Here is a 72089-nt window from a genome sequence, read left to right on the forward strand (position 1 = left end):
TGTGAATAAGATATTGTAGAAAATCCATACATGTATATTGTCATTCCCCATCCTTAGGTGCGACCTGTATATATATCTGTATATCTATTCATTGTGAATACGATCTGAGGAGGGAAGGTGAGTACGTTTTGGCTGGGTCATAGGGGCCCCTGGGGGCTGATCCCATCTAAACAGAAAATCCAGCCATTACAGCTGTACAAAGATACCAACCAAAGTCCCTAAAGGCATACCCCCATCCACCAAATTCTTTTGCGAATTTGCAGCATTTTGGGTTTCACCTCTACTGAACTATGCCTGATACTCCTAAGAATAGGAAAATAAAGGCAGTGCTCCCTCAAGGGCAGAAAATATGTTTAGGAAGCATTTTGGTGCAACCTCTAACCACTTAGGGCCAGACGTAATAAAAGACTGGTTGCAAAATATGGTAGCAAATTATAAGGCAACTGTTTGTGTAGAATCTTTAAATTTGCGAAGGTCATTATTTGCAAACTCTGTGATTGGCTACAAACACTGAGATAGTGGCTTGCAAGGAATAGCTGACACCATCTCTGTATTTGCATTCGCAAATGGGAAATCCTTTTTTTCAAAGCAGCTGCTGTTCCTTAAAGGAACTAGTGCTGCTTTTTGAAAAAAGGATAAGGTTCTGTTTGGGAACAAATCGCCCAACATGAAAACAAAAATGAAGCAGTCCAACGGCAACAGGTTCCGTCTGCAAATATGCTAGACCCTCCTTTGAGGTGTCAATAACTGTTGAATGGTTTGCGACCACATGTTGCAAGCCATTGTGCATTGCATACCAAAATCACAATTAGAAGGGAGGAAGCCTTTTGTGTCCTTTCCTAATTTTGTTTCAAAATTAGTTGGTAAAATCATTTTGCGAGCATTAAATGCTTTTTCAGCTTGAAAATTTTTACTGAAATATACCAAAAAGCCATTTTGTTATTGAGAAAATGGCTTTGAACTTCTGCCCCTAGTTTGAACTCAAAACTCTGCCCTGCCTTTTAGGACTCTTGCTTACAACCCTTACAGTTTTGCAATAAGTCCATAAGGCAATTATAGTTAGACCAGGGATATGTAATGTTGGTCCACAAAGTCTGAAGCCAGGGCAGAGTTGTAGGAAATCCAATTCCTGGCAGTGTATCTAAAGAGCAATTCTTTAAATAGTTTGTGGTGTATTTGAAAATCTAGCGCTGTTCAGGTCATTGTAACCCTGTGCTGAACATCCATGCCTTACTCAAGCGGCATACCTGCTGAGTGAATGAACAACTGCAGAGTAGAAGGCCATGTAGGATCATCTAATGAGGGTAAGGTTATGTAGGACCACATCATGTTGTGGATCTGTGATGAGTAGGCTGATGAGGACATGTCAGACTGTCCATGTGGCCCCCTATTCTGCTGAAGGGATCATAGGAGCCAAGGATGGGCACCATACGTTCATGGTCAGTGCTGTGGGATTGCTGACTGTTGGGTAAAATTGTGTAGATTCTGAAGGGATGATTTCATTGCAGTTTTTGTAGAGGAGCACTATTGGAATATAGTTTGTTGGATACCGTTTAATAACACTAACTGATGAAGCATGGTGTAAATGCACTACCTGTGAGGTGAATGCAAGAGCTCTCTTAGGGAAGAAGTGACTGCTGACAGTGAGGAAAGGTGCCTCGACCTGCCAACTTCTGGAGGGAGAATTGCTAAGGTGCAGGATGATTGTTGGATAAAGTGTCAGATTGATGACTGGAGGGAATGAAGTACGAATGCTACTGAGAAAGGTTGATGTGAATAAAAGCACAGAAGGGCTGACTTTAGGGAAGATGTGCAAGTACAGAAATTGTAGGAGGTTAGAGTTGTTTCAGGGTGCAAGGGACTGTACCCATTGTGACCATTTCCAGTTCTTTTCCTAGTATCTGGAGGCTTGTCTGCTGTTGTGGAGCATCTGGCAACACCAAGGAGTCCTGGGTTTTAATGGGGCACTGCAGTTAGCTGGTCACTGGAGGATGATATTGAGGTCCTCTGGGTGGGTCTGGACATCTGAGATATGGTTGATGAGTTAGACAGGCCTATTAAGTATTTATGAAGGGGTATTTTGAAGAAATTATTGAAGGACATGAACATTGTTTTGGTCATATTTTGTTGGCCACAATGATCGGATGAGGTTATGATAGGTTGATGGCTGTGTGATCAATTCCAGGTTTGTGTTGCAGAAGAAGCTGGCAGGTCACAGTTGTGCAGACACTGTCCATAGTGTCATCTATGTCATAGGTTGTGTGTGCAATGAGTGGTTTGTCATTACTTGGAGGTAGGTTGAGGATAGCATGCAAAGTGAGACGTTTAATTTGTTAAGGAAGATGATGTTCGTACTGGTGAGCTCTGAGATCTTGGTGTTGAAATTAACTTTGAACGGATGTCCTGCATATGAGTTAAGACAGTCTGAGTGGTGGTTAGTGGAAAGTGGCTTGAAAGGTCAAAGTAGGTAAGCATGGGTTGTTGTATTATTATGTAACATTATAGTCCTATTACGATGTCAGGCGGATTTTCAACCGCCCGACACGTCACAGAAAGTGAACCGAATGACCTCTGGTCGGCGGTCCTGACACCTAATTAGGAGTCATAGTTGCCCCCTCGGCCCCCCACCAGAGACTGCAAGGTGAAGCGGACCCTGCAAGGGGCCCCCAAACACACTTTCTGACAGGGTTTTCATGTCGGAAAGGGCGACCTGGAAACCCTGCCGGAAGAAATGCATCATAATCCGGATGGTGTAAATTGCCGTCCATTTGGATTTTGGGCAGGTTCCCACTGGCCGACAGCCTCAAGCCCATCGTAAGTCAGCCGGAATGACTTGCCGGTTTCAGTTCTGACTAGCTGTATTATTATCAGCCAGTCGAAATTGAAACAAACGATGAGTGTCGGAAAGCCTCCAACCTGAGGTTGGAGACTTTCCAACACTCATCGGAACCGGCCCCAATATGTTTTGCATGACAAATGCCAGAAGGGTGTCCTAGTGATAAAAAGGAGACAACTGCTGGTCAAACAAACTTCTGAAACATCCACATTTTTTGTTTTCTTTTGAAAGTAATATAGTAAAGTATTCTCCAGAGTAAAAGTGGCAAGAAGTTCTATTGCTTAACTGCAAGAAAAGAAAAGGAGCATCCTCACATTTAACTCCTCTTGATTTGGGTGGGTGCAGACTAGATAAGAGGAGAGTCTGGTAGTGGCAATATCTCAGAATATTCTTCCTCAGGTTAGCAGTACCTGAGTGACTGAGGGATCTGTGTAAATAGCAAATCACTTTCTGATTGAAAGACAGTAAAGATCACTCACACAAGAAGTCACAGAGGGTTTCGTGAGTAAACTGAGAACTAACCTGCCAGCTGCATTTTGTATTGTCTGGAGATGAAAGAGAAGATATGCCTGGATTCACATATATGGAGAATTGTCATAGTCACCCATGCAACATACTAAGAGCATGAACAGTAATTTTCCTTGAGGCTTCGGGTATAGAAGGGATGATTTTTAGTAGGCATAATTAGAAAAGAAAAACAATGCTCAACTATCTGATTGACTTGGTTAGCAAAGAAAAGTTTCCGGTGTATGACAACCCTAGGTTTTTGGGAGAAACGTCTGGTCTAGGTGGAACATAAAAATGTAAGACCCAGGGGTAGGAAACTGGTTTATTAATTAGAGCAGGTGATTACCCAGCTCAAGGAATAATCATAACCCTTGTCAGGATGAACCCTTAAAGTCACTAAATTATCCTGAACTAAACCCCTTACTAGCTATGCCATGGAGAAGACTTTACCCCAAAAAATTGTTGGCTGATTACAATGCTGGTCCGGTCCAGGGAAGACATGGCTTGGCAGTTCGGGCTCTACTGTTCCCATGAGGCACAGGGTCAAGGCTGATTTGCATAGAGCTGTGTTGAACTGGGGTGGCAAAATGAGCTAAAGAATGACGATGCATTCAACCCAGATCTGTGACTGGGGTGAGTGTTTGAAAATTTCCAGGAATCCACCCATTGTCTCCTTGTGTTTGATTTGATTACTATGCTGCCGACGGTTTACTTTCCAACTGCCTAATTATGATTTAGGCAGATGGAAAGTAAACTGGCAGGTCATTCTGGCTGGCATCCGACGGGTTCTAGGAGTCCATCTGCCAGTTGGAAACTGGCCAGTAATCTCAAGGGAGCGTCTTTCTGCCCTTGAGATTAAGATGAATATTTTACGTCATGGTTCCCATGCCCGCCTGACTGACATGAAAATCATGTCAGAAAGCGTGTTGGGGGGCCCCCAGTAGGGCCCCTTGTGCTTACGGCCTCCTGTTGATCCCTGCACCCTGTGGTAGGCACATTGAGGTGCCTGCCATGGGGTTCAGGGATGAAATGCACCTCCCTTTTCTCAACAGGAGCTTGTGTTACAGCCGGTTTACAGCCTTACCACTAGTTCTCATTAAGAAAAGGGCGCATGTGACGAACAGTGTTCGGTCGCATTGTTATAAGCCTGACAGGATCGCCGACCAGAGGTCGATTGGTCCCAGGCCTGACATTGTAATCAGGCTCAATATGTAAAGTATTTAGGCAGCACCAAACCAGTGATAAAATTAAATTGCTAATTAATACAAATCTCAAAACAAATTAGAAAAATAGATTAAAAGGAAATCAAATGACACCAAAATACAAAAATCCAATAAAATATGAATTTTTAACACCTTGGCTGCTGATTGAATTCCTCCCCTGTGCTGGACAATGCAGAACAGGGTGTGGTCGTGACGGAACCATTCCGTCATCAGCACAGCTCAACCGTGACTGATGACGGAATGGTTCCGTCACCAGCATCGAAGGGGTTAAAGCTTTAAGTAAAGAAAGCATCAATAAGAACAAAGTAACAATAATTGCCATTGGCCACATAGACTGGAACCTAGGCAAACTTTGAATCTGGCCACGATGGAGCGTGGATTGGGTACATAAACCAGGTTCCTCCTTTTCAAACATTTTACCTTCTGACTTTTGTCCATCATGTAGCATTCCACCACAGTAGTGCACTTCTAAAACCTTCCAGAACACCAGGGAAGGCACTTAGATACTCACAGGTTACCAGACAGAAGCCAGTAGTAGGGTCCAGTCCAGTTCACGTTGTCACTGGTCAGCAGGGTAGTTGCAGGAAACTGCCTCTTTTAGCTGGTTGTGTCCCTGTAGTTGTAAAGAGAGGTCAGCCTTTTGACCAGTAAAGTCTTCTTCTATAACCTGGGTACAAGAGGGAGATCAGGGCTAGTCTTCTAGGCTCTATATTGGTGTAAGGCAGCCGATTCAGTCTTCTTCTGATCTTTTATTCATCCAGGTTTGCTCTGGAGTGGGTGCTTGGAGATGCCACAATAATGTCTGGCACAAATTAGTAGGTGGGAATGACTCCTGGGCACACCCTAACCAAAGGAGTAAATCTTCCTTGGGAGAACTTCACTCACGTTGTGCATTTTCAAGATGGAAAAAGTCTCCACCACTGTAAACATGGGCTCCAAGGGCTGGTGGTGTTTGTGGGGAGTGTACTATGGTAATCTGTGAATTCTCCCACATCTAAGACTAAAATCCTGTTTGAAACAGTCAATGTACCCTCCATAAACCTAGTGATAGAGTCTGGTAGACAAAGCAGGTTTTTCCAGCAACCAGGCAATGGATACACAAGAATTGTTTTGGCATCTTGTTCCCACACCTTAAAATACACTCCAAGTGTCATATTTGAAACTGTCACTCATGCAGCATTTGACACTGTAATGTCAAAAAAAGTCCACTGTGATTGGAGCCTAGGAGAACGAAGGGGAGGGGGAAAGGAATGGTCGTGCACAGGTGTCAGGTAACTTTTGCCTGTGATAAGAGAGGCCTGGTTGAAATTCGCTTCAATTGTTATATGTAAAACCTGAGCAGACCTGTCCAGTTGAATTTGACACCCAAGCAGGATTTGACGTTGTAATGTCAAAAAGAATACTCCGAGTCCCACTCTGCTTCTTCTGACAGGTTCAGTTCTTGAAGTACTGTTTTTTTTAGAACCCAGCGGTGCCAGGGAACACACCCTAAGACTTCGAGTTCTTCCTGTTTCAGACTACAGAAACACAGAGTCTTCTTGGTGAAGTCAAAGATCGTATTTATTGGCTGCAGCCAGTAACAGGTATCCTAGAAGTACAACACGGTGTATGTTCTCAGGAGACTGCTCAATCTTACAAAGCCAGCCTTCTCTTTTTATACAAAATATTATGCTTTAGGCAAACATTCCTTATTTTACAGTTGACCATTCACATATTTTCACTACAAAGAAAAAGCAGAGTCATGATGACAAGCCCGTATTTCAGTTTGTTCAGCCCACAATCGATTATCCGGCAAGGTCCAGTATTTTCATCAGATATCGACGGACCCCCAATAAAAACAGGCACCTCCTCCTCGTAAAGCAAGTCATAAAGAAATAAACAGGGACAGGTGTGTGTAAGATTAGGCATGGTTTGTGTGCGATGAAAGGTTTATGATATGTTGTGCCTTGATACTAATCTCATTCGGCCACTGGGAAAGGAACCGGCCGAACAGGTTTGGCTTCAGGCAGTGGAGTCAGCCTGCCCAGGTCACAGAGGAGTCAGCAAAGGTGTACGTGTCCTTCAAACTCGTTTTTGGCTTTAGTCATTCGGGCCTATGTGGGGGCAATCACAAAATAGCTGCCGTTCACAAAATGGAACCCGAGGGTTTAGGACGGAAACTCTGATTTCAGGGGGATTTCGTCACCCGAATATGACGAAAATGCTTGTGCATTGTATTGTAATCATTACCGGTCTGCCGATACCAAAATCGTTATGATACGACGATGTTTATGACACGGGTCCAGAATTTTCAGTACCACATTCTGCCATCTTTGTCCATTCAGGTTAGGCAATTGTTTGCTCCAATGAGTGATTACACACCCATTCACACCTATTTAAATGCTAATTACTCCCTGGCAGAAATGACAGAACAAATACAAATGTAGCTACAGAGGATTTACAGAGGGAAAAGCTACCTTTCTAATAGTACCTATTGCTTAATATTTATAAACAATTTAACTTCACATTTGATTACCACTTTTAATATTTATTTCTCTAGCTGTTCCCTAACTGAAATTAGCATGATTAAATGTAATAACGTGACACATTGTTTTCCTATTGAACAACCAGTCTTACTACAGTAAAAGTAGTATTTAGGGTTTTTCCCCTGTAACGATATGTTGAACATTAAATTTCCTCCATGTTCTACTTTTTTGTTTTTAAATAGCGACCATAATCCCTAGCGTGGCCCAGTTCTGAGCCTGATGAGTAAGGTCATTGGGCTCCCACACATCTATTAAACATCTCCAGGGCTTCGGTACTAGTGACAATCCCTCTGATTGTGATATTGTCCTCATCACTTGTGTGCAGTATTCCATAATTTTGGGACACTGCCATATGGTGTGGAAAAAGGTACCTTCATCCCCGCAGCCACACAGGCAGAAAGGGTGCAGTGTTTTACCTATCCTGCGCAGGGTGTGCCTGGTGTAAGATGATCGGTGTAGACTTTTTTGCAGCACTAGCCTAAGTCGTGAGGGTATGCCCATCTCCCGTGGAGAGGCCAGCGCCTCCTGCCATTCCGAGTCATCAAGGTCACCTACGTCATGAGACCATTTGTCCCGCAAGGGCCCCGTTGGGAAAAAAAGTGAATGAAGTCGCCTTTTTTGCCATGTAGTCTGTCAATAGCCTGTCTTCCATAGGTGATGCCTCCGGGACTTCAGTACCAGGTTGCAATGCCATCATTAGTGCGTGCCTAATCTGTGTGTATCTAAAAAGTTCAGAGGGTGCCAGTTCATATTGTTGCTGGAGACGCTCAAATGGAACTATTTCGCCTTGTGCCACAGGTCACCCACCGTGGTAATGCCTATATCATCCCACTGGTCAAAACCCTTACTGTTCCTAAGCCTTCCCAGTCATTTTCTGTCCCAGAGTGAAGTTAGTTCGGTCATGACCCCTTGCCATTCCAATTTAGCCTGAGCGGCATGCCAAATGGTAACAGTGTGCCTCAAGGGTCCTATCATTGCTGGTGTTAGTTTCCGGTCGTAGAGTGAAGACAGCATACCTTTCGTACCTATAATTGACCTGTCTGCCATAAATGCTGGGTCAGATTTTGGGGCATGCAACCATTGGTTAATGACCTTCAATTGTGCCACCCAAAAAGAGAGGTGTATGTTTGGGAATGCTATTCCACCATCATACCATCCACGTACCAACTTGAACTGCGCAATGCGTGCCGGTTTGTTGCCCCACAGTAGGCTAAACCTGGGCTGCTATCGCCCTGAAGTAATTTGGCTGCACTGGGTACGGCGTATTTTCCAGCACATATAAGAAGCGAGGTAGGGCCATCATTTTAAAAGTGCTGCTTTACCTAGCAAAGTCAACGGCAAGGTCCCCCAGTGTCATACATCTCTTTTAAGACGATTTAGCAGGGGTTGCAGATTTCTTTTAAAGAAGTCCGCATGGTTAATAGTGATATATATATATGCATATATTTAAATGCACCCTTGGAAATCCGGAGTGGGCAGTCCGTGAGGAGCTGCGGTGGGAGGCCATGCAGCACATACATAACCGATTTGGACCAATTTATGGTATAACCAGACGCCCTCCCAAAAATTGTGCAGATATTTAGAAGGGTCAGTATGGAACGCCTGGGGGAGTTCATGTATAACAGAACATCGTCTGCATACAGGGAGATGCGATGCTCCCAGCTTTCCGTCCATTTGAGTCCCCGTATCATTAGCTCCCACCGTATCCACGCCGCCAGTGGTTCCAGCACCAAGGCAAAAAGCAGCGGCGACAGGGGACAGCCTTGTCACGTGCCCCGTGCCAAGGGAAGTCATCAGAGATATGACTATTAGCAGTTACGTGAGCCATTGGTTTCTCCATGTCCTTCTTTTAAATACTATGCACTCTCCCTTACGGATGATTTATATAAATATTTTAAAGGAAAGTTTTGATCTGTCAACAGGAGTTATTTTGATGTTTCAGGCTACAAATGTTACGCCTGCAATCATGTTTGCACTGCCACTGTAGAGAATGGCACAATGGGAGCTACAGTCCATCAGTGACATTTATTTTACAGGCACAGGATGCCCTTTGTACCCAATTAAAATAAATATACCAGCCTTGTTGCATCCCTTATTCCCACCCCTGCTGCTTAGACCTTTTACAAACAGGTCCTTTCTATTGGAGGGATGAATAGAGCCTTTGGTTTCTTTCCCTGTGCTATTCCTTTCCTACTGTTGGCAAAGCAAAATGATGTGGATTCGATTTTTCATTCAGCAGGAACTGCAAGGAGCCATAAATATTCGTGAATATGAACATTCTTGGACATGAGGAATTACCTCTTTTTTGTGGTCTACAGTTTGATTGTTATCATTACCATATGTCGAACCATTATCTCCTTACCATAATATTGTATTCAGAGGAACTGCTCTGTACATGACAGTGCTTTCCATTGCCAATTGTCTTAATATTGTATGTCATGATGAAAAGAATACAAATGATTAAAAGAAAGGTAAAAAAATATGCCAATCAAGTGTATATAGATTTCGTTAACTTTAAAGGAGGAGCAGAGGCTCTTTACCATTGGTTAGCAGGTGTAAAACACACAGAGTTATACAGCCAGCAAAAACTGTAAAATCTGAGAGTACACCACTCAAATGATGGTCAATTCCTACACTCATCTTTGTCAACTTTAATTTTTAGGCAAATAGTTTTCATCCAGGAAGCTATTTCTTTCATGGAGGAACAAAAAATACCTTGGGTGCTATCAGGTTTATCTGTAATGGAAAGCATGATCTGAATGTGGATGGTTTTTAATACAATGTCAAAGCTGAACAAACATCTCAAGGATGCCAAAAGGGTTACATAGACAATAAATATTGTCAGACTAAGAGAAGATCTCTGTGGAATTTTACAATTCCTATACAATATCCTATTATTATGCTTCCTTTAACAGCTTTTTTTATATCACATATAGATTTACTTGAATAATACATTTCACGCTGCAAGTGCAAAGGTACACTCAGTGATAGTCTACTCTGTGGATAGCATAGGTCACAATTTGAACCTCACTTTTTCTTCATTGGAAACCTGAATTTGTTTTTGGGAGACAAAAATGGCTACACCACTGGAAGAATCATCTGATTCTGATAATTTTGTTGCTGAAGAATTCATAACCATCAATAGCACTTTTTCCCCCTCCTGTCCTACAGTCCAGTATGCAGCATTCAATGCTTTGAGTGCAGCCCGTTCAGACCACGCATCATCGCAGGGTGAGCACACGCTAAACACCAGACATACCACTAACTCAGTACACCATAAATAATCACCACAAATTCAGTAGTCAAAAGACATTATCCCCAGTGCTGCCTATCCGGACCAAGCATCATCGCAGGTTACGTATACGCTCAGTCCCAATGCTACTACTAACTCAGTGCACCATCATTCATCACCATATAGCCATATTCAGGCAGAATTTAACTGGTTCTTCATTCATTATTTATAAAGTGCAGTACCAAATAAAGTAACATCCCTCAAACCTACACAAAATCACCACTTGGCCTTACAAAGCCAAAATTAACAAGACAAAAAGCCTTACTATGAGTATGTCCTACCCAGGTCACACATCATCGCAGGCTCCAAAGACCGTTGTTGTTTCAGGAACCACTTACTCAGTGGAAACCAAACTTTATATCACTTAGAGATTTAGTTGAATAATAAAATGCACGCTGCATACATGTTTGATCTTCCACTTGCACTATAATTGCAGATGATGCACTCCACCCTAAGATGTATTCTGCGGACAGCAGGGTTTACAACTTGAATTCACCTTTGCATCTACACTATAGACAGCAGGAAATTCAACCTTGATTTATTTAATGCAGAGACAATTATACAGTACGTCTTCAGATTTTGTTAAAAAAAAGTGAAAAAAGCCTTTTTCTATAACTGTACTGACTACTAGGTTCCATGTACACTGTGCACAGTAGGGTTCACAACTTTAATTTACCTTTTCATCTACACTACAGACAACATTAATTCAGCCTCGATTTATTTAAAGCAGAGAAAAAAATAGAGCTGTTGCACTGCTACTATGCGCAAGCACCTTCAATAGTTGCATTCTCTGCACTATGATAACAAAGAATGTAGAAAATTGTGCCAAAATGTACTTCCACCACCGGCAATACCAAGTTCCTCTGGGATATCACTTTCACCCACCCACCAGACATACTTCCCCATTTTGAGAAAGTTAGAATGCACTACGTGAAATGCAATAGTTTAATTTGTTATGTGGGGCAATCAGTAGACCTAGTTTGCAGAGCAATTGATAACCATCGATGCTAGTTTCCCCCCTCAAAGTTCATATAGTCCAGTATGCAACAGTGAATGATTTCAGTACAGCCCACTCAGGCCACGCATCATCGCAGGGTGAGCACAAGATAAACACCAGACGTACCACTAACTCAGTACACCGTAAATAATAGCCACATGCCCTTGTTAAGGCAAAATTCAATAGTCAAAATACATTTTTACCAGTACGATCTGCCTGTACCAGGCATCATCGCAGGCTCCACACAAACCGCCCCTACCTCAGTAAACCACAACACATGAACCCTTTACAATAAAATCTTCTGTGTATTATTTCTACAATCCTCCTACCTTTGTACAGCAGAAGACATAAACCATTTATGATTAAATATCTGTATATGATATCATGATTACTATTCTACTTGTTACCAACAACAACGTAATAAAATTTCCAGCATCAAGTTCTACAGTCTACCTGAATGACCACACATGTATATATATTAGCTGCCCTACATGTGCCAAAAACTACAACTTAAACCTTTCTCAGCCCTGTATTACTACAGCTACAACACTCCACTGAATGTACAATAAATATTCATAATCGCAGAAAGACGCCATGTCCATCATCTTTTATGTGTGCAACTATGAACAAATATAAAGTCAGTGATACCCCGTACCTTCAATGTTGGCCAAGTTGTGGAACTTTACAGATATAATGACACATTAGCTTTTAAGACCCGGGTGATGTCAGCACTACAAAACGGACACCCGAATTACTTGATTTCTCATATAACTCACGACGGGACCACGCCCATAGCTCCGGAATAATGGTTCAGAGCCTCGCGCAGCACTGGCATATGTCAGGGCAGCCCACTCCACTTACGCTTCCAGGAAAACACAACAACGAAACATTGTCCAGATTTTAATTGTAGTGATTTCTTAGTTCCAGTTCTATTTGTCAGAACGGCACACAAACACTCCCTCATGGCTGCTATATACCCACACCACACCCATCCAGTGCATCCATCACTACACACGTGACCCTACCGGAGCGCACGTGCTGTACGCCATTTTAGAGTTGCTCCCATCGCAAGCGCTGTGATGTCCCATCCTGGTGGTTCAGAAGCCTCATGTAGGCCCAAACTACCGAACAGGGGGCCCACCACCACGTGCGTGGCCTCTTTGGTTACTGCTACCAGAAGGACTGAGCGGGTGAAGAACCTGCGATGATGATGATGGGAGCACGAGTATGTCGTTAGCAATAGCTATATCAAGACTTGGCACCATATGTGAGACTTCTTAGTGGCAGAGCAGGACTACATGATGTAGAAGATGTCCTGTCTACAAAAAGGTGAGCAATGAGGCCCAGGTGGGCATCGGGGGGAGTCGATGGGGTGCAACACACTGGATACAAAAAAGTGACTCCGCGATTTAGGCGTAAGCAGTCCTATATAGCGTATCTTATTGCATGTATATATCTTTTTTCCTATAGCAGGAACATTTTTATAATCGGTCAAAAATCCGGAATATAAACTATACAAATAGTTGTTTTTAAATATGAGAGGGAAGGTGTGTGAAAGGGCGATGTTATTCAACTCCACATTAAGATAGTAACAAATACCAATCATAACATCTTTCTTTTACTATCTTTTATATGTAGAGCTTCAGGGTGCATTATGTCCCGGCAAGTGGTGAAAAACACACCGGTGACAGAAAGGTGAGCTGCGAATATTCTTTGCAGTCATTCTCTCACATCCTCTCTCCTTTGATAAACACATGACACTCAATGTTTAGTTCCTTTTCATCTTACAGGTTGTGTTTCACAAATTGGAATCCCTCCCTAACACCTCTAAAGCTCAAAATTCGAGAATTCTGTGATGATGCGTGGTCATTGTAACAACTTCTGAGAAGGCTGCTTCGACGCGCAGTGCACCCTCTTTGAATCAGGCCAATGGCACAAGGTGAGCAGAGAAGCTTGTTTCCCAAACCACGACAAGCCATCTGTGAAAGGAGACAGTCGGTAGTGTGTAGCAGCTTCACCGCAGAGGAATGTACAATTACCTCCTGGCACTGAGAATAGATAGGTTACAACAGTTTGCGGGGTAGATGTACGACCTACTTGCGCCACTTTTGTGTCACTTTTAGCATGGGAAAAGTGGTACAAGGAGCTTCTAAATCTGCCTCTGACTTCCCAAGAAAAACACTCACCTTCGGACTTTGTGAGTCAATGGGGTGCAACAGTCTAGATACTCAATATTAATACTACTTTGGAAAAAAAAGCGCACACACACACACCTCCTTACAGTGAACCTGTTGTAATATAGCATCCTGAGTGTACAAATAAATAAACCAGAAATATACATGCAGTTGTATGTACTATGCTATTACTAACTCTATATACTATCTTTCAGATCATTAAACTGGAGGGTGCACTATGAACTAGCACGTGCTTGGACACACAACGGAAGCAAAAGGTTAGCCACGATTATTTTCTCCAGTATTAACTGCTCCATCTATAACTTTCTCTCTCTCACACTTTTAATGTTGTTTTTTCTCTCTTTCTCTCTCACATCGTTTCTCTTTCTTTTTTAAAGTTATGGATGCTGCTGTCCACTCTGACGTGTAGAACCAAATCTGAGTTCAAGTTGTGAACTCTGTTGGTCACAGTGTTTACACAAGTGTAACCAGCACCCCCTGGTATTTGTGTATTGTGGGCAGCAGATTGCGTGGCCCTCTACCTGGACCCCTCGAGGGCCCTTGAGACTGCCATGCCCCAGGGCTGACTCCTGCAGTGTCCCGGGGTGCCTACCCCCGGGACACTGCTTTTTGGTAAGAGAGAGTGGCCTCCCATAGAAAACTTAGTTTGCATTTTGAAAGACACAACAGTGAAATCTATTCTCACTTTCAAAATCCAAACCAGATTGCTTATATACATACAAGTTAGCATCTCCCCATGCGGAAAAACAATGCCGTCTCCCGAAGAACGCGGGGAGCCGGCTGGGACCGTGGGGACATTGTGGCTTCCCCCACGGTCCACAACATTTTTTATAAGACCCGGGGAATAATGTCCCCGGGAATATTAGAAATTACTTATAGGGGCTATTTTTTATGGTAAAATGAAAAGTTGTGCACCCAGCGCAGCGCTCAGTGCGGCCCCCTGGTGTGCATGCGCTGGATGCACGACTCATATTCAGTAGGGTGCACGACTCCAGTGCCTTTAGCGCACAACTTCTACGCGTTTGGGAGCCGGCAATGCTTTTCTACATGGAGACCTACTATCATGCAGCTCGCCATGTGGAAAAGCAATCTGATTTACATTTTGAAAGAGAGAACAGATTTCTTTGCTATGGGAGGGTGGGAGGGACACCCCGGGACACTGCGGGAAACGGCCCTCCCGCAATACATAAAGCCCCTGGGAGTGGTGTTGCCCGGGGCTTTGGAGACCTAGAAGCCCCTCCCAACACCTTTTTTCTTTTATCCCAGTGAGGTAACGGGGCCATTCAGTGCTCAAGGAGAGGGGCCACGTAGTCCCCCTCCCACAATACATAAAGTCCCGGAGGGTGGTGCTGCACACGACTTTGGGGACCTTGGACCCCTCCCCCCACCATTTTTTTCTTTTTAGCCCCGGGGGGTAATGATCCCCATGGCTGGGGGTCCTTCTGGGACCCCCTAAGCAGGTCTAGAGGGTAACATTATCTTTAGCCTGCCCCCTTTCTCCGTTCTGCACACATATTTCACTGACTTCCTCCGCCTCGCTTCTACCGAGGCACAAAATGGCTTCCAACATTTCCTGGTTTCGAATGTTGACAACCACTTGACAGCCAATTAGCATTCAGCGTGTGATCGGAAAGGTGCGCTTATGGCACGATGACAATCCTTGCACTCTCCGCGGATCCACTGCGCCCAAAGATATATTGTCACCATATAAGCAAAAGGCACAAGTCTGAACTGAGGACTAACTCTTTGCCAAATTTGGCATAATTCCATTCAGCCGTTCGGTCTGTAGCTGTGGCTAAAGGTCCTATGGGAAACAGCATGGGGAAAACACGTTTTGGGACCCCCTTTTTTCTCGGCCCCCACTTTACGAATTGCCACAATATTTTCAGGATAGGAGCGGACCAGAGCTGGCCAAAATTATGGAAAATTTTGCAAAGATTCATCAAGCGGTGCCAAAGATATTGGGAATGAAATGTTGTGGAATTCCTATGCATAATAGGTCCTAACTATAACTACCTGCTGGCGAGCGCCAGTAGGTAATATATATATATATATATAAATATATATACACTATCTACTTGCAGCCGCCAGTGGATAGTTATGGTTAGGACCAATGTTTCCATAGGAAAAGTGTTTTTTGTTTTGCCAATAACTTTGGTGCCACTTGACGAATCTCCAAGAATCTCCCACAAACTTGTCACAAAACTTCCCCTTTATGGTTCAGCTGCTGTGTTGAAAGTTTCGGGGTGATCCATCAAGCGGGGGGCCGAGAAAAAAAGAGGGTCCCAAAACCCGTTTTCCCATTTTAAGTCTGTGTGGATTTTCACTTTTGAACGCAACTACAGCTAATTTGGCAAAAAGCTAGATGGTGGTCCAGAAAGCGTGCTTTTTGTGATTTGGTTTAAATCCGTTTTACAGTTTTTGACATATCTATCTTTAAAGAATATAGATGTCTGGGACTCGAATCCTACAAAAATTTGATTGGCAGTCAAAACTTCAACCAGGAAGTGTTGACAGCCATCTTGGGACTCGAGTTGGAGCAGAGTCCCTGAAAAAAAGTTTTAAAAAAGAAAAGGGGGCAGGATAGGAATACCCTGGCTCCCCAGATATGCTGGGGGTCCCTGAGGGATCCTGTCAGAGGTACATTTTTTATTTTTATTGTAAATTTTGCCACGTATCTGCGAATCTGCTGCAAAATAAAAAAAAGAAGCACTGCCGGGTTCCCACGCTTGCTTTAAAATAATCCCTAGGCCAGGTCCCAGGAGCATATGAGGCCCTCCTCCTAGAGTTTATCAAAGCCCTAGGGGACCGCCACCTCCCCAGTGCACTTTTGAATATGAACACGTACATTAGGGCACTGACTGTTGTTTTATGTTATATATTTTCTTTTATAGGTTGGAATTGAAAATATTGCACACTGAGCAGGTGGGGAGCTGTAAGGAATGCAAAAAAGCTAAGGTATCTATAATTTGTTTTTGTTTCATTTGAATTTTCATAATGTTTTGAAAAATGCCTAATGGGGCTCAATATGTGCTATGATGCTAGAAATATGTATACCTTTGGTCATTAGGTGAGCTCATTTTTTTGGGCGCTAGCCTGGTGAGGGTGGTCCCAGAGGAAACCTCACAGGTCTAAAAACATATATAGTTTTAAATGTATTGAATTCATGCCCGAAAGTAACTATAACTCATGCCCTCACCATGAACTACTAACTACCCCCAATATTACATCCCTCATGACATGGTCCATGATTTCGTAGATAACTTCACTGAAACATTTGAAATGACATAATTGAAGACAAAACTGTGCATGGTGGGGGCGCGGGTAATAGTTACTTTAGGGCACGAGTTATAGTTATTTGAGATTACTGTAACTGCTGAATTTCAGTTGTTTTGTAAGTTTAAAACTGTAGCATTTTCAGCTAACTATAGAGTCCCTTTAACTTATTTTTTTTTCTGTGAATTTCTAAGGTTATTGTTAATGCCAAGTAAGAACTTATTACCAAACCTAACTATAACGCCAGTTTAACCATTTTTTTTTAGCAATTTATATGTACATATATATTGTGTTCTAAATAGTATTTTCAAACAAATCATCACACTGGGTGTAGATTTTCCATTATGAACTGCAATAAGCACTATTTTGATAAAGAATAATCTAACAGCGATATTCTGGTATCGCACCACTCTAAGAAATGACAAAGGACACAATAATAGAGGTTGGGCACTTCTGTACTTGCTGGTGGATTTACGCCTAAAGACACTCCGTGGAAGAAGAACATCTAAAACACGGAGAAAGACAATTGAACCACACATTGAATGTGAGGAACATGTTAATAGATTATATTATGGACATTGTGGAATACTTTGCTTGCATTCATGAGATGGCCATTCGGGGCAAAGTAGCAAGTAATCTTAATGGTTTGGCTCTTATTTTAAAGATGGGGGTAGCAGTGGTCTGGAATACACACTAAAGCAGTACAAGGAACAGACAGCAACATTACCAATAAATTCCCTAATTTCTTGCGGTTCAGAGGATTAGAAGGGATGAAGACAAGACCCAAACTTTGCATCTGTTCAATTTAAAGACAAAGGGGAAACACAGTATGACTTGCTTTGTCCACTATGGATCAGGAAACTGTCTTTAGAATCTTTGTTAGATTGAGTTTGTCCATTTAGAGAGCAATACATCATTTTGACTGCATTTCATCTCATCCCATGTGAACACGTATGAGTTTTAGCAATAACATGAATGGCATACTCTTCAGTTGCTTCCTTCTACTCAGTAAAGTTCACTTTTTACCTCAATATTATGATGATATTCCCTATTGCCTTGTCATGCCCGGTGATCACTTAAAACCCATGCAACATCTCATTATGTGAAAACCATCACGCATTGCTCTCCTATGTTTCGGTTTTTCACATAGATGTCCTACAACTAAGATTTAGGGATCACCTAATGACCTACAGTTGGCTTGCACTTTATCTGCTTCTCAAATTTGGAGCAAGCTAGAATTGCTATGTCGGGAAACCAATATAGGAAATTCCTTAACCGTAATTTAAGATCATTTGTTAATCAGTGCATGCAACCAGAAACTAAGCCAGTTTTATCAAGAAATTTGACAGCATAAAAGTGACATTAGATTATCAGGATATCGCCTGTATCTCCAGTGGTGTAATGTGTTGCATAACAAAGTCTTGGCAGCAAATAATCTTCCTGCTTTACTTCCTGTAGTGAGATGTATAAATGTCCAGCGTGCGGTTGCAGCAGTATTCATTCTGAGCTTCCGGAGAAGAGTCCACTAGCCATAAGAGACCCAGAGTCACAGACAGCTTGAAACCTTGAAGACCATCATGTGTGCGATGTGGATAAGCCTTGGCCTGCTCTTCTCAGGCCTCCTTCATGTGCAGGCTATGGAGATTCCAGTCATGAGCAACTTTGACCCTGAAAAGGTAACTATCATAATTGTGTTAATCTGCTGCACATATCTCAAACTTGGAAAATGATCAAGTCTGTGAGGAATAAATGAGGGGCACAGGACTCACTTCTTAATGCATCATCTCCAAAGCATGTTCATTTTAAACTGAATAACTTTGATCTTCCATGGCAGCAAATTAGATCTTTATTTGCCATGCACTGCAACCCTGCTTTTAGTCACCATTAACATTCTACTTTGGGGCCTAACACATATGTTCCAATGTTGTCAGTCCTCTCTTCAGTTGTTCTAGACAATCTAGTATGACAGGAAACACACCTCTTCCAATGCACCTCAATCCAGTCCTGAATTACTTCAGATATTACCCTATTGCATTATAACACACTCCTTCCAAATACATCTAATTTCAATCCTCAATCACGCTATATTATAAATAGTCTGTTATTAAATACCCATTCCTTTTAATGCATCTCAAATGTTTCCCCAGCATTACATACACATACACATTCCATCCAATGCAACTCAATTGAATCCTTAATCACCCCAGGTATTCTGATATGGCATTGTAACACACTCCTCCCAATGGACCTATATTGAATAATTATTCACCTGACCATTTCAGTTATTTTCACAAATGGATCTGACACAACACTTCTCAAGAACTCTATTTCAGACATGCACTGTTTCAAAAACTGTATTTTGTTGCAGTAATAGTTGGCAATACATCCCTTCTGCCTGCACCACTTCTGATATTCAGATTCTGCTAATTGTGATAGCACCAGGGTAATTTTGGTGAGTCAGTCATTCTTGGTGTCCTTGTAACGTTGGCACCGTCTGCAAATCTGCATGAAACTTTAAAAACAAAATATGTCTTGGGATGTTTAATGCAGATTCGTCAATTTAGGCCCAAGGATAATCAGTAATTCACCATTTTATTTCCCATTGGAAGTTTTGCTTTTTGAAACAGAAAAAGCAGTTGAATGGAATGATGCAAATCTTTGCATGGAGTTATAAATGTACTTAAGGAAGTGCCTCTTTTGTTGTGATATAAATCTGGTATAAATCTGGTTAGTGATTTTTGAGAGGGGCTCAGGTTGGGCGTGAAGGTATTGTGGCAGTGCACTATCAAAAAATATATTCCCCCTTGACCTCTATAGCTTTAGCGGTATATATCCAACACTTTAATTTTGGTATTTTAATACATAAGGGCAAACAACAGGAAAAGTTTTTTTTAGAACTTTATAATTTTATTATTTTTTTCTTTAGTTGTATTTCTTAGTACAAAAGTTTTTTTTCCATTTATCGATTTATCACATCAGTTAATATATTTTATCAAAAAACACATAGTATAAAACTCATTATTTTGTAATATCATCAGTAAAAAACTATTTCATGCAGGGAAAACAAATTACAAAACAATCAACATTCACACAAGTACATACACCCCTTACTTGTCATACATACTACATTCATTCTTGATTCTGCGTCTGAGGGATCGCAGGTGGAAGTGCAAATTAATACGCAGGGTCGACGCGTTTCGGCAGTATAAACCGCCTTCCTCAGGACCTGTCTTGCAGAATACTCATACACAAACAATATTTTTATGGCCCCTGCATGGTTGGGTATCTGTAACGATAAATGACATACATTTGTTTCATTTATTCTAATACTTTTTTCATTGTTATCAATTACGTTGCCCTATGTATGGCCAAGAAAACACTATTAATTTACACATATTATACTTTGGTTATTATGACTCTCTTGTGGTTGAACCTGCAATGGGCAGAAGGATGACATCTCCGCGACTCTCATAATCAACACAGAACTCAAACCATATGAGTTATCCTCAAATTATGTAACAATGAACGTGTTTAAAATTCGAGTACTCTAATAGAGAAGACTTATTGGGTATGAGTTGTCTTATATATCCACAATTTATGTTGCATGATAGGTAGAAGATACTATCCCTTAAGACATGATATCAATAGAACGATATAATTATCTATTTATCTGCATGTTTTAAGAATTTCTCACATGAAAAATAATTTAATCAGCATGACAGGTTGAGAATATTATCACTAAGATCAAAAACAAAGTACCTTTAGTTCTGGGAAAGGATTCCTATCAAGCTACAAGCATTGACTTCAGGGTTTATTTTTGTATTACTTCCTGTGTGAGATTAGAAACAGAATCTGTCACTATTCTGTGATGTTATCATTATATGGGATTTATCAAGTAATTGAGCGCCAGTTGCTTACCTATTTTGTCAGATATTATCTTTTTTCTGCTGATTGTTGGTGCAAAGGCTTGTTTTTTGTGGATCCGATGATAGACTGCAGAAACCACAAAAAATAAACAGAGAAAACCCTGACTATCTAATGCTTAATATAGATGGAAAATATATTAGTTATTTGCTAATGTGGTCTCTGTATTACTGACCTTGTTGTCACAATGTCTGAAACTTGGAGCATGAAGTCAATCTCTCCGTGATTGTAAACGCGAGTAACCGTTGTATTGTTATTTTCGAAACCGTTTATGTGTCTGCAGAGGTATTGAAACAAAACACAAAAACCTAATTTTACTAGCATTTTACACTACACAGATTTTAGGATTATAATTGGGTGTGTCGAAATTTACCTTGTCTATAGGTATGATGCGTCTCTCCCGCAAAGCGGTCTCTAACGGCTGAAAGTCCGGGCGATCTGAGGCAGCACTGCGCCTTGCGAAGTTCAGGGAAACATTTAATTGAGATGCTCTAAAGGTGGACAGATAAAGCACCCTCGTCAATACTGTTTTCTCGCGCTCGCTCATCTTTTTAAAATGCTATCGCGTGTGATAAGTTACTGGCTACGCTAAGCGCTGGACTTACTTGAATTCCTCTTTCATCCGGTAAAGACGTTTCCGCACTCGCACTACTCGGGGAGGCTAACGTGTAGTTGTTCTTCCTGTTTCCTATATACGTAGTTTTCGCGCCATTTAACTAATCATATGGTCGGAGTTCTCGCAACCAATCATCCAATGGTATTAAAGGAGATGTTGGCAGCATATCGGCAGTCAGGTATAATTCCTCTACGGGAGCGCATCAAATGCGTTCACGTGATTGGAGTAACGCAGCGGCCATTTCTGAGTGGTAATTTAATTACCTTTTTGCGTGATATATGAAAAAATCTTATGTCACTATTTATTTTAATAGATTTTAAATTGGGGCATCTATATGTTTGGTTTCTTTACAAAGTTTGTACCAATACCCAGTGGTGTTGAAGGGGGCATTGACACTACTCTGCAATCGGGTATGTGTCATCATTGGGAGCACTTCTAATATGGTCACATGATTAAAGTAACGCGGCGGCCATTACTGAATGGTGATTTAGTTGCCCTTTTGCATTGATATATGGTAAATATTATGACATTATTTTCTCAGTGGGATTTAAAATGTGACATCTATATGTGTGTTTTGTTTACAAAATTTATTGTGTCACATACCACGAAATATTCTCATTTAGGCCTCTTTTGACACTGTCAAAATAGAAAATCCAGAAACATTCCCGTTTTTTCCTAGTTATTTCTGGTAATTCTCCTTTCTTGCATTGAATCTTTTCCAGTATACACCACTTCAATTCTGACTCATTGTGGTTGTGATCTGTACAATGTTGGGTCAGAGGTGATGTCAACTTATTAGTTCGCACTGAAGATTTGTGTTCGCTAAATCTTAGCCTGAATTCGCGTCCAGTCTCGCCTATGTATGGCAATCCACAAGGGCATACGATATAATAGACGATGTTTTTACTGCGACAGTTTGTGAATGATCTTAAAGTAATCATTTTGTCATTGTGAGACAGACTATTGCCTATGATAGCAGCATCACACGCATGACAGTTACCACATTTGTGGTTACCTCGAATCGTATCTCCACTTGTCAGTGTAGTTTGTTTCTCTACTGAGACTATTTTACTTCTGGTGTGGACCAAACGATCTCTCAGATTTTGGTTGCGTCGATATGTCACCAACGGTTTTTCTAGATTTGTTTCACCTTCAACTTCCAGTATCCTCCAGTTTTTATTAATTATGTTTTTAATTTTGTAGTTGAGTGTGGAGTGATTTACAACACATACAATTTTGTCTTGACTCTTGTTTCTCTTGTTCTTTAAAAGGGTGTCCCGATCATAAAATCTCGCCCTTTTGAAAGCTTGGCGAACTAGACGATGGGGGTACCCTCTTTCTATTAATCTTTCACTTAGATGTTTACTATGATGATCATAGTCTGAGAGGGAGGTGCAGTTTCGCCGAATGCGAAGAAACTCCCCAAAAGGGATAGAGTCCTTCTGGCAATGCGGGTGAAAACTTTCAAATTGCAGAATGGTGTTCTTAGCCGTTGGTTTGCGAAAGAGGCTTACCTTTAGTGCTCCATCCTTCCCTTCGATCGTGATGTCCAAATATTCAACTTTCTCATGGCTGTGATTAGAGGTGAATTTAAGATTTGTATCGCTGGCATTAAACCAGAGAATGAACTCTTGCAATTGTGTGAGTTCCCCATGCCACACAAAAAAGATATCATCGATGAAGCGTCTCCAAACGGAGACGTTCTCGAAAAAAGGGGCATTTGAATTAAAGATATTTTTTATCTCCCACTCACCCATGTAGGTATTTGCCACCGAAGGCGCACAAGAAGCACCCATACTCGTACCCTTTACTTGCTTGAAGAGGGTTCCCTCAAACTCAAAATAATTGTTCAGGAGCACAATTTCTAAGCATTGAATGATGAATTCATCTGGTCTATTCTGGGGGTATCTCTGCAACAAATCAGACACTGCCAGCAACGCTTGGCATTGAGGTATGTTGGTGTACAACGCCTCAATGTCAAGCGTTACGAGAATGTCCAAATTGGGATCAAATGCTAGGCCCTCAATTTTGTTTATCATATCTCCTGTATCTTTCACAAAAGACTCATATTTCTGAGTTAGGGGGCACAAAAAAGTGTCTACATATTTTGATAATGGTTCGGTGTTAGAACCAATAGTAGATATAATAGGACGTAAGGGTGGGTTAATTTCATTTTTGTGAGTCTTTGGAAGACCGTACATGGTTGTGTGATAGGGCAGGTTTTGTTCAGGAATTGCAGTTCCTTCTCACAGATGTATCCATTGGTAAAGGCTACTTGTGTCATTTCATGAATTGACCCACTTAATCTGTTTAGTTCTCTCGCGGTTGCTGGTCTATAGTGGTCTGTGTTCGATAGCATTTCTCTCATTCTGTTATTATAGTCCACTTTGTCAAATACTAAGATACCACCCCCCTTATCACAAGGTTTTATTACCAAATTGGTGTTATTCCCAAGTTCCTTTAGTGCTAAGTTTTCTTGCTTCGTTAAGTTATATTTATACTTCTCTGGTCTAGTTAACAATCTGTTTACATCTGCCAGAACTTGTCTTTCAAAAATCTGAACTTCTGGGCCAACCATGTCCAATGTGGGCGAGAAAATGGAAGGGGGTTTGCAGTTAGAAAGATTTTCTTCTTCATCACTTAATTCTCTTTCCAGAATTTTTTTTTTTAACCTTACCTTCCGAAAGAAGGCATGAAGGTCAACATGTAGTTTAAATTTGTTCAATGCAGTAAACGGAACAAATGAAAGACCTTTACTCAAAACTGACGACTCCTCGTCTTTAAGTTGACTAGATGAGAGGTTGTAGATAGGCAAAGTACTAGTCATTAGCCTATCTTTTCGAGTGTTCTCTACCACCAATATTGCTGATTCCTGGTTTTTACATACCGTTGTTGCTGAGGTTGTGGGGTCGAGATCTGAGCATTCCCTCTGTGTTGTTGCCAGTGTACTTGTCTGCCCCTGTAGGGGCCCCTCGATAAAAAACCCCTGTTATGGAAGTTACGTTGTCCTTGTCTTCCTTGAAAGGGGCCAGGATTGTATCCCCCTCCCCCACTGGGGCTGGGGTTGCCAAAGTTGTCACTATCAGATCCTGATGAACCAGTATCAGAAAAATTCGTGTAATTTCTTCTAGGCGGATAGTTTGATGGAAACTCATTAGAGTTACTTTGATAGTAGCCTGGATTTAAATAAGGATACATTTTCTCCTTAGAGAACCACCTTACATCATTCTTCAGTTTTTCCGTTTTCTTGTTTGTTAAGTATATATCAAAGTCTTTCATTTCGGTTTGTATTTTTTCTAATTTTTCTTTGGCTTCTTCTACTGCATCTGATGTTTTCAGTTTTTCCTCTAATTTTCCAATTTCTTCATTCAGTGTGATGAGGATGTCTCTGGCCGTCTCTATAATAAGTAACATCCAATCTCTGGAACAGCGGTTGGATATCAGAGACCATCTTTCTAGAAATTTACGTATCTCAATGAATAATGCTGGGGCATTCCTAACTCGAAGACCGGTTGGAATGACCCCTGCTACTAAGTATTCTCGCATATAATGTGCGTGAGATTCAATGCGTCTGGCTCTTTTTCTAAGATTAAGCAGGTTCTGCCATTCACTATTATCACTTATGGTGTTGCTAGTGGTGTTATTTTTATCTACCACATGGCCTAATAATGAATTGAAGTCATCATCCGAGAACCCAAAGGTTTCCATATTTTTAGTTTCTACAGAAAAAGCTTAATTATCAAACCAAGGTGTCGATTGTTATTGCCTTTTAACAATTATTTTTACAAAAAGTCAAAGAAGAAACTCTATTTTTACTAGGTGTATAGTTTCATGTCTAGTAGAGAGCAACAATAATGTCCCCCTGCTCAGAACACGTGCAATCCACAAGAGTATATTCTACGTATGTCAGTTGATCAACAACTGAATCCCACAGTTCAACAACCGTGAATGTATTAGCATAAGAATGGGACCCCCTCTATTATTACTGCAATGGTCGGGGAAAGAGAGGAAAAGCAATGCACTATCAAAAAATATATTCCCCCTTGACCTCTATAGCTTTAGCGGTATATATCCAACACTTTAATTTTGGTATTTTAATACATAAGGGCAAACAACAGGAAAAGTTTTTTTAGAACTTTATAATTTTATTATTTTTTTCTTTAGTTGTATTTCTTAGTACAAAAGTTTTTTTTCCATTTATCGATTTATCACATCAGTTAATATATTTTATCAAAAGACACATAGTATAAAACTCATTATTTTGTAATATCATCAGTAAAAAACTATTTCATGCAGGGAATAGTGGCAGCCAATGCAGGACTCTTGGACATTTGAAAAGACTCATAAGGGGGCAGTGTGAACACACCTTGACCACCAAGCCAATTTGTGGTAATTCCAGAGGGAACCACCCAAGCGTTTAAAATAAGAATAAAATATATATTTTCTTGTGGGATCTATGGATTCTCGAATCAGAGCAAGGCACTCCTGTGTGGATTTAAGGACCCTCTTCAGATTTGAGGATCAATCGAGGATCTCTAGAGAATCCTCAGATCTGACATGAGCCAGGGAAACTTTCAGAGGTGAAAGGCAACAGGGCAGGTAAGCTTGCCCTGAATCTACATATCCCATTTTGAATCCGCAGGTTAAAAAAAAAAGGCAGGAGGGCTGATTTACCTTTTGTCGGATGGTACACCCTCTAAACGAGTGGCAAAGGATATTGCCTCCCCATCCTGACGGACACAGTATGCCAAATTTTGAGATGACTGCTGCTGGCCCAGTGGTCACTTTTGGTCACTTTTGTATACTAAAAGACACTGGTGATGCCTTTACATGTCCAAAAAGTATAGTGGTTGGCTGCCGGTGGTTTTGACAGTCATTTGACAAGGTTTTTACAAATTAATTGTCAGAACCAATCTTCCAAAGCAAGAGATTGTTTCAGAAAAATACAAAAAGAATACTCCCCTCACCCTCATGTCTTTCATTTCCCAAAGCAGGAGTTTGTTTTAGAAAAACTAATTTAAAAAAAACCCTCAACTAGGAAATTTTCTCCCAGCATTGGTGGGGCTTTACTTTTTTCCGTCCCTCTGTGCCAGGTTGCTCCTTGAACACAACAAAAAGACTTCACACCAGTTAATTATTTATCCTTTTCATAAACAAATAGTAAATGCAATTATTCACTATTTGTGCAAAAAAAGAATTGACACAGGAAACTGGAGCCTCAACCAACATCTATTGGGCCAAGCCACTCCTGTGTTCCAGGCCCTGTTCTTGCCACCTCTAAGGCCAGAGATCGCAAAGGCAATGCCAGGGGTCCCAAGGGACAAGCCAGGGGTGGCAGCTGCGACGTTTGGTGATCCCTAATTGACTTCCATTACCGACTATGTCGACGGAAAGTTTTTAGTCCTCTTGTCTCTAAATGAGGCAGATGGACCACAGGATTGGCGGGCATGGAACTCTGTTGCATTATTGAGAGAGTATATTGTCCACCAAACTCTAAATCAGGCCTAAATACCTTGAGGTCTACCCTGCTGTGCTTAATCCCAAGCAAAATAGGCATTAATAAAAATACACATACTAATCCTCCAATAGCTCTGGCAAGGGTAGAATTCAGACAATTTAACTGCTTCAGAAAAAAATGATATACGTGACAAGGAAATACAAGCCTTGCTAGAATTATCTGCAGTGGATATCAGTGTCATGACATAAGAAGTGGAAAAACATATGAAAGAAAAAGCTAAACAGAAGACAGTTCAGAGCCTAATGAAGAGTTCATTTCACTTCTCCAAGGCAGCAAGGTAAAATAAAAACCGAAAGACAGTTCTTGAAACAAAACAGGATGTTTATACTGCTGCATTTGTGTGAAGGCTCCGCCTAGGAGAGCTCCTTACACTGCAACCCCAGCTGCTGGGCAGTTATCATCCTCTATGTGGATGCAGAATCATATGAACTCCTAGCACTCAGGTGATTTGTTTCGAAGTATAAAAATCACCCTAAATCAAAGGAATATTCCACCCAACTGTCTAACGACTTTCAGTTTCTGAGAATAAGAGAGGTTTTAACATCTAAACAAAAAGGGGCAGATTTACAAGGTCCAGCGCATCTTTGCAAATCAGCTGGGATGCTCCAGAACACTTGCGATACGCAAAAGCACCCGTCCGCCACCACTGATGCGCCGCACTTACAATGCGGCGTGCCGTGGCGCAACGATGGGCAGATGCGTGTCGCATCCCCCGGTGGAAACGCGGTGCTCCAGCAAGGCTCGGGGCTGCCCTATGCCTAACATGCTACGTCACTCCTTATGCCTGCTTCAAGCAGACACAGCGTTTTGACGCAGCATGGCCGTAAAAGTGACTCAGTGAAATCTTGTAGATTTCACTGCGTCACTTTTACGAGGTGTACCTGCGAGGGAACGCCCACCCTGCGCCAGAACGCCCAGATGAAACCTGACTCAGGATTCATGTGGGGAAGGGGTTTCCAACGTGACGCATCTCCCTAGATGCATCACGTTGTAAATACTGCACAACATGGCGCATGGTTTATGCTGCTGCTGCGTCACAGAGGTGATGCAATTGCCGCGTAAATGTGTCGCATGGGGCTTGTAAATCTGCCCCAAAGTGCTCAAAGCAGAAGGCGAATGAAATAATAGAGACTCTTCTGACTCTCATGGATACAATGCAGCAGAGAAAATCAACTGGGTCATTAATCCCCGCCCCCGCACAGTCTTTAATAAGATAATGGGGATTAACAATGGATCCATGGCATAGCTGAAATGCCCAATTTACTGCAGCCGGATATCACTTTCACCTAGGAGTACTAATAAATATTTTTGGTTGGGAAAGCAATTACATCTGTTAGTTTTGCATATACATTAAAAATAGCTTGGAATAAACTGTACATGCAAATGCACAGAGCGTAAAATGCTGTTTATTGCCATTATTGAGGGAAGATCAGGAATCATGGTTTGTTCAAAGCTGCCTCTCATGAGTTCTCCTCCTTCCCATACTCAGATGTGTTAATAAATACAATAATACATTCATTGATTCTCCAATAATACTATGCTCTGCGTGTTTGAGTGTTTTTATTCTGCAAAATGCTGTGGTATTATCAACAACCATATTTGACAAAGAACCATGAAATATGGGACAAATGCTACCATTCGCAGAGAAAAATGGATCTCATCATCATAATGCCAGTCACAAGCCACTCTGCAGAGCGTTATCATTCTCATGGCTAGTATGATGTGCATCATGAATATTTATATTATGTGACAAAGTTATTCAAAATATGTCAAAAATGCAATTTATGTGACACAATCTCTTCCAGTATTACTTTCATCAGTTTTAGCTGAAAACCTAGGGCCAGATTCAAAAAGGTTCCTTACACTTTTGAGTAATTTACACATTTGTGTAGGTTTAATACTTTTTTCGGTATTCACAAAATCTGAGTCTATATTTACTTCAAAATTGTAACGTACATGTCTCCACAAAACTGAAGGGCCTGGGGGCTATTCAGGAACTGCAGGGTTTAGTCACAAAGGTAACTAACACTTTTGAGTAATTTACATTTGTTATTTACTCTTACACATTTGAGTAACTTTACAGTCGGATTCGGTGAATAGTCAAAAGTATTAAAGTTAACCAAAGTGTAAGAGTAACTCACATGATGTCACCAGAACCCAACAGTGGGAATATTGGACCATATTAAATAATTACCCAATATGTATCCTTTCTCTATTTCTCACCCGCTCTCTCTTTCTCTCCCTTTCTCTCTCTATATAGACAATACAGTGGCAGCGATTGCCCCTCTGTAGTTATTGTTAAGTCTAACTTTCAACACCCTTGACGACAGCTTGACAAACCTACATTAAACTCTAGAAAAGCAATGCTCATCAATGGGGGAGCATTTACAGGAACTCTGAAAACAATGCACGTTCTTCTTGTACTAAACTATTGGGCCAGTGTTTTGAGTACTGCCACTTCAGAATCCTGATCTAGAAGCAGTTTTCTCCTGTACTACGGGCACCAGTAGAGGTGGTTCTCATCTGCCAGCTCTAGCGTGTCTGCATTCTGAAGTCTTTTGATTGTCCCTTCTCTTCCAGATTCTAGGATTGTGGTATGCTGTGGCAGTGGCATCAGACTGTCCAGAATTTGTTCAGATGAAGTCAGGGATGAAGATGCCCATCACCAAATTCAGCTCACTTGAAGGCGGAGACCTGTATGCTGCCACAGGCGTCCCTGGGTAAGTCTTAGACAAAGCACTCAACAGTAGTGCAGTCTGGTTGATCATCGTCTATGTACTCGTGGTGGGTTCGCAGAGGGCAGGGGCTGGATTTTGAAGCCCATGTTTTAGCACTATCACCAGAGATGTGTTGGGGGGGGCAAGCCTTCACAGCCTCATTTTTGGGTGGGCTAGGATAATATCGTACTGGCCCGTGTATCTCGCCGAGGTCTATGAGGGCATGACAGGCCGCTGGCTCATGTTTGAGGGGCAACGGATGGCCTCCAGTCTTTATTCTGAGGTTGGGTGGGGCAGAGCAGAACTCCGCAGAATTCCACAGAGTTTTAATGTAACTCAGCAAAATTCCACGTGGTACAACTCCACGATCTCTGGCCATCCCTAACGAGTACACTAATACCTTTCAGGAAGACTGAATAAGTACCGGGCCTAATTGGTAGGTTGATGCATCTCCACCATGACTATTGAAAACATTGACTGGTAGTTACAGTATCATATTTGTTAAGTCTAGTGAGCTGGTAAACACTTATCTGCTAAAACAAATAATAAGGTACATATTTGTTCTTTGTCTACACCACAATGGAATACTAAATAATATGCACGCTTATTTGTGTTCTTTTCCAGACCTTCAGGATGCATGAAGATGGATATGGAATACCATTTCGTCAAAAACGGTCGCTACACTCTAAGTGGTGAGTATCAACCATAGGGGGTGTCTATTCCACAATAATGGTGTGAGAAATGTGTGTAATTTGCTTTTGCATAATGAGGGGTAAAATTGGAAAAATTCCATATAAATATGCAAAATGTAAATCCATCATTTAGACCTATATTTGAGAAAAAACACAGATGCACATGAATTTTTGACATGAGGATCCCTTTTGGACTAAAAAGTGCATCAAACAGAACAGCAACAAACAACAGCCACTCACATTATGGTTGCTCGAGTTGTTCCTGCACTATAATTGTGCCACATGTAGCAGCACAGTTTTGCGAAATTGTGAAATGGCATAATTTTGCGAAATTCACATAAAGCATTTGGCAAAATTCAAAATGTTATGCAAATTATGGCAGCCTAATTTAAATGTCACCCAGGCCTACTCCATACAGTTACACTTTTCTACCCACCTGAATGACCTGTTATCATGTGAAGATCAAACAGCAACGGGACAAATATCAAGGGAAACTCAAACATAACTGTGGGATCCTGTGCTTCCCTATTCCCTGCATGAGTGAGCTAGTGCGTGGAGGGCCTAATTTAGATCTCCGCAGAAGGGTTCTTTGTGCCAGATAACCCATCTGATGAAATATAAATCTCCTCGGAAATATATTGGGATTTATATTTTTGCAGACAGGATATTCATCACCGTTGTGACTGGTTAACCTGCCCGCCGAGGTCTAATTGAGGACCTTCGTTAAAGCATTTTAAACTAGAGACTGCGCAACGAGCCTAGCTTCTGCGGTTCCTTTGCCCGTAACCTCACACAGGCTTGTCGAAAGCTTTTGTGCAGCCTGAGTCATAAACATTCAGGGCCCTGGTTTACTGGTAGCATATCACTGATGAAATAGTGTCATCTAGTGGCAGCTAACTTTGCCTGCTTCATCAAGCATATATCATAAAAGCAGGCTGGGTGCTTATATGGTACATATATTGAGCAATGACCATGGAGAGTCCTGAAAAGAGCAGGTGAAGGTAAAACAGCCTTAGATGCCAGAGCCAGCTGCTGTCAAATTAAAGTGGAGGAGCAGCACAGGCAGAATATTTTGACCCAGTAGAAGGCACTGCCAAAAACCCTCAATACTCTTGGGCTCAACACCAATCCTTTCAATCCTAGTTCATTCCAAACAGTGTTTATAACGGGCCACGACTGAGAGTTCTGGAGTTGCAAGTTTCCCACAGTGCCTGTCAGTGAGTCAAAAGAAACATTAATGAAAACAAACATATTTAAAAGATTACTTAACAGCTGCCTTGGTCCACTGCTCCGGTTCCTGCAGTCCATGGCACAGGTTCCCAGAGTCTAATGAACTCCCCTAACCAGTCCAGACGCTGCTCTCATGCTGGTAATACTATCAATCAGCATGAGAGAAGTGCCTGGATTGGTAGCAGAGGGCTTCCTTGGCGCTCCCTCATGACATGGACCCTGTGCCTGTTCCCCTCCTGGATGTGCAGCACGTTGCAAGACAGTCAGCCAAGCCGGCATGCATACGTGCAGGGCCCACCACTGCTCCTGCCCGCTGCTGTCCATCACCAGTAATATCACTGCCCCCGATAGGCTCAACTCTGCTGGCAGGACAAGAAATAAAATTATAATAAAATTGTTATATTACCATTTTATTTTTCATGTTTTCTCTGCTGCCAGCAGTGGGGCGATGCACCTCTGCCTTAATTGAGGAGCCAGCACATTCAGCTACTCAATCGTTGTGTCAGCCCTGATCTGAACCATGAAGTAAAGTGAAGAAACCTATGACAGGCTCTGCTGGATTCATAAAGTGGATAATAACAATACCACTATCTTTCCACAGTTCTATTGTGGACATCATTTAGGGGTCGGTGCATCCCGCCTCCCCCAGTACCCCAGCAACTTTGCCTATGTATATGGTAAGCAAAAAGCACTATGCTGGGGAAAGAGCTGCAGATTCCATCTTAAAAAGTGAAATACAAGAACTAATGAGTCGAGGCACATTATCTTACCTAATATATTGTGAAAATTACATGGTTTAATGTTTGGCCTCCCAATTTTATAAATTGATCTTAAATGTGTTTTTCAGATTGTTCTTCCCATTACATTTGTAAATTGCACTAAAAACAGTTCAAAAATGAAGGTTGATATACACTTTTTTTGCCCATTACTACCACACTTAAACATACTCCATGCCAACATCAAAAGCAATTGCCAACCAAGCATTCAGCTAGCACTGCCTTGTTGATGCTCAGTCATTGCTAGTCAGAGCCAAAAGGCTAATACGTTTCTATAATAAACCCTAGCAGTGTCCTTCCAACACAAACTTTGATACAATTATAAGAAATTGGAAGATCCTATTTTGCTGCCATAGTTAATATATTTTCCACTTATAATTTTTTTTTTGTATGTTCTTATATAGTGCTCGATCACCGGGGAGGTATCTCGGCGCTTGCCTTGGGAACCTGTCCTGGCTTTTCCCTGTGAGATAGCCCCTACAGGGCATCCCCAAGGTGAAAGCCAGGCATCCCGCCGCGGGGGGGCCGTTGTAGAGATTAAGCAAGCTTAATGCACAGAGTTGCAGAGTGTGAACCCATGATTAGGTCAGGCACCAAAGCGAAAATTGTCGAGTCCATGGACATTTGAGCTCAAGACCCTGCCGCGTCAGGAATCGAACCCTGGTCCCGGGTCTGACCTCTGCTTCAGGGTCTGCCTGCTCTAACCAGTGAGCCACACTTCTCCACAATTGATTGATATATGCAGATTAATAAAACAGTAAAATAAGTTATGAGTACTTATTTGATGATATTGTTAAACCGCAGCGGTTTCCATGAGGAACATCATTTTTAGACTACTCAATGTGCTGTCAACTGCCTTAATTATCTTTATTTAGTGGAAGACGAAGTTTAGCAAATTAGCAATTTTAATTCCGATATAGTGATTCTTTTTTGCTAACCTATTTCCATGTTTTTTACAGCACATTTACATTTTGCTTAATACATTTCATGTAATATGCACCCCTTTCCTCCACATTTCCTACAGTGTGAGTAAGCAGCTGCTGTTGTTTTTTTTCAGCTCTCGATAACAGTGACATCCGATTTGTCGATGGGGACCCTGAACTTAGTATCCTGGAGTACACCCAAAATGTTTCAGAAAGCGGCGATGCCTGCAAGATGGTGAAACTGTTAAGTATGTATCTATTTGAAACATCTCAGGAGAGCATCCTTGAACATTCACAGAGCAATCAGACAGCTCTAAATGCACACATGATGATGACCAGCCATAATATTCAAACAAATGTCTAAGTCCATGCACCCTCAGGCATGTTCATGGTGCAGGACATGCTTTTGCCTTCCTACAGTTTGTTGTGAAATTCAGGGGGAGATTTACTAAATTGTGGCACTGTGTTGCATTAAAAAGAAAGAACAGAACAACACCGTGGCTAGTCTCCTAGTGGTGGCACACTGTTGGCTGCCTTGTACCAATGCACACACCCATGCACCATGGTGCAAGGGTGTGTGCCTGATGTCAAGCCTAGATTTTGTACTAGACTGATCTCCTTCCAGTAATAAATACCATGCTTAGTTAGTCATAGATGAATACTATTAAAATCTTGCAATTGTGCTCTACTGTGCATCACAGGTGCACAATTGGATAACGATTGAGAAAAGTAGATGTTTCTCTAATAATACGCCTGCCTCCAAGAGGCAGTCGTTTTTGCCACAAAGTCCTGTTTATTAGATAGGGCTTTAAGTCAAAATCCATGGGCAAGCCAATATACCTTCCACAGAATTACCCATTGATGCAAAGTAGCACAAAGAACTGCTTTGCATTACTTAAGGGATACTTTCCAACACAAATCAGGATTTTTTATTGGAAAGTAAATTCCAGTACAACAGTTTGCATTGGTTATGAGTAACATTTGTTAAGTGAACTTGGTGTAAAGTGTCAGTAAATCTGCCCCTCAATTGTCTGTCCAGCATAAATCTACACCAACTGATAGCATCTCTGTCCCCTCCCACACTGAGGGTCCATTACAATCAACAGTCCTATTTCAACTCGCACATCTAGGCCTGTCAGAAGAATGTGTTAGGCCAAGGATGACTTGTTATTCTAGGAATACCTAGAAATTAGGAAAAAATGTTTCCTGGGGAAAGAGAAAACACTGCATGTGTCATGGTATGTCTATATAGTCAAGAGGCAGGTCCACTTTTCTTTACTTGCCAAATATATTACTCTTAAGCTCAATCTCCTCTTCATATGTTATGAAAACCCTGCAGCAGCTTCAACTGTCTTCTTCACTCCCCTCCTAATCTCCCAGTCTCTCTCTGGCTAATTGCCTGTTTCACAGCACCTATTACTCTTGTCTGGTACCTTTCATGAATATTACAAGTGTGCCATCTTCCTACTGTACTGATGACATTTTCTCTAGACGCTTCTTCTCCTAACTGTCATTCTTTGTCTCTTCCTAACATGGTTTTGCTGTATCTCCAAATAAGAAGCTCACAATAAGCCTGATCATTACATTGACTCCTATTCTCCTCTCTTTTTACTGAATCTTCCTTTTACCCTCTAGACTCAACCCAATCTGTATACTTTCCTATTACCATGTCCCTTACCTGGAATGCTCATTCCCCACTTTGCTTTCCTCTTATTGTGCTCAAAAGACCTGTTGCTTCAACCCAACCCACTTTCTTTTTTCATCCGTGTTGGCTTTCTTTTTCCTAACCCACTGGTGTCTAGAGATCACTTTTGATCATTGAAGGTTGTCCTTATGCACATCTTGCTTCAAATGTTTTCATATAAATACATTTTGCCCACATCTTACTTAAACAGAACTCAAATTCTATTTTTTTCTCTGCTAGAGTACATGCATCCATACTTTGCCTCAGTAAAGTAGGGTGCAGTTCCTGATTATTATCCTTCACACAGTTCATGGAGTTTCCCACTTTACTTTCATCAGTACCAAAGCATAGAACTTTATGCTGATACTTTCAAGCATAATAAGAGCACCAATAGATTCTCCTCACAGTTAGCCAGGGGCCGATCTGTCAAATTACATTTGCATACACAATGGGGAAAATGTGATGCTGGAAATCTTAAATGGATTTAGGCCCAGATCCTTGTACGGGGGTGAATGTATGACATTGTTCTACATTCTGTCCATCAACTGTGTTTTTTGGAAATCTTAACAGCATCATAAACATAGTAGTCATTTTCAAGCATAAGTTAAATCATGCTGAATTTCATGACCTTTGAGTATTTTTGCAGTTTTTGTGATTAATATGAGATGATCACAAAGAAAACACTTTGCAACTTGCTCTTTGGTACTTCTCCTTTCTTGTTCAAATTTGCACACCATCTAGGAATCATATCTCAGCTTAGTCATTCCATGACCTCATCCCTTTTCTGTTCTTTTAGACTATTCCTAAATCCTTAGTTTAGGAATGCGCTTTCTCTCCACATTCCTTCATACAGATCCTTTATTCTGACCGCTATGTTTTTAAGGACCTCTCGCTAATCTGGTCGTCACCATATTCCACAATCACATCGCTAATTCTGTTCTATCCCTTCCTCTTTGTGGAGTGATCCAGAATTCAGCCTTTGTCATCACTTTGGTGAAAGCATTTTAGATATTCATTTCAGAGGAATAAAATACACACCACTCCTACTCAGAACTACCTTTCATCTTACCCTATATGCTTTCACTGCTATGATCACATATTTACTACCACCCTATAATTCATCACCCTAATATTACAAACATTTCAAATAAATACTTTATATAAAATCGCAGCATTTCTTAATTTCGCTACAAACAATCTAAAGAAAGAGGCAATCCTAATGATGTCTTTTGACTTCTAAAAGCATACAAAGGAATATTTTTTACTGCACAAGGCTTTAAGTGATTTCCACCAGGTACCACAGAGGCTCTCAGAAGCTTGCCATCTGCTAGTAAGTATCTCTCGTAAATGAGGCAAAACCTAGTAAATGATAAAAAGATCTGGTACTTAGCAGTGCAGCCTCCTGCACGGCACAGGAAGTAACATTGGAGAGTGGCAGCCCAACCAATGGCAAAGCCCTCTTTCCAATAACACACAGTAAGACTGACAGCATGAAGCCTGCAATATAACCACTTGCCTTCCTGTAAAACCACCTGCTCAAGCAGGCCCTGGCACTGTTAGTCTCAGAGCAAGAGAGAGAGAGTGATACTGTATTTGTTAGTAGCTGAGAATGATTGTCCTTCATTAACAGTAGCGCTTCTTACTGAAGAGGTTTAAACAATGTCCTCACTTTAACAATATTAAGGCTCAGCTAAATTAATTCTAGGTTTCATATTTAAATTCCTTGTAAAGGTGTAAGCTCTCCAAATATATGAAAAAAATCAACTGCACTCGACAGGCATGTTTATCATGCCTTATTTTTTTTACCAAATTACTTTTTTGGGTTCTTGCATATTGTCTTCTCACAGCTGCTTCTTTCATAGTTTCAGAATTATCAGGCATTCATGAAATCTAATGAAATGTAATCCTGTAACCTCCACTCCTAGGTATATTCAAGTGGATTTTCCATTTGGAAGGAATCCACTTTGACTATGCATATCCGAAATGTGCATAGATAAGGTTTACAATATCCTCGCTCGACCTGAAAATGCACTTAGTGCTGTATTTTACAGTAGTAGTTTTGTGCGCTTAATAACATGGGAAACTACCCACAATTAGTTTTATCCATTATTCACTCTCCTCCTCAGAATGCTGTCCCATTACTGTCCAAATCCCTAAATATAAGAGTATAGAAAAACCCTAAATATTTGCACATTTTCTACACTTTTAGAAACAAACATTCTAATTCTAACTGGTAATAAGAATGTGAAATCTAAAACTCCATGACTTTCTTTGTGCAGGTAAGTTACACTAACATGACACGTGACATGAGAAATCGTGACTGAACCCATTAAAAAGTTTGTTTTGTTTGTCTTCCTGATTTCTGTTTGCAGGCAGAAATCCAGAAATCGATGAAATCCCTGCTTTAACCATAGCACACTTCAAGATGCTGGTACCGGTAGTTGGGCTCAAAATGGATGACGTCATACACCTGCCAAGAGACAGTAAGCATAATGCATGCTGGTCATTTCTATACATAGAACAAAGCCTGGGCACGTGTCTCGCGCTCCTCGCTGATGCACTGCCAGAAATGGGAATCATCACCCGAGTGTATCCAATTGATCTAAGTACTCCTCAAGTAATCCATTGAAACCTAAATTCTGTTCATCATTTTTAACTTTTCCTTTTTCGACTTAATTCATCACACCGGAGACAGTAAAATTACATCTGTATTTTTTATTCAACTTTTCTTCACAGAATGTATGCTTTATCAGGCTTTGTGCACCGGTTCGTCTCTTACAGATGCATCAATAATGGAGTAAACAAACCCAATGCATTTCGAGCCTTCACGGCTCTTCATCAGGGGTTTCAAGATGGAAAAATCATCTTAGCTGACGGATATATTAAAGTAAACAGAAGTAAAATAACGTGACATTGACAAATAAGTGACAAAAACCATAGATGTCAACTGAAGTGTGTCGACCCATGACTCCACAGTGTCCACCCGCAACTGAAAACAACTCGTTTTATACAGCCATTGCATGATACATAGGAAGCCAATGGCAGCCTCACTATGCAGATGCAACCACATTTACTAGTTAGGTAACAAAATGCCGTACAATCAGGAAAGATGGCTTTTTGAGGGCCAGCAGCACCCATTATTCGTTTGAAGGCTGTGAATTGAGTACTATTAAATTGATTATTAGTAACTTACTATTTCATATGTTTAGACATAGCAACGCTACAAAACATTGTATTAAGATACAGGTTTAAGGCACTGAAACTACTGTGTTATACGACAAAAAGGCGAACATAGCAAGAAGACGGGGCAGCAGTTTTAAATAAAACAAAATCACCCATGATAGAGATAATGCAGCTAAAGTGACCACAATTGCACGTTATCTTACACATGTATTTTAAACCAATAGATGCCAGGTGAGCAGATTTCTGCTGTGGAGGGAGATCATAGATCACAAAGTATCCTCAGCAAACAATTAGAAAGCTTCTATTCGCCACAAATTAGTTTTACCCCATGTGTTATCTGTGCAGAGTATAAAAAAGTAAGAACTTTGTATCAAAGATCGTCCCCAGATTCTGCAATGGAAAAAAGGGTGGGTTATGACCCTTTGCAGGCAATATGTAGAATGGACCAGCCAATGGAAAGAATAGAACAAGAAAGGGAACGTCAGTTCTACCAGGCTTAAGGCACAGTTAGCTGTCCTGCAAGCACCTTCATCCTTAAGGGGCAGCTAGCTTTACTCCAAGCACCCTCAGCCCTAAGGCACAGCAAGCTGACCTCTAGGCTGCCTTATGGCACAGCTAGCTGTCCTCCATGCAGCCCCAAGGTACAGCCAGCTTACTGCCAGTCTTCCATAGGTCTCTAAAACATAGTACAACACATAGATAAAACACACAACTCAACTATTCAATGTGGTTAAAAATCAATACAGAACTACAAGAAAAGAGGGGGGTCCTAGGGGATGTTTATCGACCAATCATTGCTACTGCCCCTGTACATATACAACTACCAACAACAGTGTAGCAATGGGTCAAGAAGAGAACTATATTGTATGTAACTGTCAATACGTGACATCAACTGTTAAGTGAACAGCGAAATCAAGCCTAGGGTACTATCTCTATGCGAAGAAAATTCCCATCAGATTACCAACCTGTCCCGCCCTACATCATCTGGGAACGTTCACCATGAAGGTAGATAGACGTACCCTCAGAATATTTGGCCAGACTTAGCCTAATCTCGCCAGTCTGTCCCAGTGTCAGTATAATATTTCTGGGCATCAAGTGGTAACTGAATAGCAGTGCTAACTAGTGAAAATCATAAGTGGTTGAAGTGAAATGAGTAAAATTGGGTAGTGAGGGGGTAAAAATGTTTTTAATAGGCACCTCCTTACTCCCAAATTTTTAAAAACAGTGCAAGTAGTAGTATCAACAAATAACTACTAAGATAGGTGTTAGGTCGACATGTTTCTGCAGTTAACCGGGGCCCACAGGTCTCCTACTGCTTCATCAGGACCATGAGTGCTACTGCTAAACTATTGTGAAACAAGTGAAAACATTTTTTTATATCACCTCAAATTCTCCTATATGGTAGGAGAATGTAGCCCCATCTCACCTGGCCACAGTGCAGGTAAAACGGAGCACCGCTCTGTCCGTTGGTACCCCGGACGTCCTTCAGGGCTCTTCCCACAGACAGCCCAGACGGACGTCCATGGGACAGAGCGGATATTTACTGTATGACACATCATGTCGCAGGGAGTTACAGATACGTCAGTATTTCTGACGTATATGTAGGTGCAAAAGGGACACATTGGTGGAGTGTGTGACGCAACTCCAGCAATGTGTCCTTTCACATGGGGCAAGCCCCATGTGAAAGGGCCTGCGTCAGTCTTACGCTGCTGTGAGGCAGGCGTAAGATTTTGATGCATTTGAGTCCTAGAAGTGGTGCAGTGAAATCTCATAGATTTCACTGCGTCACTTCCATGACCCTTTCTTGCGTCAATACGCCCCCCTTGCATACATTATACCTGGTGCAGGTATAATGTGGCGCAGGGGTTTACAAAGTGACACATCTACCTAGATGCGCCACTTTGTAAATATGGCGCAACAAGGTGCATTTTTTACGCCACTGGCGCGTCACAAAAAGTGACGCACCGGCGGCGTAAAAGTGACGCACAGCCTCATAAATGAGGCCCCTAATGTATTCAATGTTTGTTTGAACTGTGACGATGGTGATCGAGACAGAACACTACTAACACTACTTGTCTTTTTTCTTTCAGTGGACTGTGTCCCTGGAGAGTTTTAGGTAAGTTCATGTCATATGGCAGATGGCACTAGACTCGACTGCCCCCATGAAGCACAAGTGGATGAGAAGCAGCGTGAAAAGCTCATACATATGCTCTGCTTCTTAACAAACTATGAGTGATGCATGTAACTGACAGGATTAGGCATATCTGGCACTGGTAGACGCAGCTGGCACAAGCAATGCCCGAACTGTCTACCAGTAACAGCTGGGTAAGAAAACTTATGGCTATGAGCTACAAGCAAGAATATACAGATCCAACATGGGTGGGCACAGCTGCTATGATCAGGTAGAAATCGTACAGGTGGGCAGAACTGTCACTGGTAGAACTGGCATCCATATGCAGACCTGGAATCAGTAAAAAGCCCGGCATGGGTAGGAAGAGCTGGCAGGGGCATTCCCACAGGTAGGCAGAATTGGCAAGAAGGACACGCGCATCTGTGGCATAGATGAAAGACTTTCCATTTGTAGGACTCAGTACTAACATAACATTGGGCCAAGCAGCTTTTCCTCTGAATAAATGCAGACATTTCTGTTATGGATTGTACCTAGTCATGAGCACAAGCATTCATGACCCCCTGCAAAACAGAAATACAAGGGAAGTGCAATGGATCCATGTAGGTTGGATAGTGCACGCTTAGATCTGCAGCCCCACATCACCTCTCATGCACCTCAGTTTTAGCCTGCAGCTCCCCCATCCCCTCCAATGCTACTATGAGATCCGGATGCACCAGCCAAGAGGGACTACCTTGTGGCTGCTTCAAGCTGGGTCCGTTTGCCTGTGCACTGGATTTTAGAGTAGACTCCTGATGGAATGATGTGGAGAATAGTTCAATTCTCTTCTCATAACTGGATGTTGGGGGCTGTGGACTCTTTTAGTCTGTTTAAACAGTAGAAGGCCCTTTTCGACTTTTGTCATTTGTAAGATAATGCCAAACAAGCATTGGTAAAGCCAATTGTTCTGGCTTGCATTTTGAGTCCAGATGGAATCATTAACCGCATGCGCGCTAGCGGGTTTTCCCGCTGCGCGCTGAAATTAAAAAATCGCTGGTAACGTGACAAAGCCAGCTCGTCATGCGCGCAGCGCAGGTAATGCCCATGACGAGCTGGCTTTGTCATCCGCATCGAAGGGGTTAAAATACACTTCTACAGTGTAAAACAACACAAACAAATATTGCTTTCCATGTAGAATTCATACATTAGAAAATGAATTTAATGTGTGACAATTCAGTATATTTTTTTAATGAAAAAAAGTGCAATGATACACCAAGCAGCCACTAGTATGAACATGAGACAGAAATACTCCTCTGGGGGCAGTCTAAGCCTTCGCTGGGTATATGTTCAAGAATTGGGAACAATAGATCAGCAGACAGCAGCGCTGTCAAGCGACATCTAACAACCAGCATGCTGCAATTAGATTCACTAGAAACTATTTCAAACCAGTCTACTTTAATTTCTCTAGCAGAGTGACAGGGATATAATGAGAAGAGGTGCTCAGCACTCCTGATCCTGCTAACATCAATGTATTTCTCTTGCAGGGGATATACAAGAGCCAAGACCTCCTTTGAGAGCTGAAAAGAGTGGTCTGGTGGCCACAAAAGGCCCTTTCGAAAAAAACCTGACTTGCTTTACCTGTTGTGATAACTTTCACTATACATGCTTTATTTTAGTATATCTCTGACTTCCTGAGGTGATAAATCTGCTCTGTATTCACATTAAATGCATTAAAATCAAATCTGCTTGTCTGTGTATGATTACAAAAAATAGTGGTGCTCCAAAGCTGTGGCTATGAATTAAGGCACCAAACAAAACATCTCAGATAGATACAATGTATTGACTGGTGGACAGACAGAGAGAAACATTGCTGAACATGTGAAATGTTCCATTTTTCTTCCTAAGTTTCACTCTGAACTCAGCTCTGCTAGGTTTCCCAGATCCATGTTTGACTACCTGCTTTAGTGCAGGTGGTTTTTTGTAATTGTGGGACTTGTAGTCTATTCCATTACAAAACAGGAGTACAAGTTCCACAATGTAAAGAAAAAACCTGAACAAGAGAAGCTCATCATGGAAAACTTGGCAGCTATGTCAAAGCAAATTCTTTTATTCTTTAATTTTTTTATTTATTTCCAATAACAGCAACATTTCCTTAATGGCCAACCCTCTCTTTTCCCATGAAGCAACTTTCATCACTGGACACATACATGACATGGGATCACTGGTTTTACGTGGCACAACATTGCAGTATCACAAGTACCATCACACATATATTCCCCTGCATCTCCCACCTGCTCAGCTCTGTGTCATTTTGCAGAGCTTCCTCTTGGGCTGTATCTACATCTTCTTGTTGCATTTCCATTTCTAGCATATTCCATTCCATAGCTCCCCACTCCGCTCCCGGTGTATCTTAACTTCTGCCTCACTCCACATTCTGCCTGCCCCATCGGGTAAACTCCTTAGTCCACCACCCTTTAGTTAGTAGATGGCTGATAATCCATCTTTAGTGCAACACATGCATCTATTAATCTCAGTCCACTACTTAACTCATCACTCTTGTGTGTTTACTGCAGAGTATGCAGCCCAGCAAGCATAACTGTATAGTTGGCTGCAGCGGGATCCATTGTTAAAGCACTCAGTGCGGTTATCACCTCTCCCCCAAAGTTCCGAACCCCCTGGCCATCCCACCACATGAACATATTGTGCAGATATGTTTCAATCTGGCATTGCAAGTGACTTTCCTGCAATTACTGAGGATACCTCCCCTTCTTTCGGTCCCCTAATCCTCCCCGTTATCTCTTTCCCATAGGTATTTTAGTAGAAGCATTCTTCTGTCAGTTCCTGGGATCAGTAGCCCATATTGTAGTGTGATTAGTTTGCTGCCACCATGCATGTCAAGTAGCGTCTGATTTTGGAGATGTGTGTCAGGCCTGCGTGCCAGGCTTTCCGGATTGCCACTGTCAACCCAGCAAACATTAGAAAATGTTTACTATTGATGCCCCATCAATCGTAGAAGGATGCATAACTGAACAACCTGCCATCCACATGTCAATCTCCCATGCAGTTATGCATAGCTTACTTGTTTATGTTTCGCGGGAAGGCTGGGAGAAGGGTACATAATCCTGTGCACCAGGGTTGAATTGTTGCGCATTTATATACTCGTCCCCTTCCTCCCTGAAGGCTTTGTCCCATATCTCTATGGTTGTTCAGATTAAAATTGGTAATCAAACTCGTTTCTTATGTGAGATTGAGGGGAGTGCTAACAGTCCCACCAGCCATATCAGTTGCTTAATGGTTTGATCTACTGGGTCCATTCCTTCTTCCTCAAACCAGGGGACTAAATATTGTAGCTGTTTCTTGGTAAATTTTAAAATTGGTGGCCTGTATGCCCCCTTCCCACAGGACTTTTAATACATGAAGACTTATCTTAGATTTTCCTGTGCCCCATTATAATAGTCACATCAGGTTGTCTAATCTACAAAAGCAATTGTCCAGTATATGCATAGCATATGTTATAGAATGTATAGGGTACTAGGGAGTACAATCATCTTACTCAGAGCTATGCTCCCCATTAGGGACATCCGGAATCTCAACCATTTGAGTATACTATGTTCCAGGTCAGTCAATAATGTCCCCACATTTCATTCATAGACTTACGCTGGTTTAGTGCTCAGATAAATACCCAAGTATTAGAGTGGGGTCAGCAGAAGTTGTATATTGAGAGGTTCCTCCTCATGTTTATATTCTGCATTTATAGGGTATAGGACTGATTTATTTGCTTTCCGTCTGAAGCGAAGTGACGCCCAATCTCCTGAATCATGCCATCTATTTTGCGCCACACAATAGACCAATTCCTAATGGTCAATAAGGTTGCATGGTGTGCAAAATAACAGTGAATTTGGATGTGGCCTATTCATTATTAGTGGCTGAGATTAATGTAAGCATTCCAACTATCACTTTTTGTATACTTTGATGCATTGCCCTAAGGGAGCTGGGTATGCCCATATGTGGGCCGGTACACACTGTGTTACTGAGACCAACCTGTCCACGGCTGATGAGCTCATAATTAGAGAGAAATTGGCCCTAGGTTGCTTGTTTTCTGAAACGGGGGGGTCCTGGATTGACAGTTAGGGCTGATCTATTCCTATTGGAGCATGGTCAAGACTGATTCGCATATATAGCTGGGTCTAAACTAAGCTGGCATGGTGTGCAACATACTAATGTATTGTAATGCGGCGCAAGTTATTACCAGTGGTTGAGATTAATTCCAGCATTCTATCCATCACTGTTTTGTATATTTACAGTAATTGATGCACCATTCATTTTGTCCATATTTTCCCTATTGCCTACTAAGATTTGCTGTTTCAATTCCAGTGTGCAGGGCGGCTCGGTGTCTCTGTGTTGGGAAGTTTCATTTGGTGCCGCACTTTGTGCCATCTTTGCAAGTTCCTCCTCAATTGTGTTTTGAGGTTTTGAGTTCGCCCCTAAACCACTCTTGGACTTCAGTGGCATTTGGAGTAGTCTCCAGAACCCCTCAGGCCTCTGGGTATGCTTATGGTGCCATTGCTTATCTCTACCCCTGAGTTAGGAATTGTAGATTACATCAATATGTCTTTTATTCAGTAGCACATCACTGTGCAGGTAGCGGAAGGGGCTCCCCATCCGGCAGAACCAAGAATGCAGCAGCTTTCCTGGTTCACTGCAGGTTTCCAGGTTCACCCTCAGCTGGGCTCCTTCAAGATGCACTCACTGGACTGCTCATCACTGTGGGGCCCACTGTCCACAAATCTCAGGAGGCCCTTACAGTCCACTCCTTTACCACTGTGGCCAAGAGCAGTCCAGATATTTTCATGGCTGCAGTTGTCCAGTTCCCCAGGTTTGCTCGGAATTGGTTAGTGTGCATCACTGCCAGGAATGGCAGGTCAGCATCAGTTCCACTACAGACACCTCCCTGCTCCACCATGTTGCCGGTAGGGCGAGATAATGTGATGGGGGTCTTTAATAACTGTGTGATCATAGCAACGGGAGGATGCATCCACATAGGAGATCATCTTGGCTCCTCCTGCAAATGTTAATTTTATAAATACTATAATACCCAGTACACCAGTTTGTAGTGTAGGTCCTATATTCCCAATAGACTCAGCGCATTGTAATAACATACACTATAGATCTGACATAGGACTGAGGTCAGTGTGTCTCTATCGAGTATACTAAACTTAATTGTGAGTGCCAGCTAGCTCAGAGGTCACTAGAAACTTTCTCGAATACACAAGAAGGGATTCGTTTCTGACAACCGCATAAACATGACAACTTTTGTTTCCCCAAGAATAAAAACTTATGTTAAGAGTCGTGGAAACAATGGATAACTATTTTACTCACTAAATCGTGCATGCTTCGTTTCTACAGAGTTGCAGGGAAAAGAGAGAGACGGGCGTTTAAATAAAAAAGGGGTTTATTGAACAGTCTTCTTTCTCATGCAAGAGAGGTGAACTGCTACAATCGTTAGACAGAATGCAAAGTATAATGCGTACAGCGTAAACAGTAATATAAAATAATACTGTAATAGCATTGTCTGGTGCTATGACATATAAAAATACATACATAAATAACACAAGTTAAAATACTCAACTGGTGCTCCTTAAATACACCTACCCCAATGTACCTAACCTAGGTATAGTACGAGGGAAGAAGTAAGTGAGGTCTCTAGCATAGGTTTAGTTTTGCCAAGAATTGCCAAAGGTTTCTCTAGGTTCTAACAGCTCCATACCTTAGAATGAGGGAGGTTGGTATCTCTTTCACGGACTCGATTTCCTAAAACCCCGCAAGGGGAGTCAGAAACACTGGAGCTGGAATCTCGACAGAGGAGGACAGCTTCTGATCAGATCATCATCTGGAGAGTTGGCTTCCTTCGGCACTTGCTGTAGCGAGCTGCGTCGGGCAAGTAGGTAGTCGAACTGCACCTAACCACACCGTGCTTTGCCATAGCAAGTGAAGGTATATTTATACCTTCAAGTTGTTTTAGGAATGCCAGCTTTGGCGTAAAGTCGGGCATATGAACGTCATGAATGAACCCCTAAGGAATAGATGTTCATTGTAAAATAACTGAGTTCTTGGAGAAATCAATATTCAAGCAAGGGAAAGTCCCTAACGGCTTAAGAGTCTGGTTTTCCAAGAAATCGCTGTGACGTAGATGAACAGATGGAAGTAGCCATGCCTGTATTTGGGCTGCATGGGCTATGCCTAAATAAGGACTGGATTTCCATGCCTATATAAGGGCAACGCAAATTGTACCTATATAAGGGCATGAATCGGAAATTCAACTGGAATCTAAATCGAACACAACAAGTTCACTTAATGTATGTATTTAGTATGATTTACACATCCATAAGAAGAAACGTATTAGGTTAATGGGATCACATTTATCTGATAAAAGGATCACTGAAACAATATCGAAGTGAAGAATATCGAGTTACAAAAATATCGAGGTAAAAATATAGAATACCAAAATATCGACCTCCTATCTCCAAACAGGTAAGTGCAAAAATATCAAATCAAAAATATCGAAGTAAAAAATATAGTTAGTCAAAATATCGATTTTTTTAAAATGCTTTAAATTAATTAAAAAATAATGAAATAATAAATATAATTAACTTAAACATACTTAAACTACTTAAATAACCTGAAAATTAATAAATAATTAATGTAATTTAAAAACATGTTTTTTACAAATTAATTTGTTAATACATATCTATATATATAAACGTAATATCAATAAAATATGTACAATATTTATACCGTAGGATAGCGCAAAGTGTAAAATTTAATGTAATCACTCCATTAAGTGCAACAGTAGAGAAAGCGTTGGATAGCGTAAGGGTAAAAATTACTATTCCAACTCCAGGGAGTGCAACAGTAGGGAAAGCGTTGGATAGCGTAGGGGTAAAAATTATTATTCCCACTCCAGAAAGTGCAACAGTAGGGAAAGCGTTGGATAGCGGGAGGGTTAACATTACTTTTCCCACTCCAGAGAGTGCAACAGTAGGGAAAGCATTGGATAGCGTAGGGGTAAAAATTACTATTCCCACTCCAGCGAGTGCAACAGTATAGAAAGCGTTGGATAGCGTAGGGGTAAAAATTACTATTCCCACTCCAGAGAGTGCAACAGTAGGGAAAGCGCTGGATAGCGTAGGTGTAAAAATTACTATTCCCACTCCAGAGAGTGCAACAGTAGGGAAAGCATTGGATAGCGTAGAGGTAAAAATTACTATTCCCACTCCAGAGTGTGCAACAGTAGGGAAAGGGTTGGATAGCGTAGGGGTAAAAATTACTATTCCCACTCCAGTGAGTGCAACAGTAGGGAAAGCATTGGAGAGCGTAGGGTTAAAAATTTCTATTCCCACTCCAAAGAGTGCAACAGTAGGGAAAGCATTGGATAGCGTAGGGGTAAAAATGACTATTCCCACTCCAGAAAGTGCAACAGTAGGGAAAACGTTGGATAGCGGGAGGGTTAACATTACTATTCCCACTCCAGAGAATGCAACAGTAGGGAAAGCGTTGGATAGAGTAGGGTTAAAAATTACTATTCCCACTCCAGTGAGTGCAACAGTAGGAAAAGCTTTGGATAGCGTAGGGGTAAAAATTACTATTCCCACTCCAAAGAGTGCAACAGTATGGAAAGCATTGGATAGCGGGAGGGTTAAAATTACTATTCCCACTCCAGAGAGTGCAACAGTAGGGAAAGCGTTGGATGGTGTAGAGGTAAAAATTACTATTCCCACTCCAGAGAGTGCAACAGTAGAGAAAGTAAATACTTCATATATGAATCAAAATAAAATAAATATTAATAGCAAATACAAATTAATTAAAAGTAATTAACAATTTTATATAATATAATAATTAATCCAAAAAATTACTTTAAAAATATTTATTACAAATAATTACCTATTAATACAAATTATTTACCAATTAACAATTAATTATTAACAATTAAATATGTATTAAAAATTACAACAAAACAAAACGAATGAATAAATAACAATATGTATTTATTCACAATTAAATTACTTCCCACCCTATTCTCCTATATACTCACAACCCGCTACAGAAAATACATTAATAAAATTAACATAATTATCAATTAATCAATTAATTAAAATAATTAACAATTACATTTTAATTAATGACCAATTAATTATCAATTAACAATTAATTCTAAATAAATGCCAATAAATAAATTAACATATTTAATTAATTATAATTAAATTACTTCCCACCCTATTCCCCTATAAACCCACAACCCGCTACAGAAAATACATTAATACAATTAACATAATTATCAATTAATCAATTATTTAAAATAATTAACAATTACATTTTAATTAATTATCAATTAATTATCAATTAACAATTAATTCTAAATAAATACCAATAAATAAACTAACATATTTAATTAATTATAATCAAATTACTTCCCACCCTATTCCCCTATAAACCCACAATCCGCTACAGAATTATATTAAGCAAAAAATAAAATACCATAAAATTAATTAAGTAAAATAAATTATAAAATAAATATACACTTTTCACACATATACTAACATAAAAAATACCTTAAAAAATATTATTAACTTACTTACCTCAAATTCGATATTTTTGTTGTCTATATTCTGTCATTCTATATTTTTGTTTTCTATATTCTGTCATTCTATATTTTTGTTGTCTATACTCTGGCATTCGATATTTTGTCCATTCTATATTTTTTGATTCAATATTTATGCTATTCTATTTGATATTTTTGTAGTCTATATTATGTCCATTCGATATTGTGTCCATTCTAACTCGATATTAAAAACTCGATATTTTGACTGTATACCCTGATAAAAATTATCCTCAGATGTACAGTGATTTCAGGTTATGCATCCAATTGCACCCACAATCACCGTATGGTTAAATCAACACCACAAATGGAATGTACCCTTATTTCAGTAAACCTAAATGTTTTCCACACTCTTATCCCTGAAATTCATCTGATTCTCTTTTGTGACGACACCAAAAAGGAGGTGGTTGATTAAAGGTCTTTGGTCTAGTTATGCTTTTATGGTATATGTAGTAGGTTACATTGACCGATCATCCTTCCCCATTATCAGGGGTAATCATTTGTAACCCAAGTTAGACTACTTTTAACTGTTGTGCTCCACCCGTAATGGGACCCCTCCAAACGATTTATGACTGAGAGGGTGGTTGTGCTTTATTGATCTATTGGATGATCAATATGGAGAAGGGGAATTGTCATCTGGTGCAGGTAAAATTGTCAATGTTTCATTAGATACACGTGGTGGCTCTGGATCAGCCACAAAGCACAGTTATGGTGTCAGACTCCACCATGTCAAGAGTGGCGAGAGGGTTAGTATTAAGAGATGTGGGAGTGGCCTTATGTTTCATAGAAGAAAGCAACAAAGATATGTTTTATTGTGAAATGGTTTATTTTGAGGAACTGCTTCTGCCAAGAAGACAATTGCTGTCAAGACTTTGATTATTGTCTGTAAATTAGTTTTTGTAAATTGTCAGATTTTCCAAGCCACCTAATATAGATGGTATGTTCAAGCATTTCCAACTATGAATTAGAAAGCTTTCTTTGGTAACAGTCTGATCCTGTGTGCAAGCACTTTCTGGATACGTGGTTAGCAACTTTGAAAATAGTTCTGACTGCTTCGTTGTCTGTTTCCAGAGAATGGAAGGCAATGCATCGTGGGTGTAGACGTCCAGCTTCTTGTCAATACAATTGTTTTATCTATATTGCAATGTTCATTTGAACAAGGAAGGGCATGTAGTTCAGTTTTTCTGAACTGTTTTCTAAGCATTAACATGGCAAATGTTTGATTTTCATAATCTTCAATCAGAACTGGAGAAACAAAATGACGTAAGGATATAAACATAAAAAAGTACAACATATGTCAATAATTTAGCCAAATTTGAAATGCGTTTCTTAAGGAATCTAAATATAAACACAATTTATCTATCAATGATTACCTATGATTTAATTCAATTAATCGTTTTACAGATGATTTCCTATGTGTCGACTACCAAATGATCTTCAAAATCTTGGTTTCGCTATACCTAAGCAAAAACCAGTGTTTTAGGTAGTGGTATTCTAATGTCCAATATTCTATTTCATCTTCAACACCCAGCTGGCTGACATCCAGTTAGTCATCATTTGTGGGTGGGTAACTAACAGAGCTATAATAAATAGCTTTAGGACTCTGCCATTTAATGGAAACATAACAATGCAATACCAAAGTCACCAAGCCAGTGATAAATATGTTTGCAAATTTTCATACAAAATGTGGCCCGAGATACATTTTTCTAGACCCTCTGGCAAAAATGTAAGCTCAATACCAGGTTACCTATTTGAGTCAGTTAACCTGGTAAACTGCCTCCCACAAACCACTTGCATATTACATGAGAATGGTGCGTTCTGGGTAATGATCAATCCTGTGAGACTCATAGATGTGTTTGCTATTATTGAGTTCCAAATCTCTTTTCAATATGATTAGGCACAGTCAAGAATACACTCTAGATACATATTGTTTTACTTTTTTAAAGATCAATGTCTTATCCTAGTGCATATAACGTATATCAGTATAACTAAAGGGTTAAAAAACAGAATAGTAAACAAGTTGTAATATTTTAACATTACTTCTGGATTTCTTTGCATGGGAATATTGAACAAGTCCCTAGTTTAGAACTCCCCCATTCTTGCCTCTTGCTAATTTGTCTTAGCAACAAAAGAGCCTGTACCAGCTTCTGAGGTGGTCTCCCAGCTGCACACCTTAACAGAACAACAGGTATCTTTGTTTTGTATTGATATGGTCGAACTGTGTATCTGTGTTCAGAATGGTATTGCTCTGTGTTGCCGGTCTCTGGGCTTCATGAAGGATGTTTGCATTCTCTACTTGTTTAACCTGAGTCCCCCAGGTAGTTGTAGATTTCCTCACTGCATTACACTGGTCTCTACCCAGCTTAAATTCACTTTTCTAATTATTTTAGAAATAGTCGGATTCGCATTGAGTGATGTGAAAAGCCAAAATTAACATATTAATCTTGTTGTACCTTCACTCATTAAGATAAAACATTATAAATCATGTAAATATATATATGAATAACTGATGCATTATAAAGCTAGAAAAAAGGATATGTTATACTTAGCCAAAGAATTCTAAATACAGCAGGCATTTATAATTAAGAAATGTACACTCAAATAAATTAATGTATGAAATGCAGTGGGTGATACATAGGCAGAAAATATGGAGATAATATTTAGGGTTTTATATTTAATGGGATTGTTTGCTGACAACTATTGCAGAGCAGTACAAAGATTGCATGAAGTCTGCAAATGGTGACTGTGAGAAACTGTGTTGTTGGTTGACTAGGAGGTGAACTCTGATCAAACGACAACCACAATCCGTTGCAGGGTTAACCACAAAAAGTAACTAAATTAACCTATGCTTACCCCTGGATAGTTCAACACAAAATCAGACAGATTTAACTTAGAGGCAATGTGTTCAGTTTGATAAATGATTTGAAACCAAAACAAAAAATATCCAATTAGTAGAACTGGATGGTTTATTTTACAGATTTTAGGATAAACTAGCACCTGAAAGATCAAAGTTCCAACCATGGACATCAAGTCAGGCGAAACCAGGCAAAGTAAAAAACATAACGCCGGCCTTGATGGGGTGCCATTCAGATATGAGAAGTGTCTTGAGACCAGTCAGCTTTTACCTTCTGAGAAAGATGTTTTGAGAAGGTAAAGTTCAGTGTAGCAATTTGGTAGCTGGTGTCCGAGGAGGGAGTACCGTCCTAAGATAGCCTTGGGTCTGAGCCGTGGTGTAGATTTTTATGTTCCGATGATAGCCTCCAGCAGGACGAGGCAGAGGGCTGTAGCCGAAGACAGTTCTATGTGACTGTCTGAGGGGAATTCATAACATCTGTCAGCAACACCCAGTCATGTGACCCAAGCCAGGCTGCAGGCATAAAATAGCATAAAGGAAGAAAAATACCCACTTTCTAAAAGTGGCATTTCCAAAATCGGACCTTTAAACAGGGTTTAATATTACAATTTCATAGATACCAAACATAATATTTCTACCTGCTCCAAATTTGGATTTGCAGCTTATTAAATGTAATAAGGAATCCCCAATGCTCTCCTATAAGAGGGGTAGGCCTCACAGTAGTGAAAAACAAATGTAGGGTTTTATCATTACCAGGACTTATATAACTCCAAAGCACTTTTTCAACCTTTTAATTATACAGCACTCAGACTTATGGGCTACCTAGTGCCTACCTTTGGGGCAACGTATATGTGACAAAAGGGGAGTTCAAGGCTTGGCAAGGGAGGTTTAATGCCAATCGAAATAGCAGTTTAATGCTACATTCAGGCTGCCATGGCAGACCTGGGACATGACATGTTTAAATTGCTACTTTAGAGGGTGGTACAATAGGTGCTACAGGCCTACTGTTAGCATTTAATTTACAAGTCTTGGTGTGTATTGTATACCATCCTACATGGGTTTTATAAGTAAATTAAATATGACAAATATGTATATGACAATCAAACCACGTTTGGGGGAGTGAAACAAGACGTTTAGCACAGGTTTGGGGGAAGGCCACCCTAAGGCTGACTGTTCTAACACAGCCAAAATACACCTAGGGCACTTGCCTGAGACTGATTAAATAAAACAAAGCCCGGTCGAAATGATTTCTTTTGCACCCATTTACATAGGAGAGGAATTGGGTTATCCTGGGTAATGGCTTGTAGCCATGTTTCATACTTTTGTCCTCCCCAAAAACAATACAGACAGTAATGGATCAGTTGGAATTATATTTTAACAAGGTGATTTTCAATGAACTACAAATCCGGTAATATTAAAATGTATACACATTTACCTCCACCGGTCTCTACAGCTGGATGGATCCAAATAATTTAAGATGTCAAAAAAAAAATCTCCAATCTTCTTGAACTGAATTGGGTTCCATCAAGAAAAGTAAATAGGGTATACAATTGTCCATGGTCATGTCAGCATGAATAAAAGTTACCTAAAAATTAAGAAAATTACTTTTACTGGTTTCACTAAATCAAAGTCTTAAATCATGCTGATTTGGCAGTACATGCCGTACTTACAAAGTATCGAAGATCAGGTATATATATTTCAATATATGATTAAACTGTCAAAATAATATGTATCAGAAGCATTTGCAAATCAGTGAACATGGGCAGCCATCACCATAAAATAGTAGGCTTGGAATTTTAGAAAAGCACAAACAAGCTCATCCAATAAAAAGCAACTGAAGGCTCATACGAGGTAGTTTCCTGCCCAAACATAACTCGAAAACAGTTAGGCAACCCTCCCCAAAAAACCTAAAGACAATAGGAATAATGACCAATAACAATATTTTAATTCTCACCACGCACCCACTGATGCAGAGCAATAGCACTTGCCAAAGTAAAAATTAATGATTTAACTTAAGCAATAATGGAGACTGGTTGAGACTAGGTAAGAAATCTATACATATATGGTGACAGGGTTTAGAATTAGACATCAGGGGGCCAGTTAAAGTCAGGCAGCTGTACCGCCAACCAGACAATAAAAAAAACTCCACTCTCCTAGCGGATGACCCCCACCTAATTTAGTCACCTCAATGTGCCTGCCATTCCTAACTTTGCCTGCTTGGTAAAGTGTCTCCACTGCCCTAGCGGATGACCCCGCCACCCAATTCAGACACCCCAATGTGCCTGCCATTCTTAACTTTGCCATCTTGGTAAAATGTTTTTTTTCCAAAAACCAATTTCACAAGGCATGTTTTCTTTTTTTTCTTTTTTTTTCTCTCTCTAGGGCTATTAATAGATTTCCATTTCCAGTACTTCCATTGGGTATCTTGACTTTGAGCAGGTGCAAGTCCTTAGTCTACCTAGGGTGCCAGGTGTAGGTGGTTAATCAAAGTGCCAGGTCTTCAGCTTCTTTCGGAATTTAATAAGTGAGGCAGAGGAAATTTAAGATAGAGTTAATTCCATGATTTAAGAGAGGTGCACGAAAAGGCTTGACCTTCATATCTATTTCTGTGTATGCGTAGGAGGTGTGCGTGTAGTAGTCTGGCAGAACAGAGTTGACAGCGTGGTTGGAGGAATGTGATTCACAGGTTCAGGTATGGGGGGCCTAGGTGGTGTACTGCCTTCAATATGTGTATGATGAGTTTGAACTGGGTATGATAATGTATAGAAGACAGTGGAGCTCCCTGAGGTGTGGTGTGGTGTGATATGAGTCCTGTGGTGAAGGTTGAGTGTGAGTCTAGCTGCTAAGTTCTGGATGGTTTGTAGTCTTTTGGTAAGTTGCTTGGTGATTCTATCATTGAGGGGGTTCCTATTGTGTCAATGTTTTTGGTAACGACTTTGACATTATTGAAGGATTTTAAAATTTGAACCCAAAGAGAGCTTTACAGCGTGATTGGGTCCAATATTGTGCTGGGTGATGCCTAGGTTTCCGATGTTCTCTGTGAGGTCTGGAAAGGTTGTGTTAGCATGTTCTTCTGGGTGGAAATTGAAGTCTCCAAGAAGAATAAAGGTGCTGAAGTAGATAACAAGGGGTGCAATGAAATCTATGCCCAGGGTTGGCACAGGGTTAAATTGGCTGTGATGTGTACCTTGAAGGTGAGGTGTTCCATGTAACTAGTGGTGGTGTCCGTGAAGATGGAGCGGCATAGGTATCCTTGAATAAGATGGGGACTCCGCCTTTGGGCTGGGGCTGATGATCTTGTCTGGTGAATTTGCACCGGGCATGAATGGATGAAACAATGCGTTAGGCATAGGTTGGGTTCAGTCATGTTTTGGTGAAGAAAAACAGGTCATGCTCTAGGTCCCATATCTCTGGCAAGGATATTTTGTGAGGTAATTAGAGAGGCACTATAACGTGATGGCCCTGTAGTTTCTCATGGCAGAGACAGCGGAGACTGCACTATTGAAAACCCTGCAATCTCACCAGTTCTAAATAGGGTGGGTAAACTGCAAGTGTGGTATTTGGTTCATCTGCATCAGCTATAATCTAATGACCCCCTTACACAATTTTTGTTATTAATATTTTTTATTTGGAATATAGCCATAAAAAGAAAGATGTCACACTCCAACATACCGTTAAAATATGAATTGTACAAACAGTACTTCCATAAAAGCTGTATAAAACTCAATAAAATCCTAATAAAATATGCAAAGGAAGCTGTGCCACTCTATAAAAATCTCTTAATTCATCGCCGAAAAAGGGTCACCTATAAGTTAAATATACATTCCTACACACATATGTGCTCCCAACGATCAGAAAGTCATCGGTAAAATCATATTACAAGCCAGAGTCCAATTCAGATTATATTACCAATTCATTCAGCGATTCCTGTATTGCAATTAAAAATCTTCCTATTGCACATGTCACATTTAGAAATCTAATATTTGTCAATAGGCTAAGTGCAAGATCCCTCCTATCAGTTTTATAGGCAATAAAAAGAGGTTTTAAAAGTTCTTTCCGGAACCACAGACAATCCAGCAAAATATGTGGGACACTGCATTTTACTTGTACTCCACATGTGCACAGACCCTGTTCATTTGTCATTGTCGATTTTATCTTCCAATCATCATTACAAGGATTCAGGCAGACTCTAAATTGTAATACTGCATTTCTAAGCTTCAAATTCGGCATGGCCTCGATACAGGGGAACATCTGATCATTAGCCCACCCGCTTACCAAGAGATGGGTGGACGATTTGCTCCCTAAGTAACGTAAATCTTCTTCACAGGTCTTAATATTGGTCATATCACGTAGTTCATGCTTGGGGGTCTGCTTCCCTGCTTTCCATCGATCTGGTTCTAAGGAAAGTTTAACGCATAACTTATCTAACTTATGTCTAACTTGGGATGCCCAGTTAAGTTCACTTTCCTCTATTTCCTTTTTACAAAGATTTGCTATTTGGGGGGCCCTTCTCTGTTCAATCTCTGCCAGAAATTCCATGATGCTTACATTCCCCCCAAAATCCAGACTGTGAGATGACATTCCACTCTCAAAACCTGTATCATGGTTGACGGAGGAAGAGCAACAAGGTCTTTCACACATTTACCCTCCTCTAAATTCCAATCCAATTTGCCATCTGAGGCAAACCTCAACACTGTATTGGAATTATGGGCGAACCATTCCATTAAAAGCTGATAAAATTGGCCCCTTGGAGGGGTCACCATACTTCTGCTTAAATTGTTTAAGGCCCCATACTGAAGAGAGAGCCTTTGATTTTAAAGACTGTATTGGTCCCTCCAATTTAACTTGCTGTCGAACCACATACCCAAATATTTATATTTGTCCACTTCTTCAACTTTAACCTCACCCAGCTTTGAGTAAAAAGAGTTCTGTCTTTTACCCAGTACCATTATTTTAGTATTTTGCAAACCCCACTCTATCATGTATGTTATCACCTGATCATCAGTGTATACCATACATGAAATATGGGTCCCAGCCATTTTAGGGCTTAATCCGCCTTCCTTACTCAGTATATTTGGTAAATCAGAAAGGAACAAAGAAAATAACAGTGGAGCCAACACACAGCCCTGACGCAATCCATTCTTTATCTGAATTTTCTTAGATAAAGTTCCTAGGGTATCTAAGATTAGCTGGCCCAATTCAAGAGTGCATTTCCTGAATTAATGAAAGTAGTGTTGTGTTGATTCCGAGCTTTGCCAGTATAATCCACTGAGTCGAAGGCGGCTCGGACATCAACAAAACAGCAGAATAAATTTCCTCGCACTTCCAGTGCCTTTTTTGTTATTGCCCATAAACTAAGGCAATGGTCTATAGTTGAGTGGCCCTCTTTGTACCCACCTTGCTCTATTGGTATCATATTGTGCTGTTCTGCCCAGGTCTTCAATGCGCCGAACAATATCTTACAGAATACTTTGTCCCCCACATCCAGCAGACTTATAAGGCGATAGTTCTAGGGCAATTTGGCATACTCCGTTTTATATATTGGTCAGACAATGGCCCTTTGCAACCTTCTGGGAAAATCCCAGAGGATAAAATATTTTGGAAGGTCACATTTAGAAAGCTAGCCCATCAGTCAGTATTCTTTTTTAATATAATTACGGCTTTAGTTAGTTTTAAAGATCCGATGTTTTCTTTTATATATTAAAAAGAGAAGTACAGCATTTATTGTTCTACCTCCCTTGACCTTATTACTGGGGTCATCCATACAAGTTACTCAGCTGATTAACCCAATTGTCTTCTCCCACTAAGCACTTCATTTCCCCTTGTACATTTCCTCTTTTATCAATCACTAGCATAATCTTATATTATTTGTGTTTAGCACTTCTCACATCGTTTGCCAATTTTTGGACAAATATTCTAGTTTCCTTTCTCTCAACGTATTTTTATACACATGTTTTGCCACACAAAGGCTATCCATTGTAACCTTATCCTGTCTTTTTAAATTGTAAATTGATACTTGTATAGCGCACTACTCACCCGCAAGGGTCTCAAGGCGCTTGTATGAATACCGCTGTGGAACCCATCCTGGCTTTCCCTGTGAGGTGTCCACTCCTGGGCACCCCCAAGGTGGTGGCCAGGCATCCTTTAGCGTTGTGGGGGCCGTTGTGGAGATTAAGCAAGCTATTGCCCAGAGTTGCAGAGTGGGACTCCATGATTAGAATAGGCAGCGAGGCGAGAATTATCAGGTCCGTGGAATTTTGAACCCAAGACCCGCCGAGGCGGGGAATTGAACCCTGGTCCCGGGCCAGAACTCTGCATCTGGGTCTGCCGCTCTAACCATTGAGCCACACTTCTCTTTTTCTTAACTGTCTTTTCCATTTTCCATTTTCGTGCCATCAATTTTAAATTCCTAAACTCATTATTAAACTAACCATTTATTCTCTCATTTTGCTTGGGTCCGGGCCCTGATTTTACCTGTATCCTTAAACAGTTTACCACCTGCTCAATACGCTGGTTGTGTCATGTTGGTATTTTATCTCTTTGCTCCAAATTATAGTCAATTATCAGGTTATTGACCAGTTTCAGACTGTCCTCGTTTATACGGGTAGTTATGCGTGTGGTGTGTTCTATCTTTTAAAGTTTTTATATTGCTGTGATTGTATTTGATTTATTTGAACTGTAATAATTATGTTATCTAGGAGTTTGTGAAACTAACATTATTTGATGTATTTTGGAAAAGAAGATACTAGCTGTGTTTCACTTATATGAAATATTTCCAATGAATTTTTTTTAACTTTTGGAATAGTATATACATGTTGATGTTTTTAATTGCACCAAGTAAAATGTTTTGGACTATATCCAAATCAAATCATGTTTTTTAAAATAAAATAATGGAAGGATATGATTCCACGTGTTGAGACATATGTATTTCTATAACTAGATTTCCAATGGTTTATTGTATATTGTTGTGATCAATCACACCATAATTGAACAACACAGAAAGGAAAAATTGTGTTTATTACTATCTGTAAAGGGACCACTCTTTCTCTTTCCGATTCTTGTTTTATATTAATTAATATTTGTAGGGACCAGTGGTCACTACCTTCACTCTGCAATATCTCAAATCCTTCTACTTGCTTAAAGTACCAAGCATTTATAAAAGCATAATTGAGGGGAATAGCACACTCCTTGAAATGTGTATCAAGGTGAGACAGTGAATGGACATGAACCACGACAAGGTGAATCAGACCCACCCTGAAATGTATAAGAATCTGAATGGAAGGTCTACTGACACAGCGAATTGTGTGTTTCACACATGCTGAAAACCACCTCACCCTGGCAGCCAATCACAATGCATTACAATGAAGCTGCAGAGTTCATAATTAAAACTGGCTCAGCCTTGAGCTAGTCACAAATCAGAAATGGTTTTCAATGTAAGAAGTACCTAATTAAAATGTGGGTGTTAAAGGAAGCACAAATTATAATAAAGGTGACTGGCCATCTAAATATTTTACAGATTACATGTTGCTTGCAAAATTTTAATTTTGTGAAGTTTGAAACACACCTACATTTCATTCTATGTATAATAAAGCTGTAACATTCTCCAGCTTTTCCTCCACCTATGCCCATAGTTTTCTTTCACAAGTGTTAGTTGGCACTAGTGTCTCACAGGCTTTTTGTATGTGAGTGAGCATACTTTTCCTCAGAAACTATTTTGCGTTGGTTTCTCAAGAGTATTTGCACACTAGTGTGTTCCATGCTTAGTATTTCCTAGTGAGTAACTCAAGATAAATTACACCTCCATTACAACTATTTGCAAAAGAGGCAACTTTCAAGTAGATGCACTCCTGCACAAAGAAAATGCTACTCCAAGTGGGATTAGTGAGGAAAAAATACGCAACCACGCACACCCCTAGTGGAAAGGAACAAAAATTATTTTATGAGGGGGGATAGGGGAGTAGGTTGTTTGGCTCAAGAAAATACTGGCTGCCATTATTACTTTGCGAGAAAAAAAAATATGCAAGGACACTGGAGTAAACTGATTGGCTCAAGTGAATACTGGCTCAAAACTTCCTAGAAAAGTGCAAGGTTAGACTGAGGACAAGACATTAAACTATTGTCAGTTTACTGACATTTTCTGAGTTTGTTTAGTTTTGCAAATCGTATTGTCAGAATCTGGATACTATTAAAGAGATTATTTGTGTATATTTGATGCATATTAGGCAATGCATTGCACAGAGATGGTTACGCATTACAAATGACTTCATGGTCAAATACTTTTCACATCTAATTCCATGTAATCTTTCTAACATTGTATATTATAAAGAGAGAAGCCCACCTGCTAGAAAGGTATTGTTCCGTAAGACAGGGACTAATCAATCTTGTGTACAGACTTAAGGCAACAAAATTATAAACAACTATGATTTCAACAATTGATAACATACCAACATAGATGAAAGGAGAATCAACTGTAACTGGATATATTTTACAAAATAGACATCATTTTTATTGATGATAAATTGAGAAAAATCATTTCATTAAAAAGACAGGGTCCAATACAAACTCAATCATTCATCTTCATTCATACGACAAAGAAACTAGTGTACATGAAAATTTACATTTCAAATAATTGCAATGATAATAATTTCAAATTTTAATGAGGAAAAGGTAGCGTGGCACACTTGTAATAATCTCTTGCATTTGATGTGCATTTCGGCACTGAGCTGTGCCTCCTTCAGGATAATAGGTCACAGTAGATGAAGGTTGGTTTCTTGTCCATACTAATCCATACTAATATTATATAATATTTACTGAACTCTCTCATTCAACGAAATTACACGCGCCTGCTACCATCAACCAGGGCTCTAGCCGGGCTGAGGCGGCGGATCAGTACACTAATTGCACGCGCCTGATAACATCAACCAGGGCTGCATCTGGGCCTCAAGCGGGGAACACTCAAATGAGCGTGTCTGCGGGGACAATTACTGCAGCCTCTCCTACTCGCTGTCACTCAACTCTCTCATTAAACGGATTTACCCGCGGCTGATAACTCTCTCATTCAACAGCATTACATGCGCCTGCTAACATCAACCAGGGCTGTAGCCGGGCTCAGTTGGCGGATCACTACACCAATTACACGCGCCTGCTAACATCAACCAGGGCTGCAGCTGGGCCTTCTCTGTCCCGATTCTAATGAAACAAAAAATGTTGTCTACCGCAAGATTTTATAATAAATTGCCCTTGCCAAATACACACATTACACACATTCTATTTCATACCTGGACAAAGTCGGGACGGGCTGCTAGTATCTAATAATTTGGTGATTAATGCGATCCCTTTTGATGCTGTTGGCTGTAAAGCACTTCTTGCCTGATGTTCAGAGCTAAAAATATACTCATTTGGCGATTGCAGTGTTCGGAGGACCCCTCTATTTGGCAACAGAATCTGACGCACAAATAAATGTGTGCATTTTCGTATACACATATCAGAATTCATATAAAGGACATTATTTTCACTGGATTCCAGGTCTCTCCGTAATCAGGGACACAAAGTTAGAAAATATAAATCGCAGAACAACACCTTGCTCCAGAATATTTCAACTCAGTATATTTTTCATTTTCCATTTTCATTTTTCACTCTTCCAACATTGCCTGAAAAGCGGGGAAATTCCAGAATCTTGGCAAGGGTGTGTGGTGGTTCCCCTCTTAAAAAAGGCCCAAGAATGAATCCTGCAAATTATAGACAAATTGCTCTTGTCGACGCCACTGTTAAGATCTTTGCTGCTTGCGTTTTGGAACACTTAAAAGACTGGGCTTTTTCAATAAAAGTGATCCCCATGCATCAGGCTGGGTTTCACCCAAAGCATTCTACACAATAATGCTGTGTTCCAAACAGTGCTTGATAAGTTTGTTAAGTTAAATGCTCAAATTTTATATTGTGCTTTTAATGATTTTTCAACGGCGTTCGATAGTGTAGATAGATTGACACTATGGAGAAATTGGCTAATATGGGGATTCCAAAAGAACTCTTAACAATATTAATCTCCTATTAACACATCAACATGGTGCAGAGTCCAAATGGGGGGAGAAAAACGCCTAACCAAACCTATCCCTTCGTGGAATTGGCTGAAACAAGGATGCTTGTTAGCTCCCCTATGATTCTCCATCTACTTTAGCGACCTCAAGGCGTGTCTTTCTCAAATTAAATATTACCCTCCTAAATTAGCTCAAGTTGATATACTCTATTTGACATATGCCGAAGATATTGTTATACTCGATCAGACCCGATAGGTCTGCAAAGAACCCTGAATTAATTACATCTTTATGCAACTGAAAATTTTCTGGTGCCAAACATTACTAAAACTAAAGCACTCCCCTTCAGTGGCAGAAGGAATCCTTTACCTTATATTTGGTCTTTAGGAGGCAAACTGATAGAGACAGTAAGAGAGTATGTTTATTTGGGCTGTACACTTACTTCTAATCTACAAGATACAGGCCACCTCCAACACCTGAGTCGGAAGGCAGAATCTCACGTTGGAGCTTTCCAGAGACTGTACCTCTCCACGGGAAATTGACACTTTACAGCAATGTTGGAGCTTTATGGCGTGAAAATCCCTCTGATTTTATCATATGCCATGGAATACACACAAATTAAAACATGGCAATCTATAAAGGTAAAGGAAGGGCCCATACTCCAAAAATTGTTAAAAGTGTCACAGTCGGTACCAGTTCAAGCCCTACGTCTTGAGCTATCGGTAACGGGAATCTCAGCCAGAGTAATTTCAAATATTATTAGGTGGGCGTACAATTTATTACATGCAGCGCCAGACACCTTAAGACATCTGTTAAAATTGGAGACTTTTAGAGAGGAAGCGTCTGGGTATACTTTTAATAGGAATATGGTAAAAGCCTTTGAGGTTTCTCAATGCACGGTTGCACTTTTACAGGAGTGGTCCCCAGCACACTTGAAATTGTTTTTAAAACATCTGGACCTTAGAATCAGTTATGAATCTGATAAAGAACATTGCATCAATTGAAGCATTCTAAAGTGTTTTCACAACAAATAGAATTTAAAACCTATGCTCCCTATTTGCGTTTTCATCGGAGTAAGGCGCTGTATCCTACTCTTACGTTTGGGTATACTCCCTTCAGCAATATTTTTAGCTAGCTGGGAAGGTACAAATAACCCTAAAGGCTTATGTGAATTATGCAAAGGTGGCCAACAAGATTTGCTTCACGTTTTACTAATATGTCCCAATGTGAGTGAGCATAGTAGCGGCACGACAACGTTATATAATTCCAATTCAATTAAAGTATAATGCATTCTTGGCCTAATATCTGGAAAGGGGCGACCACTCGGTCCCCCCGAACGTATGGATGAGTGCCTCGATCCCCCCGGGAAGCCATTTTTGGGCGGGAGGCGCGTCTCGGCTGGTATGCCCGAAGCGGCGTAGCCGGGGCGCGCTTTTTCCCGCCCTAGAGTGGGCTGGCCTAGACACCGACGCAGCCAGCCACGCCCTCGGGGCGGGCAGGGGCGGGTTTTCGCCCGCCCTGAAGACGGATAAAAGAAGGCGCAAGACCAGAAGACGTCCTCTTGTTCTTGTGCTCCGAAGCTGCACCTCCTCGCTACACGTGAGCTCGGGACAGAACGAAGAGCCAATTTTGAGCGTTTTGATCTTTTTCTTTGTCTTCTAGATTCTTCGTCAGAGAGATGCCCAAGAAAGGCGCAAAGAGAATGACGACTGAGCAGATGGTTCGGGCCCTCTTTAAGGATATGTCCGACATAAAGAAGCGGCTGGCGGAGCGAGACGGGGAGGAAGGATCGGGCCAACCACCGGCTGGGGGGAGACCTAAGAGGCCGAGAAGGGTTCCAGCCGGGGGAGATGTCCCGGCTCCCTCTGCCCCGCTCGAGGCGCCGACCCCAGTACCGATCGAGGGGAATCCAATCCCCGTTGTCGTCACCCCGACACCTAAGGAAGATATGCCCCCCGAGCTGGCAGCACAGCTAGCAGCTTGGTTGGGGGATAGCAGTGATGGCGCCACGGCTGCCGAGGCACAGGCGCTGATAAAGGGGCTTCGTGAGAAGAAAGAGGCAGCTAGAGTGGTTGCACCGTTGGCAGGGACAGACAAGCCGCAAGCGGCAGAAGCTGCGTCCGGTTCAGGTAAGCGGCCATTGCCGATTGCACGGGACGAGTCAGCACCCTCTCGTAGAGAGAGATTGGGTCAACATGTGCCTTTAGCCATAAAGGAAAAGATCTGGGCAGGGGAATACGTGAATATTTTTTCCTTGCTTGTTGATCATTATGATGTGGAGCATGTAAAAAGTCAGAAGGACCTAATGCATCCGAGTGTTTGGCGCGCAAAAATGGCCGCCTTTAAGGTAAATGAGAACATTGGCAACTGGGGCAATGCCTGGGGTATTTTTACATCAATTTTGGGGGAACGTAGGCCCGAGTTGCTTCCTGAGTTTCCCGTTTACCAATCACGAATTATGGGTTACTCGACGGCGTATCAAGGTAACCATTGGTTTTGTTATGATAATCTGTTCAGGAAAGAAAAGGAACATAACAAGAGTTTGACCTGGGATTGTTACGATTCTTTAACGTGGGATAAAATGAAGGAATCGGGAATGTTAAGAATGCCATTGGTCGGGAGCAATGTTGTTGATCACTCCCGCCAAAATGTGGGGTCGCCCTTTCGACCGAGTACGAGCACCGACGACCAGTCGAGGCCCGCAGGTAATACCGGGAGAAAGGGTATCTGTTATAACTTCAACAGAGGGAAATGTACCAGGCCTCCGGGGTCCTGTAAATTTAGACACGAGTGTAGTACGTGTGGGTCATCCCATCCTGAGTCATCGTGCAGAGCCAGAACGGGTGAGAATGGGGGTAAGGGAGGCGCCAAACAGGTCTAATGTAGTCCGAGGGGCGCCTTTACCAACTCCGATTGATACCTTGGCAATGATCCCCTGGCTCAGCGATTACCTGGATCGTGCCTCTGCCGGGGTGCTGCGGAACGGTTTTACACATGGTTTCCGCATCCCGGTGGGGGACTTTCAGGGTGTAGGGATTTGCAAGAATCAGCTTTCTGTCTTACAACATGCATCTGTGGTGCAGGAAAAAATTCAGAAAGAGGTTAGCAGGGGACGGGTTGCCGGCCCGTTTAGTGTACCCCCGGTACCGGATTTTGTTTGTTCACCGTTAGGGGTGGTCCCCAAGAAGGACCCAGGTGAGTTTCGTCTGATCCATAATCTGTCTGCTCCACACGGCCTGTCGGTAAACGACGCAATTGATCCTGAAGTTTGTTCGGTGCGATACGCATCGTTTGATGAGGCAGTAGCCATCTTGAATCGCCTGGGGCCCGGGACGTTGATGGCGAAATCAGATATCGAGTCAGCGTTCCGGTTGCTCCCGGTACACCCAGACGATCAGCGTCTTTTGGGATTCGGGTTTCAGGGATCATTTTACATGGATAGGTGTATGCCAATGGGATGCTCTATATCATGTGCTTATTTTGAGCAATTCAGTACTTTCCTGCAATGGGTGTTCACTAAGAAGACGGGTTTTCGAAATGTAATGCACTACCTTGACGACTTTTTGTTCCTTGGCCCCGCCGGAAACCCCGAGTGTGCCCAGGCCTTAGATGAATTCTGTGTGTTGATGGGTCATTTTGGCGTGCCATTGGCACCGGGTAAAACTATGGGTCCCACGACTTGCCTCGAGTTTTTGGGGATCGAGTTGGACTCAAGGGAGGGGTGTTTCCGTTTACCAGCCAGCAAAGTGTTGAAATTCAGGTCAGCCCTCCGAGTATGTTTAAGTACACCCAAGGTTACACTGCATCAGTTGCAACAATTAGTGGGGAAGTTGAATTTTGCCTTAAGAGTAATCCCAATGGCTCGCCCGTTTTCCCGCTCCATTGCCCAAGCGATGATTGGCCTGAAGGAGGGTCATCATCGCACGAGGTTATCGGCTGAGGTCCGCCAGGACATGCGGATATGGTTAGCATTCCTGGCGGACTTCAATGGCCGAGTCGTCTGGAACAAGCCAGCCGTGTCCTCGGAAGAGCTTGGGCTATGGACGGATTCAGCAGGAAGCATAGGTTTCGGCGCCATCTTCGGCACGAACTGGTCTGCTCAAAGATGGCCCCTATGGTGGCACGAAAAGGGGCTAACGAGTAATATCGCTTTCCTTGAATTATTTCCCATTCTCGTGGCCCTGAGAACCTGGCCAGAAGGTTTCAGAGATCATTCTGTCGTTTTTTGGTCCGACAATATGACCGTGGTAGAATGCATCAACAGTCAGTCAGCCCATTGTAAATTGATTTTGAGGCTGCTCAAAGAAATTGTCCTACTATGTATGCAACTGAACGTGGTTTTCAGAGCAAAACATGTCCCAGGAGTGATGAATCAGGCCGCTGACGCACTGTCTCGTTTTCACATGCAGGCTTTCTCGGGTTTCCTCCCTTCAGCGGACCCGGAGCCGGCACCCTTCCCCGAAGCTCTCTGGTCTCTCGGTGCCCCGAACTTCGTCACCTCGTGGGAGAGAGTCTAGCACCCAGGACAAGGAAGGCATATGAAGGGGCGTTCCGGGCCTATTTAGCCTTTTTGGGGGCAGAGAGAGGGGGTCTTTGGGGTCAGGAAGAGTGGGTAGTACTCTTTCTTATGTCTTTACACAGGGCTGGGAAATCGGTGGCTACGGCCCAAAGGCATCGTGCCGCCATTTCCTTTGTTGCCAGGGCCCATGGCATCCTGGACCCAACAGCGTCTTTCACAGTACAGAAAGCACTGCGTGGGTGGCAACGCCTAGAGGGTCGCAGGGTAGACGTGAGACGACCGATAGGTCTAGACAGGTTGTCCCTGTTACTGGCCACGCTCCCGAACACATGCTCGTCCCCTTTTGAGACCTGTTTGTTCCGGACTGCATTTACGCTGGCGTTTCACGGGGCTATGAGAGTTAGTGAGCTGGTTGCAAGGAACAAACAGGATGTGACGGGGGGCTTGTGCAGGGAACATGTTCAGATCAGGGGGGACGCGATGATTGTCTCCTTTCTCCGGTCTAAGACTGACCAAGATGGGAGAGGGGACTGTACGATCATTCGCAGGAACCCCGAGTCACCCATGTGTCCGGTACAGTGCTTAGAAGATTACCTAGCACAGAGAGTGGCATCATGGGGGGGGACATTGTTGAGGCATGCAGACGCCACCCCGCTGACGAGGTTTCAGTTTCAACGGGTGCTTGCAATGGCCATTGCCGCAGCGGGCTTGGACCCGGGCGAATTTGGGACACACTCCTTTCGTATAGGGGCTGCCACTGAAGCTACAGCCAGGGGTCTTAATGTAGAACAAGTGAAACGTGTGGGGCGCTGGTCCTCCAATTGTTATAAGAGGTACGTGCGATTGCACATGTTGTGAAGCTGTATTCATGTACTCACGCCTCTTGTCTTTTGTTTGTTTTCAGTTGTGCAAGCCTACGCGGCAGGGCAGACTGAGCAGTCGACCCAACACCAGGCCAGCGGTCGCACGTCACCGGCTGTGAAGAAGGAGGTGTGGGTCGTGGGCCACTCATACGTGAGACGGGCCGCAGACGTATTCAAAGCAGGTGACATGATTCACGTACCTGGGGAATACGGGTACAGAGTGTCCTTCTACGGAAGGGGCGGTCTCTGTATTGACCAGTTTCAGGAATTTTTTGAGGGCCTGTTAGAGCGGATGAGGTCACCGCCGTCCATAGTCATAGTGCATTTGGGGGGCAATGATTTGGTCACCACCGGTAGACGACTGCTCCTGGAGGCTATGCTTTCCACGGTAAGTTGGTTAGCGAGGAGAGTTCCGGGGTGCCTAATTGCGTGGTCTCATATGATCCCACGAAAAGTGTGGCGGGGGGCTATCTCGATCCCTGCTTTGAATCATTCTGTTAAAAAATTGAATAACAAAGTGAGTAGGTTGTTCCGTTCCAAGACATTGCATTCAATCTCGCATAATTGTATTAATGATGACAGTATGTATCTGGGGGATGGTGTGCATTTGTCGAGGGCAGGGAATGAGTTACTCATAGGAGACTTCCTAGCCTGGTTAAAATCGTTAAAACATGACCTTTAGGTAGGAGTTTTGTGGGGGGTCCGGATAGCCGGTCAACTATCCGGACCTGTGGCGGTAAGGTCATGATCGGTGAGCACTAATTGGTAGATCCCTATGAGTGGGCGTCACCCAACACGGATGGGAGCGCTCGGGAGAGGTGGCCATTGGCCCCTCAGTGGGGAGGCGGTCCCGTCTAAGGGCGGGTCGCCGGAAGTAAAGGAAAGGCGGTCAAGGCCCCTTCCTTTGTAGGAGGGGTTACAGCCCCCTCCTGGGGAATTTCCCGGGGCCAGTGTCATCTGCGACGGCAGATGCGGTAAGTTGTGTGGGGTGGGGAGAGGTCAACGATACCTTCTAGATACCACACACAAGTGTTCGAACGACCTTTAAATGGCGTCGAGTCTTAAGTGCCCCCGTCAAGTCAAGGGAAATTGTTAGTAGTTGCACTTGGGTAAGCCCCTGTGCCATCGCCCCTCCTAAGTGGGAGGGGTAAGTCTGGTTAGGGATCTTGACACCGGTTATGACCTTGCCGTTGGCCCTTAAACGTTAGGATGTACAATTTCAGTGTTCTTAGAGAATGTTTTTTGTAGGATGCTAGTTCGGCTAGGAGAACCTCTGTATTAGAGATTATGTTAAGGTTAGCCAAACATCGTAATGTGATAATGAAATTGTACATAACATGAAAACGTTTAATGTTTTAATTTTTTGTTTTAATAAATACGGCCGGGATGGTCACTCCATCCCACATCCAAAAACTTTAAGAACTGTTTCCGGTTTCCCTTCCTTTTGGGGATTGTGTTGAGAGGGGGTGGCGGGTATCTCAGCCATATGGAAAGGGGCGACCACTCGGTCCCCCCGAACGTATGGATGAGTGCCTCGATCCCCCCGGGAAGCCATTTTTGGGCGGGAGGCGCGTCTCGGCTGGTATGCCCGAAGCGGCGTAGCCGGGGCGCGCTTTTTCCCGCCCTAGAGTGGGCTGGCCTAGACACCGACGCAGCCAGCCACGCCCTCGGGGCGGGCAGGGGCGGGTTTTCGCCCGCCCTGAAGACGGATAAAAGAAGGCGCAAGACCAGAAGACGTCCTCTTGTTCTTGTGCTCCGAAGCTGCACCTCCTCGCTACACGTGAGCTCGGGACAGAACGAAGAGCCAATTTTGACCCACCCACCAGCCCCTGAGGACAGCAAAGTTGTTGTGCAATAAAGTGAATTGATAAGTTTGTTTTTTCTGTTTCATTTACAGGCTATAACAGTATCAGTTTGTGGTTAATCATAATAAAGGATGGTGAATGTCGTTTAGGTTGTTACGATTAAAATGATTTGATGTAGTGTTGCATTTCTAGCATGTTCTTTCGGTCGTAGCGACCAATGTTTTCATAGGTTTAAGAATTGTCGTATTTATTTTTTGGTAGGCGGTAAGGTCATGATCGGTGAGCACTAATTGGTAGATCCCTATGAGTGGGCGTCACCCAACACGGATGGGAGCGCTCGGGAGAGGTGGCCATTGGCCCCTCAGTGGGGAGGCGGTCCCGTCTAAGGGCGGGTCGCCGGAAGTAAAGGAAAGGCGGTCAAGGCCCCTTCCTTTGTAGGAGGGGTTACAGCCCCCTCCTGGGGAATTTCCCGGGGCCAGTGTCATCTGCGACGGCAGATGCGGTAAGTTGTGTGGGGTGGGGAGAGGTCAACGATACCTTCTAGATACCACACACAAGTGTTCGAACGACCTTTAAATGGCGTCGAGTCTTAAGTGCCCCCGTCAAGTCAAGGGAAATTGTTAGTAGTTGCACTTGGGTAAGCCCCTGTGCCATCGCCCCTCCTAAGTGGGAGGGGTAAGTCTGGTTAGGGATCTTGACACCGGTTATGACCTTGCCGTTGGCCCTTAAACGTTAGGATGTACAATTTCAGTGTTCTTAGAGAATGTTTTTTGTAGGATGCTAGTTCGGCTAGGAGAACCTCTGTATTAGAGATTATGTTAAGGTTAGCCAAACATCGTAATGTGATAATGAAATTGTACATAACATGAAAACGTTTAATGTTTTAATTTTTTGTTTTAATAAATACGGCCGGGATGGTCACTCCATCCCACATCCAAAAACTTTAAGAACTGTTTCCGGTTTCCCTTCCTTTTGGGGATTGTGTTGAGAGGGGGTGGCGGGTATCTCAGCCATATAATTAGATTGTGCAACTCTCCTGTTAATTAATTTGTTTTCCATAACTTGTTTAAGATTTTAAAAAGCTTTCAGAAGCTGTTCTATGTTAAAATCAGAAGATTTTATCTTATCTTATCTTTATTGAATGTTGTATGGGTAGGTGATATAATATTGCTACTGTACCATCTTATAGTGTGTTTTAAAAGCAAGTTTTTCATCATAATCATTTTTACTTCAGTGGGTGATACCAGCAGTGCGGCAGTCCCTCTAGTAACTTTTAATATACAGGCCCTGGCCACATGTAGTGCATTTTACTAGGGACTTATAATTAAATTAAATGTGATAATTGTAGATACTTCAGTCAAACCATGTTTAGGAAAGGGAGCACATTCTCTTTATCTCTGGTTAGTAGTGGTAAAGGGCTAAGAGTGCTAAAGCCAACAAAAAGGAATCAGTAAAATATCAGACAAGTCAAGCACAAAGTTTGAGGGAGGACTACCCTAAGGCAGTCAGGTCTAACAGTATGTATGTATTTTAAATGCTTGTGTTCCACATTTTATTCATTTCTCATTATGATTCTATTTGTTAAGTTTAGTCATATATCACCGTAATAATGTTGGAGGAAAATTCATGGGTTTGGCGTGTTCTGGATGAAAAAGAGGATCTGAGCCTGAAACAAAAGAACAGAGTTTGTAGAGTTGCACTACGCTGAATTCTGTGGAGTTGCTAAAAACGAACTGGAGTTCTATGGAGGTTCGCTCCGCCTACGTGTAACACTGAGATTCGACCCCGCTTTCTGCACTCACCTCTCAGTGTTGCCTCCTCTCCTGAAAGGGGTGCCTCACTGGCCAAGAAGATGGATGCAGGTAGTTCAGTGCTACATCGGTCTCTCAGTCCCAAGGGACCCACTTCCGCTGCCCCCTGCGGGGCTCCCCAATGAAGCGTGGGGTGCGGTGCTAGACATGGTGCAAGCTGCAGGAGCAGCATCTGCACACACTCGCTAATCTACTAGGGCACAGCATGCACAATACACATCATTCACCCAGCAACCACCACATTGCTGTGACATGTGCGGAAAGAAATTAGAGCGGCCTGGTAGGCAGGTATGATGTCTGTTGGGGACAGGGGCTGATACATTTTCGGTTTGGAGGGAGCTGCCGAGGCACCTACAGAGGGCTATGTCCACTAGCTCTCATGGCCCTCAAAGCTCACCACCATGGCACACTGAACCAGTGAAGTGCCCTAAGACACCGGTATTTCAATGGCAGTTTTTTAAGCGTTTCCTTATTTTGTTTACCGGCTTTGTCATAAAGATACTGGAAATCTTAGTAGAACAGTGGCTGAGTGGGCATCCTTTACTGAGAAGAAGCCCACTGCCAGTGGCCTTCAGAACCTTCTGGAAGTCCACACTGAACTTGTTGACCGCCTCGCGGCACATACCCAGCATGTCCTCGGAAACAAGTGTACGCAGGATGTCCCCTGTGAACTCTCAGGTCGTCACCTTGGCATTGATCCTGGATGTTACAACACCAAGTGCAGCACTTGGGACAATCGAGGCTTGGGCAGGCTGGGGGTGGAATCAGTGGAGGTATTTACTCTGTGAGATGCAGTTTGCCTATGAACAAATGAGACCACCTAAATGTGCCCGAACCCTTAACTCTGGGGAGGGGGCATACATTCCTGTTGTACTGAGAGCAGTACTGATCTGTCTTGGGGACAGGTCTATTCCAAGTTAGGCACTGTTGCTCCTGTGATTTCAGAGTGCACACGCCTGTGAGCAGTGAAGATGGATAGATGCTCAAACACAAAATGCATGCCTTTCAACTCTGTAGACGCACTACCACTGAGAAACAGTTTCTTATTACAAAACAAGACAGGCTGCACAAAATGCAGGCGAAGCAGCTTCAGTTGTGGCACCTTTGAAACTCTCACCCCTCACCCACCCAGTCACAGCCTCCCATGCCACTGCTTTCTCTCTGGATGTAAAACTAGCAGTGGCCAGCGTCTTGACAAATGACTCGATAATACTGTTCGGCTTACTGATAACCAGGCGCGAGTCAGCCAGCCTGCAGACATTATTGCAACCATAGGAAAGCGGACCAGTGGGGCACCTGGCGTCTGAACAGAATGTATGCTAGATTTTC

The 72089-nt window shown here is 41.8% G+C and overlaps 1 protein-coding gene across 1 annotated transcript; it reads left to right on the forward strand.

Annotated features, from left to right (window-relative positions):
* The first annotated feature begins 18428 nt into the window (after nucleotides 1–18428).
* Nucleotides 18429–40230, forward strand: LOC147710497 (olfactory protein-like). Its single transcript, XM_086920011.1, has 6 exons — nucleotides 18429–18527; nucleotides 29490–29629; nucleotides 30251–30318; nucleotides 33382–33495; nucleotides 37304–37414; nucleotides 40205–40230. Exons 1-6 carry the CDS (start codon nucleotides 18429–18431, stop codon nucleotides 40228–40230), a joined length of 558 nt encoding a protein of 185 aa, XP_086776137.1.
* Nucleotides 40231–72089: the final 31859 nt, after the last annotated feature.

The sequence above is a fragment of the Lissotriton vulgaris genome, chromosome 5, assembly GCF_964263255.1.
Source record: "Lissotriton vulgaris chromosome 5, aLisVul1.2, whole genome shotgun sequence".
Classification (NCBI taxonomy): domain Eukaryota; kingdom Metazoa; phylum Chordata; class Amphibia; order Caudata; family Salamandridae; genus Lissotriton; species Lissotriton vulgaris.

Coding starts and splice junctions, on each gene's coding strand:
- LOC147710497 (XM_086920011.1), top strand. CDS start 18,429: ATGTGTGCGATGTGGATAAGCCTTGGCCTGCTCTTCTCAGGCCTCCTT. Junction 18,528..29,489: donor GCAACTTTGACCCTGAAAAG/GTAACTATCATA, acceptor CTTCTCTTCCAG/ATTCTAGGATTGTGGTATGC. Junction 29,630..30,250: donor GCTGCCACAGGCGTCCCTGG/GTAAGTCTTAGA, acceptor GTTCTTTTCCAG/ACCTTCAGGATGCATGAAGA.